Raw genomic sequence first — 72089 nt, forward strand, 5'->3', positions numbered from 1 at the left:
AAGTGATCAATATCAGATTAATAACTCATTAGTTTTTCATAAAAATTTGGGAGAGAAATGTTAACAGGTTCAGCTTAGTTTCTCCTCCAATGTCATAATTTTAATGAATGAAAAAGACTAAGAATTCGTCAAAAACCACAGATTTATTGATAGTATTTAGAAAGACCGGTTTCGGTTATTACACCATTGTCAATCTCTGTGTTTATCAGAGATTGACAATGGTGTAATAACCGAAACCGGTCTTTCTAAGTATCAATAAATCTGTGGTTTTTGACAATTTCTTAGTCTTTTTCATTCAATATGAATAACTACCACAATATCAACTTCTCAACTACACAAAAGTCATAATTTTAATAAGAGCATAGTGTTTTGCACAATAGATTCCCAATTATCTGGCTTTAGATACAATTGAAACAAAAAAAATCAAGTGGAGTAGATTGAGCATGAAAATCTCTACAATTAATGTTCAGTAACATTTTCACCTAAAATTGAAAATAAGCTTTAAATTCGAGATAATGTGATTATTCAATTGCAAATTATTGTTGATTCTATTAAATCATTGACTATGCAGAGATAGCAGACCTCATGTGTGTCTCCAGCGTTATTGCCCTGTCACCAGCTGGCTCAAATCTTTGAATAGTAGACTTGAGATGCGCGGGAACACTAGCGTCAGGTGATCAATTTTCATAACGGCAAGGAAAGTTGTGTGAGTGCGCCACACCAGATTTTTTAATTTCAATTTGACACTTAATACTTTTTATTACTTAATACTAATTCAATTGACTGATTGATTCAATTATGTGTAATATCTGAAAGTAGCTATCACAAAAAAATATTATTATATATTTGTTTCATGCTTATGTTATTAGTTTTATGTCACTCAAATTTATGTTTAATTCAATTTGAATTTCAATCCAGAAGTAGGACTCAGTAGTATTATCATTATTTGTAAATTATAATTGAAAATATGTAAATTGACCAAAGATTATGTACCCCGGTTATTAAAAGAATTTGTTTCACTTATATTCGTTGAGAGCAAAAACCTTTGTATTGTATTGTATTGCTTCTTATGAGAGTGTTCACGCATTTCCATTCTAACATTGTATGAACACACCCATAAGAACCAATGTTATTTATTTCCTGCCCTGCAGAGCAGAAATACGTCGGAAAGCATAATTAGAATTACTACAGTATAATTAAGTGATGCATGTCAGATTAATAAGTGATCAATATCAGATTAATAATCATTATAGCTTTTCATAAAAATTTGGGAGAGAAATGTTAACAGGTTCAGCTTAGTTTCTCCTCCAAGGTCATAATTTTATTGAATGAAAAAGACTAAGAAATTGTCAAAAACCACAGATTTATTGATAGTACTTAGAAAGACCGGTTTCGGTTATTACACCATTGTCAATCTCTGATAAACAGAGTAACTCTGTTACATATCCTCAGAGTAAATCTGTGGTTTTTGACAATTTCTTAGTCTTTTTCATTCAATATGAATAATTACAACAATATCAACTTCTCAACTACGGTACACAAAAAGTCATAATTTTAATAAGATCATAGTGTTTTGCACAATAAATTAACAAATAATACACATGAAACAAGTACATATATTTATTATCACAAATTAAACATAATTACTTATACAATCACTTGTAATATAATATTCGTATGATTTGAATTAGTAAAAATTTCCTCATATGTAGCCTATAGTATACTAACTTAATCGTGACTCCATTTATATAGTTGCATAATGTAGGCTATAATTATAAAGCCATGATAAGGGTAACATTGTAGACATATAGTTTTAGGTGGGTCCGATTCTCCGAACCACCGTGAGAATATAAACCACAACTTCTTGAATAGTTAACTATAAATCAATTTATTTATTAATAATAAGGGAAATCAGTATAAAAGGTAGCGAAACGGTATTAATTCATTTATATTTACAAACAAAATCAGTTCTTTATTGATTCAATATAATATTTATTTATTTATTTACAATGCAAATGACACTAATGTAATAACATTGAAAGATAAATAATAAGGTAGTCCTTGTGCTATTTTTCTTCCAAATTTATAGGTGACAAAGTCCAAGATAAGGTTAGAATTTCACGTGTACAATTTTTATAAAATTTTGGTCCAAAATAAACATTAAAACTACCTATAAATTTTGATTTTAGATGGCTTAAATTGATAAATTAATTAGAAATATTCCACTCAATTACCACTTTTAACGAATAATATTGAGTTATTTGAGAAAATTTGGAACTATTCAAGAAACACAAACTCGTAATAGTATATTTCGCACCTAGGGCCGAAAATGAGACTTTTCTGGCTCGAAATCGGTTTTCAAGTCCGAGGCCGTAGGCCGAGGACTAGAAAAGATTGAGAGCCGGAAAAACATTTTTGCCCATGTGTGAGAACGTTATTTTTCGCCACACAGAAAATAAACATATATATATATGAAAATAATTTATTGTTTATTATAGCACTTCCGAAAGCAAAAGTGGAAGGTCATAGCTCTAGCAAATCTGAGTAATATAAGGAAATTGTCCAAGTATTTTTATTTTTTATTCTGATTTGTCTAAATAACCTAAAAGATTATGTTCAATTATGTAAGAGGTTGATTTTAGATGGCTTAAATTGATAAATTAATTAGAAATATTCCACTCAATTACCACTTTTAACGAATAATATTGAGTTATTTGAGAAAATTTGGAACTATTCAAGAAACACAAACTCGTAAACACTATAACGCTCAGCTATAATAATATTCATTATAATAATATTCATACTATAATAATATTCATAATGATAGTGTAATGGTGAAACAGATTCCAACTCATAGAATGAATTATAAATAACATTCTATAGGAAATTCTTGACCTACTTATAAAATAGATTATTCTATCTATAGCTCAAAACACACAAAACCCCCAACACAACTACCAAAATATTCTGACTCAAATTTGTGCTGCCGTTATCTGAGTTCTTTGTATCCACCCATACAGCCCAATAGTTATTAAAATGCTTGGGATGCGACGCCTCATCAAAATCATACGGCGGTCTGCGACGTATGTCAGGTTCAAAACTTTCCAACATACTTTTCATCGATTTTCCCAGCTCGGGAAATCTGTCAATCACATTTTCATTCTCACAGGGATCGGTTTCCAAGTCATACAAACATTCAGACTTGTAGCATTCGTTGTCTGGATTGATAGTTCTGTTGGAGTTGGGACAAGAAATTGTCGATTGGGTCCTGAGCTGGAGAAAAGTGTCGGCCATTTTGGTTCCCGCGTCAGGGTTAAGTTTTGAGAGGATTTTGCCGGCTTGGCTCTCTAAAACTGATGTTAGATTGTAGTGTGGTATATTTGGTCCAGTGCCCTCATATCCAAAATAAGCGTTTGCGAAGGAGAGTATGTTAGCTGAGTCTGGAAAAATAGATAATTTTATAGATAAAAACATAGAGAAAGGAAGATATTGAATGAAAAAGACTAAGAAATTGTCAAAAAACCATTGATTTATTGATAATTAGAAAGACTGTCAATCTCTGATAAACTCACAGTTTATCAGAGATTGACAATGGTGTAATAACCGAAACCGGTCTTTCTAATTATCAATAAATCAGTGGTTTTTTGACAATTTCTTAGTCTTTTTCATTCAATATGAATAATTACCACAATATCAACTTCTCAACTACACAAAAAGGAAGATATCCTGTGGTATACGTAGATTATGTTCCAAAGTTTTTGGTTACTCAAGCCGACCACTGTCTATTCTGTGACAGCTTCACGAAAAATAACTTATTCGCCTTGAGTTAACGGTGGAATTTGGATCATAAACGCCCTATACCATGGAATATCTTCTTATGCTTGATAAAATTGAATGAATAATACCAGAGAAAAGATATCATATATATAAGAAGATATAGGTCGTTTATGTTCCAAATTTCAAGCCGACTATTGTCTATTGCTACTGGTTTAGCCGGATGGAAGTGTAAGAGTGTTAGAATGAGACAGTATGAGAGACTACCAGTGTCACATAGCTCCACGAAAAATAACTACTATAAAAGTGCGTACAGACTTATGTGCCACGAACTCGCGCATTTCTCTTTTCTTCAGCTGATGCTTTGGTTATTATATCTGAATTTGTACAGAAACATAAAGATACAGATATAATAAGCTCAGCATCAGCTGATGTAAAACGAAATTCGCGAGTTCGTGGCACATAAGTCTGTACACATCTTAATAGGTAGGACTATCGGCTTGATTTAACAGTTAAATGTGGAACATAATCGCCCTATATCAAGGAATATCTTTTTATGATATCTTTCCTCTATGTAATATTATCATAGAGAAACAATAGCGTATGAAGGTATCCCATGGTATAGAGCGTTTATGTCGCAACTTTTACTGTTATCTCAAGCAAATTACTGTTGATTATTGTCGATTTTCACTGTTTTGTTGGGGTGAGAGTGTATGAACGGCACAATATGAGAGACTACAAGCGTCATAAAGCTTCACGGGAAAGAACTACGTGGACTATCGGCTTGAGATAACAGTAAAAGTTGCGACATAAACGCCCTATACCATGGGATATCTACTTATATGCTATTGTTTCTCTATGATACTATACATTGATATGAATATTGAAGATGAACTGTTGCATTAATTCAAAAGATGTATCACTAAGAAAATGAGAGAGTATGATTGCATTTATTAAGGGCGGAGTTAGGACTCCAGGTCCTCTCTACCACACAACCCTGTGATCATAGAGGAAAGAATAAAAAAAGTAGACTAATATATGATCTCTGATGTGATTGAAACAATATCCGTTGATAAACGATAGTTTTTTGGTTGAGTTAGCTACTAATAGTTCTGTGAACAGTAGACCTCACGCAGTATTCTCATCCACAAGTACCTGATTGAAACTAGCTACTAGTAGTTCTGTGAACAGTAAACTCACGCAGTATTCTCATCCACAAGTACCTGATTGAAACTATAGACCTTAATATGGAAATACAGCAATAGACTGGCTTCTCCACACATCTGTGTAATCACTTGTCAGCTGATTTATGATGAATAATTCTATATAGTCTGATTTTTACTCTAATATTGGCGTATGAAGGAGGCTCTTTTTTCCTTTTATATTACCCTTGAAATGCAAAATTTCCAAAAACCTTGTATATACGTCGACGCGCAATTAAAAAAGGAACATACCTGTCAAATTTCATGAAAATCTATTACCGCGTTTCACCGTAAATGCGCTACATATAAACATTTAAACATTGAGAGAAATGCCAAACCGTCCACTTGAATCTTAGACCTCACTTCGCTTAGTCAAAGAAATATAAATTATCTTATTGATGAAAATGGAGAATAATATCATAGGGCCTACAATTGATGTAAATTAAAAATGAACATACTTGAATAATCGAAATTATAGCAGGAAAAAGATTGTATATATGTCATCTAAAATATTATTCTTTGGTATGCTATAGTTTGTTGGTTGAGTTCTCTAGAGAATAAATCATTTATTGATATTGTAAATATACTCCAAAACCATTGTCAATCAAATTCTGCAATAATAACCAGGACCTGCTCACTGTAGTAATAATGTAGGTAACTTACGTTTCATAATCTTCCATTTTCCATACATCAGAGCTGACTCTCCCAATTTATCATCAATATTTAGAAGCAGCGTTCGATTGGGTTTCATCAATTCTTGACTTTGTTCCAAACCAGATATTGATTCCCAATGATTGATTCCATCAATACCGGTAAGGTTGTTTGCATCTCCACCTAAGAAAACAAATAAAAACTATTCAAGATTCAACTAATAAACGAATGAAAATTATTCATGAATAAGGCCCACACTACGGAAATAACATCACCAATTACTACTCAATTGTCTCAGGCCCGGTTACACAGAAGCCTGTAACATTTTAATCATCATTAAATATGCCATTAAAACCAATCAGACATAGCTGTTTTTAGAAGAAGACGTCTCTGATTGGTTATCGTGGCATTTAATTAAGGTTTAAATTTAACAGGCTTGCTTTTGTGCAAATGGGCCTCGCAATTTAATTCAATTTCATTTGAAAAGCATGATACCTGATATCATAAACTTTAGATAACATGATCGATATACATAATACCATAAGTTTCAGCCTATATTTCTATTCAATCTCATTTGAAATACAAGATACGGCATGATACGGCATGAATTTGAGCTTATTCTATATGCTCTGAAATTCAATGAAGAGCCTTATTGACATAATAATATTCCTCATTTATTTCTAATATTCATAATATTAATAACAATAATTATTACATAATATTCCTCATTTATTTGATATAATACTATTCCTCAATTTTTTCAAAAGAGCTATCTGTAGAAATAGTTTTATTATAATATAGAATAACTCTAGTAGCCCATCTCTTTTCAATTTTTCTCCTTCTTCTTCTTCCGCATTCAAATCATCATTCAACAATGCTCAACAATAACTGTGTAGAAGTAGAAACTCAGTCGGCAGTAATTTTGAAATTTTCAAATGTACCGCCAAGCGCCGTTACCATGGCAACCGGTAAACGACACGCCGCAGCCATGGAGCGACAGCCGGGCTGCACGTTGGCACGTCGCTTGTCATAACTTGTCAAAATTTGACAGTCACCTCTGCCTCTGTTTCGACAAGTCGCGTCGCAAATTTCAAGTGGAACGGACCTCTATGTCGTCGCGCTCGTCAATTTTGCAGTTCTAACGAATATTTCCGGTATCTAGTGGCTCGTTAATGGATCAGGAAGTTAATGTGAGTACCCTATTGAATTTTTTATGTAAAGAGTAGTAAGTTTTTAATCGTTACCCAAATTTATAACAATGAACTCCGAAAATCTAACCTATTTTACTCACAAAAAATAGGGTTACACTCTACAGCTACCATCCATATAGCTACAGATAGACATTGCGAGTTGGGTAACCATCTCAGAAATCATAGTTTCAAGGATATCAGATGTGTGGTTGTTGATATTCGAGTGGTAACCTGAGCTTCAACGATAACCTGAAAATGATTGGCTCATGGGGCTGACTCAATTATCTGTGTTGTCAAACTTTTAGACGGATTCCCACAGTGTGGGAGATGTTACCATGTATGAGCACAACCAAAATTACATTGGCAAAATCAAATCATTTATTTGCCATACAATAAATACATATTCAAAACATAATAAAAGAAAAAGTGTTTAGCCTAACTGTTTACCCCAGAATATAAAAGCTGCCCAAACCCTAAACTCTTTCAAGACTAATCTAAAATGTTGGCTATTAGAGAAATGTTTTTATGAGTGGCGAAGTATCTTCGACCATTGAATACGTTGCATTAGTTATAAATGTTTTATGGTCTTAGATATAAGTTATTTGTGTTATGATGTACAAAATTATTGTGTTTTGTGTATCAATATCTTGTTTTCTCTTTTATCGTATGACTATTGTCGATATGGTGCTTGTCACTATCCATGACAATATAATAAACCAATGTTCTCCAGACATCTGTATGATGAATGCAATGAATAATCAACTTGTCAGCTGATTGAATATGAATATATTATTTTGTTTGATCCTATCTTCAGAGTAGATGATATACAGAGTGTTCTGAAAAAGGTGCTCATAAGTCAGGTCGTGATACCACTCATCAAAAGAAGAAAAAAGTTCTAATTAATGATAATTAATAAGATATGTGACGAAATACGCGAAACTTGGTCCCGAAAAACAAGTTCCTTCAAGGTTTGAAGCAGATTTACTATGTGAATAAACACGGACAAATTTTTTACAGAACTTGTAGGAAATTCAATTTTGAAGAGAAAGATGTAGGATAAGTCTATAATAGACAAACGCAACCTTAAAAAAATAATCCTTAATCGCAGTCATACAAAACGCATGAAAAATCGAGAGCCTAACAGATTACCGTATGTCTATTTTTCATGCGTTTTGTATGTTATTGAGGATTATTTTTTTAGGGTTGCGTTTGTCTATTATAGACTTATTCTACATCTTTCTCTTCGAAATTGAATTTTCTACAAGTTCTGTAAAAAATTTGTCCGTGTTTATTGTACATTTAACATAGTAAATCTGCTTCAAACCTTAAAGGAACTTGTTTTTCGGGACCAAGTTTCGCGTATTTCGTCACATATCTTGAAAATTACTGTAGCTACAGGTCTGGAAACGATTTTATTCAATTTCTCAGTTCATTTTACATAAAGTTCGCTTAATTGTACATCTTAATTAACAGCAAACAAATACCCGTAGGGCTTCGTTTCGGCAGGGAAACTGAAATTCAGACGAAATCTTTCACTCTGTATAACTTGGTAACCAAGCATTTTCGGACTAAAGTTAACTGGAACTTTTTCCTTCTTTTGATGAGAGGAATGACGCCCTGACTTATGGGCACCTTTTTTCAGAACACTCGTCTGTATAGATCAGATTAGATTTCTTTATTTATGTATGTTACAATATTTACTGGCGTATACACTAATTTACATTAAATGACGATAATGCTAGTTATTCGACGAATTTCACAAAGTATAAATAATTAATCAATGAGAATAAATATAGAATGCAATTAGAATAACGGTGTAATTTCTCGGGTAGCTTAGATATTAATGAACTGTTTTTACCAAAGGGTAGACGTGGTTAAAGAAAGCTAATTTTTACTCTATGAAAATTTGTTGTATTTAAATATTTTCTCTACCAAATTTTTACATAAATTTTGACTCTACTCTGGCTGCCTAGCCTAATACAAAAAAAAAACATTGAAAGAGATTTGGAATGGTACAAATAAACAAGAAAAAACCTATCGTTATGCAAATAAAGTTCGATCGCCCCTTGTAATTTGAGTAGGATTAATATTCGGGACTCACCCATAATGAAGACGCTGAAGAAATCCATTAAACGATGATTTTGGTAATCCACCTCCCGAAACGAATTGATGTGTGAGCGCGCTGTGTTCGCTTCAACGGTTAAAACAAGAGTGCACGGAAAGAATGCAATTTTTGTCTCAGGTCCGACTCTTCCTAGGCCTGCACGTGGAAAACTAGACTACGGCAGGGGGGAAGAAGAGCCGGAAACTGTGGATGGAAACTATCTTTCCCAGGCTGGGATGCAAGCTAGGCAGTTCCCAACCCTGAGAAAGATCCTCACCTCGTCCATCGGTTGAAAAAATGCAAGCTCTCCATAGCCTATGCTAGGCAGCCAGCAAATAAAATATTACGTTCTAATTTCCACTAATTTCAATAACACTACTTTCAATTGCTTCCATTACAACGGTAATATAATAATAATGATGTAACTTCATAAATCGGCGGTGTTTCACCAAATAATTGTAGACTCTTTTAGAAGGATATAAAATATCAAAATGATAAAATATCCTTCTCATTAACACACGCCTGGGTGTATATAGTGATATCGTAGTATGGAGGAATTTCTTTTCTTTTCATATTATCCTTAAAATGCATAATTTCAATAAACCTTGTATATACATCGACGCGCAGTTGAAAAAGCAATATTCCTGCCAAATCTCATTGAATTCTATAAACACGTGTGGCCGTAAATGCGTTACATATATATACAGACAAAAGAAAATCCGACTTGAAACATAGACCTCACTGCTTTTGGTCAAAAATTAAAATCGCTCAAACTCTCTGGAATGCTAGCACTTGACGAAAGGAACAATAATAGGCTATATTGATGTTTCAATGAATGTGAATAAATAGGAATTTATTCAATAACTGTGTATTTTTATAGTATTACTAGCCGTCAGGCTCGCTTCGCTCGCCATATCCGTCTAGCCAGGGGGCTCCGCCCCCTGGACCCCCGGCTGGATCGTCCAAGAATGAGATCAGCAGGCTCGCTTCGCTCGCCTGCATTTTTATCATATGTTAGGACAATCCAGTCGGGGGTCCAGACTAAACGGATATGGCGAGCGAAGCGAACCTGACTGCTAGTAATATAATATTCCCAGGATTGAAGTAGCAGTGCCCAATCAATTTTTCCGCGATAAATTCATTTAAATCTTCAACTTGGTGCCAACCTAACAAAGACAACTCAACTTAATGCCAACCTGACAAAATTATTAATTTAGTTGCCAGTTAACAACTGTTTCGAAGAGGTACTCTATCTAGATTATAGTTCTATAGTAACATATGATATGGAAATTTCAATTATAATTGAGAGATTGGGAGAAGAAGAATATACATGCTAAAAGACGAACTTTAAACCCTTAAAAACAACCCTTAGAGTTAAAATATTGCCAAAAGATTTCTTAGTGCGCCTCTAAAGGCCAACTGAACATACCTACCAAATTTGAACGTTTTTGGTCCGGTAGATTTTTAGTTATGCGAGTGAGTGAGTGAGTGAGTGAGTGAGTGAGTCAGTCAGTGAGTGAGTGCCATTTCGCTTTTATATATATATATATATATATATAGATTGGTGGAAAATTCAATAATTTACCTGCAGCCGCATATAAAGTAGGGAGCCAATCTACCAGATGAAAATTTTCGTTATAAATTTTAGAAGATCTTGCGATTCGAGTACTCCAAATAGCTCCAACGGTTCGGATACCTCCTTCGTGTAGTGATGCCTTTTCCTGAAAAAGTAACGAAGTACATAATTTCCTGAACGAAATAATTCAAGTGATTTTCAGCCGAAAACTAGAAAAACCGATGAGAATCAGAATTTAATCTAGAAATTCGAGGTTTTGTGTGTTTTTTGGAGGGATGACCTCTTAATTTTGTTCACTTGTATGAACATTGGACACTAAGGGCCGGTTTCCGAGCTCGGGATTTAGCTAAGTCGTAGACTTTAAACAGCTGGAGTCAGAAAATTGGCTTTCCAAAACGGGGCGTAGTCGCAGCTTTTATAACAGTAGTCGTAGTTTTTATTTTCTCATTTCTATAATTGGAAACGTTTTTCCTTGACGAAATTAGACATTCTCAAATACTTCAAAATAGCTGAAACTTTACACTATTCTCTCTCTATTGTATTTTGTGTTCAATTTTCTAGTTTTTCGAAATTTAATTCAAACGTGACTATGACTATGACTGCGACTACGCCCCGTTTTGAAAAACCAATTTTCTGACTCCAGCTGTTTAAAGTCTAGGACTTAGCTAAATCCCGAGCTCGGAAACCGGCCCTAAGGCTCAACTCACACTTACGCGACTCAGGTCGAGAAGAGACTCGACTCTAGTTGAGAGCATGTGTTTTCACTCAGACCAGTCGATTCTAGTCTACTCGACTGTCACCATTTGAAAACACTCATGCTCTCGACTAGAGTCGAGTCTCTTCTCGACCTGAGTCGCGTACGTGTGATTTGAGCCTGACACCTTGTAAAAAGCCTGACCTTGGAATTGACGATTTTCTGTTTTTCGCAGATTTTGAAAAGAAAATTCTAGTCATTTTTTACAGGCAGTGGCGTAGCCAGGAAAACATTTCGGGGGGGGATCATAGCATTGGAATAGAAAGCACTTGAACTTTGAGGGTGACACCGGTGGGTGAGGGGGTATGGGCCCGGGGTCCGGGGTTCCCCCCCCCGGAAAATTTTGAAAATATACCTCCAATTTGGTGCGATTTTGAGCAGTTTCCACTTGAAAACAAACATTCCATTCAAGTTTTTTTGGTGATGAGTAGACTTACTATTTATTATTAGACTTTTTTACTACTTATTATTTCGATTTAATTTCATAGGCCTATTGGTTTTTGATTGAATAACAAATACATCAAAATGAAATATAATTTTATTTGTCATTCAATTGTTTGAAAAAAATAGTGATTCTATAGAAGGCCTACTCATTATTATTATGTTAACAAGCTAGAATGCTTAAATTTTGGCTCCAATAAAGCACTATTTCAACCAACTTTATAGGCTTGATTTTAACTTTATTGACAATTTTTTTCAAATTCACTAGATTTTCACTTGAGTATTCAAACTCACATTGTTTTTTTGGGGGGATAGAACTTTTTTTTGCAAATATTAGAAGGATGTGTCCCTCCTGTCCACGGTAGAAACTACGCCCGTTCATCATAACTGAAATTTTCGAGGGTATTTACTCTCTAGAAGAAACTGCTGGAGCTTCTGAATGAACGATAATCAACTAGAGCAATATAAGCTGTATTGAATTTCTTTATAATAGTAGATGGTAAAAATTGATCTAACTTTGAAATGCTATCTGTAGTTTCTCTATCCCCTGTTATCTAGTCCCTACGCACTAGACCTCTCGTCACTGTCTATAAGAAAATAGCTCATTATTATCATTGCTATTGCAGTGCTATTCTCTCATATATATAATTATATATATATATATATTATATATATATATATAAAAGCGAAATGGCACTCACTCACTGACTGACTGACTGACTCACTCACTCGCAGAACTAAAAATCTACCGAACCAAAAACGTTCAAATATGGTAGGTATGTTCAGTTGGCCCTTTAGAGGCGCACTAAGAAATCTTTTGGCAATATTTTAACTCTAACGGTGATTTTTAATGGTTTAAAGTTCGTCTTTTAGCATGTATATTCTTCTTATTCTCTCAATTATAATTGGAAAATGTCCATACCATATGTTAATATAGAACTATAATCTAGAGAGAGTTCCTCTTCGAATCGAAACAGTTGTTAACTGGTAACTAAATTAAACATTTTGTCAGGTTGGCATTAAGTTGAGTTGACTTTGATAGGTAGGTTGGCACCAAGTTGAAGATTGAAATGCATTTATCGAGGAAAAATTGATTGGGCACTGCTACTTCAATCAGAGCTATTCCTGGGAATATTATATTACTAGCCGTCAGGCTCGCTTCGCCCGCCATATCTGTTGTTCCAGACGTTTAGTCTGGACCCCCGACTGGATCGTCCTAACAAATGATCGTCCTACAAATGAAAAATGCAGGCGAGCGAAGCGAGCCTGCTGATATCATTCTTGGACAATCCAGGGGGCGGAGCCTCCTGGCTAGACAGAAATGGCGAGCGAAGCGAGCCTGACGGCTAGTCCCTTATATATTTCTCGACTTAATATTAGTACAATATAACGAAAATATGGTATTAGATGCTAATTTTTGCGGATGATTCAGCCACAAAAAAATTCAGGTTCAATTTCGGGGAGGGGATACATCCCCATATCCCCCTTGATACGCCAATGTTTACAGGTGTTTTTTTTTTTTTGAAAATCAGATATTTGTCTTTAGTTCCGCCCTCGTTGTGTTGTTCCGCCTGATCGATGATCACACATGGGGTCAATGACCAGTTAATCTATGATTTGCTCCAGTTTTTACCCTTGAAAATCAGTATAACTGACCTTGAAATTTACGATTTTGGGGTGAATGACCTCTTAATTTTGTACACTTGATTGGACTTCGGGTCCAAGTCCCAAATACTCAGTTATTCAACAAGTGGCCAATTCGAAGCTTTCCCCACTCCATCGTTTCTGATACAAGTCACCCATCCATTCACATGCAACAGGTGGTTATTTTGAAAATAACTTTTTGTCTCCGGCTCTGGAACTTTTTCAACTTTTGTTCGATTTTAGTTAGTATTATGGGTTGATTCAATAGAAACTAGAAACTAGTGGTTAGCAATAGCAATTAGCCATTAGTTCTAGATATTACAACAATTTAATTGGATTTTTTTTTTATTATATGCTAATTCTAGGTAGATTCAACTAGGAGTTTCCAGAAAACTCATAGAACCGGTTTCGGAGCTCGGGATTTAGCTAAGTCCTAGACTTTAAACAGCTGGAGTCAAAAAATGGATTTCCAAAACGGGGCGTAGTCGCAGCTTTTATAACAGTAGTCGTAGTTTTTATTTTCTCATTTCTATAATTGGAAACGTTTTCCTTGACGAAATTAGACACTTCTAAATAATTCATAATAGCTGAAACTTTACACTATTTTCTCTTTATTTTATTTTGTGTTCAATTTTCTAATTTTTCGAAAATTAATTCAAACGTGACTATGACAATGACTGCGACTACGCCCCGTAGGGTCCCAGGGACCCGGGCAATTTTTGTTTTAGTTATAATTTTGCTTCCGTTTGCTTTACTGTCTATTGTGACCCATGTAAGTTCATGTCAGTAGACACTTAAACTTGATGTAGAGTGTTAGTGCTCTGTGACTTGTTTTCGTGAAATGACGTTTCTGGGTCCCAGGGACCCAAGGGTCACGACTAACGTAACTTTTTTCGTTCTATTCAAATGCGCATTTGTATGCAATAGTGATTGGATTCAAGCAGTAAATATGTTTATTTTGAATAGAGACTTCGAAGAATGTACAAATTTACTTCTAGATCTCTATTTCAATGACATTAGTGAAGCTAAAAATGAATTCATAGTTCAAGATAAGAATACTGACCCTGAGTGGGATGATAGTGAAACCAATGAACTTCAGGTGATCCCAGGAATACTAAACCTCCCCTAAAAGTGAACTTTATGAGACCTTATATATTTTTAATATTTCTAGTATTGTTTCATGTAGGTTTTAGGATTTATAATAGTATTCATCACTATAATTTCATAAGTCTTGCAAAGGTTGTGCAACATGAAATTGAGGGTAGGATAAAAACTACCCTAGGAGTGAACTAAGACCTTCCAATTCTTTTCCTATCTTTCTAGTGGTGTTGCATGTAAGATCCATCATAGTATTCATCACTATAATTTTTTGTTCACTTTATATAAAATAATAACTAAACGTTACTTCTCACTACCTTAGAAGTGCAAGGTTTCACAAATTAATTTTTATAATCATAGTAAAGATCAATTTCTGCTTTACCTAAGTGCTCAATGCGTTCATCAATAACCCTTGAACATATTTAAATCATATAATAACATTTTATCTTAAAAATATATTGAAATATTCAATATGAAAGAAGCGGGTCCCTGGGACTCAGGGTCACGACTAACGTCAGAAAAAATCGGTCAAGTCATTTTTGAGAAAATAGTGATAGAAATTTAACAAAATTCATTCTTATCAGGAATATTACGGAGCTCCTGCAATTTTCCCAGAAATGAGACTCATGTCAGTTGATAAGGCTTATAAATAGCTATCCATGGTATAAATTTGAAGAAAATCGTTAGAGCCATTTTCGAGAAAACCGTGAAAAACATGGTTTTTTAGCCATTATCCGCCATTTTTTCCGCCATTTTGAATTGAATTTTATTGAATTCCTTATTGTTGGATCCTCATGGTATAAGACCTTAAGTTTAAAATGGTTTATTAGGAATGGAGTTATCGTGTTCACAGACACACACACACACACACACACACACACACCACACACACACACACACACACACCACACACACACACACACAGACCAACACACAAAAATCATGTTTTTGGACTCAGGGGACCTTGAAACGTATAGAAAACATGAAATTAGGGTACCTTAAATTTTTTTGGAAATCATTACTTTCACTTTTTGTGTAGTTGAGAAGTTAATATTGTGGTAATTATTCATATTGAATGAAAGAAGACTAAGAAATTGTCAAAACAGTTTATCAGAGATTGACAATGGTGTAATAACCGAAACCGGTCTTTCTAATTATCAATAAATCAGTGGTTTTTTGACAATTTCTTAGTCTTTTTTCATTCAATCATTACTTTCCTTACCTATGTTAATAGGACAAGGAAAGTAAAAAATAGGGTCACGACTAGAAGAAGTTCTATTCGAGAGACATGTGATAGCTTCAAATTAGTTCTGTTAATTGGATTAATTGAATAATTATTAATTAATGGATTCATCAGTGATACTTACCCCTCTAAGAGGCCAGTTTGAACCACTATTGGCAGTTGACCATACCGTTTCAACAGTTGGAGCCCCGTTGTCCGACAAGAACACAATAATCGAGTCCTCCAGCATCTTGGCTTTGTCCAGGGCAACTATGATATCTCCAACTGAATTGTCCAGTTCTTTTACCATACCTGAAAAAAAAAATATTTTAAATTTAAGTGAATAACTCACTCTGTATTGTAGCGAAAAGTCTCATATTATAGCATGACACTTGTTAGGTCAACCTCTATGCATATCCCGAATATCAAACAAATATGGGAGATTTGCATTTTTCATGAAATCCATGAATTGAAAAATGGTCAAAAATATTAAAATCACTCAAACTCTCAGGAGTGTTGGGAGAGGGGTAGAAGGAGCATGAGGAAGATGAGGAGAAGAGAAAAAACTTCTGACCATTTTTTACTTCAGAAGAAAAAGAAGAAGAAGAAGAAGAAGAAGAAGAAGAAGAAGAAGAAGAAGAAGAAGAAGAAGAAGAAGAAGAAGAAGAAGAAGAAGAGAAGAAGAAGAAGAAGAAGAAGAAGAAGAAGAAGGACGAGAAGAAGAAACATCAGAAAAAGAAGAAGAAGGAGGAGGAGGAGGAGGAGAAGGAGAAGGGGAAGGAGAAGGAGAAGAAGAGGGAGAGGGAGAGGGAGAAGAAGGAGAAGGTGAAGGAGAAGAAGAAGAAGAAGGAGAAGAAGGAGAAGAAGAAGGAGAAGAAGGAGAAGGAGAAGGGGGAGAAGAAGATTAGGATGATAAAGAAGAAAAATCGCATTAAAAGTAGGTGTGACCTGCATACAATCTGCGACTATTATCCTGGATGTAAGCGAACTCGTGATTGGTCCGTTCTAGATTAGCCACCTGTAGCCTTGCTCCCCTGTTTCCTGAATGGGGAGCCAGATGGGATACCTCCAGAAACAGCGGCTCTGATTGGTTGTGGCGAGCGATGACGTCAGTGGCCTCTGACGTCAGCACATGCGTCGCGTAATTGCCCACTAATTCATGCCAGGCTGGTGAATCCCCCTGCGTGCGTCCAGACCTCCTATGCCCTGCAAAATTAAAGTTTAATTAATTATTAATAATTAAATATTAATAAAAATAATAGATAACAATTAATTTAATATGATAAGTAATAAAAATAAATAATAATTCATCATTAATTAAATATCGGGGCACCGGGCTTTGCTCGTTATTTATTTATTGATAAACAGAACTCAATCCTTTAAAATGATTGGGGAAGGACTAACAGGCACAGCCCAAAACTATTTCTTCCCCGAATTTTTATTTATACAGTACTAGTAGTTCTGTGAACAGTAGACCTCACGCAGTATTCTCATCCACAAGTACCTGATTGAAACTATAGACCTTATGGAAATACAGCAATAGACTGGCTTCTCCTCACATCTGTGTAATCACTTGTCAGCTGATTTATGATGAATAATTCTATAGTCTGATTTTCACTCTAATATTGGCGTATGAAGGAGGCTCCTTTTTCCTTTTATATTATCCTTGAAATGCAAAATTTCCAAAAACCTTGTATATACGTCGACGCGCAATTAAAAAAGGAACATACCTGTCAAATTTCATGAAAATCTATAACCGCGTTTCGCCGTAAATGCGCAACATAAACATTTAAACATTCGAACATTTAAACATTAAGAGAAATGCCGAACCGTCGACTTGAATCTTAGAACTCACTTCGTTTGGTCAATAAATATTCCAAAAAGTAGGTTTTGTTCCATACACTTGAATTCAGATGAAATTTTCAGTCCAAATATATTTCAAAACATTAAAAGTTCTAATTTAGATTGTTTACATACCAAATTGAATAACAAAATAACACTCACTAATCACTTAGAACTGTAAAATAATTATTAACTTTGAATATTATGATATATACCATCTCATGTCAACAAATCAGATTACTGTATTTTAATCGAGTCAATTGAAATTTCTAGATTTCTCGCAATAAGATACGGTAAGTCAATTGATTACACAGCTGATCTCCCACACAAGCACATGCATCTTCTGTTATCGACAGACGACGAAATCATCATCTGTTTTTCCGAGGATGAATTATCCTTTTCATGTCCTTCAGCGAGTTTTCCCAGGGATGAGACCTAGTGCAATCGAATTTTGATATCATAAACCTACTAAATTCCAAATTTCGTGAAAATCGTTAAAGCCGTTTTCGAGATCCATTGAACATAAATAACCAGATATAAAAATTGAAAAATATAAACAGATATAGAGAAATTGCTCGCTCAATATAATAGGATTATGATTGTAAGTGTTAGCACTGAAAATTTGCCAAATAAACATACCCTAACCTACTTTTAGGACTGTGACATCACCCAAACTTGGAAGAAAAAGTAACACAAGGAATGCCTTTGTATTTTGTCTATAGTGAAGTCCACGTTATAATGTAAGTAATTGTTTAACTTTGGAGTTGCTCTCCTTGTCTATCATTCGACAAAGCAGATAACGCTGTCCTGTTCTACGTCCGCAAAGTTGCCAGATCGTTTTTCAACAATGTAGAAACATAATTAATTAACAAAATATTCAAACTCAATCATGAAAATGTAATATCTAATCATTGAAACATATATCTTCTTTATGAATAAAAAATAATTGATCATTTCAAGCGAAATGAACAGTTAATATTACAGCAGATGTACTGGTATCAGCTATCTTTTTTTGAAGGCAGTGGCAAGGCAGAGAATCAGAAACACTGTTCCCCTATCTTTCTCCACTGTCATTATAATGTGAACCTCATACTTATAAGTCTCTCATACTGTGCCGTTCTCACCAGGCCAAGACAGTAATAATCGACAGTAACCGGCTTGAGTTGACAAAAAATTGGATCGGAATTTGGAACTTAAACGACCCATATACCAAGGTATATCTTGTTTATCTTCTTCTCTATCGTCAGAAATTGGCTTGAATTAACAAAAAATTGGATTGGAACTTGGAACATAAACGACCTATACCATGGTATATCTTCTTATGCTATCTTTTCTCTATGATATCAACATAAATGATACGGTATCAACACAAAATGATACTGTATCACCACACAAGATACTGTATCGCCATACATGATACTGTACCAACTTAATATGATACAGTGTCATATAAACTTTATACACAGCACCATAATTTGATACCAAACATACAAACTTTGAATGCATTCTACATATGATACAGTATCATATCAACTTGATACACAGCACCATAATTTGATAACAAACTTACAAACTTTGAATGCATTCTACATATATGATACAGTATAATCTCACTTGATACACAGCAGCACCATAATTAGATACCAAACTTACAAACTTTGAATGCATTCTACATAATATATGATACAGTATCATATCAACTTGATACACAGCACCATAATTTGATACCAAACTTACAAACTTTGAATGCATTCTACATATATGATACAGTATCATATCAACTTGATACACAGCACCATAATTTGATACCAAACTTACAAACTTTGAATGAATTCTACATATTTGATACAGTATCATATCAACTTGATACACAGCACCGTAATTTGATACCAAACTTACAAACTTTGAATGCACTCTACATTATATGATACAACATCAAATCAACTTGATACACAGCACCATAATTTGATACCAAACTTACAAACTTTGAATGCATTCTACATATATGATACAGTATAATCTCAACTTGATACACAGCAGCACCATAATTAGATACCAAACTTACAAACTTGAATGCATTCTACATAATATATGATACAGTATCATATCAACTTGATACACAGCACCATAATTTGATACCAAACTTACAAACTTTGAATGCATTCTACATAATATATGATACAGTATCATATCAACTTGATACACAGCACCATAATTTGATACCAAACTTACAAACTTTGAATGCATTCTACATATATGATACAGTATCATATCAACTTGATACACAGCACCATAATTTGATACCAAACTTACAAACTTTGAATGCATTCTACATATATGATACAGTATCATATCAACTTGATACACAGCACCATAATTTGATACCAGACTTACAAACTTTGAATGAATTCTACAAACAATGGTATATCTTCTCATGCTATATTTTCTCCATGATATAATTCATAAGAATATATTGAATATCTCTTACCGTAGACTCATCAACATGCATTCCATCGTAGTACCCGATATATCCATTGTAGTATCCGAAGAAAGAATCGAATCCACGGTGATTTGGCAATAGGTCTTCCCTATAACAACCCACGTGCCACTTCCCAACTAGGCTTGTTTTGTAGCCTAATCGCTTCAGGTACTGCCAATCAGAGAAATTTTTCCAATTAAGATAGAGGTTTATTTAGTTCTGCATTCATTCATAAAATCATTATTTATCCTAAATTGAACTTTATGATTCTCAGTGCCTGTTGCACAAAAGCCGGTTAAATTTTAACCGTGATCAATTACACGAAAACCAATCAGAGCGTCCGTCTTTTCAAAAACGCCCTCTCTTATTGGTTCTCGTGGAATTAGTCACGGTTAAAATTCAACCGGCTTTTGTGCAACCGGGCCTCTCTGTTTCTTTTTTTAACTTTCCGGCAGTCGCGCTGTTGTAAAAATTACAACAGTGTCAGTTTTTTTGCTGCAAAAAACTATTGAATGGGGTGGTGTCAGTGAATGAATCACCTATGCATTCCAAAACTTTCTCCCCATCACTCCACTGAGTTGCAGTATCAACCGAGCAATGGTTCAGTCTTTAGGTGCCATTTAGTCGCCACAGTGCATAATTTGCACTGTGCATTAAGATAGGGAAAGACTGTATACGGGGACTGTAAACGAACCAATAACACAGAATTGATGGCTTTGCTTGATGTACCTTTTGGAATGGTAATCATCCAAATGTTCATAAGCGTAAAATAATCCAAGAAGATGGGAGAGTAATTATACAATTAATTAATATGTTTTGACAATAAACAGAGTACATAACACTTGGGAAATTGGATGTTGTACAAAATACAACACGCGACTGCTCGTGTGATTGAGTAGGGCGCGACTACAGGATCGTTAAATAGTAGGTACGGTACGGGAAGTATTGATAGTAATTAAAGTATTGATAGTAATTAAAGTATTGAAAGTAGAATATTATTTTGTTCACTTGTTCATATTGGTGTAAATTATGTTCATGACTATGATCGGGCAGAAACAAATGAATTTATTGATTATGTGTGATAATGAGTTATGGATATATAGATGAGTCTATAAGGACAGGTTTTCGAGCTCGGGATTTAGCTAAGTTCTAGACCTAGACTTTTAACAGCTGGAGTCAGAAAATTGGCTTTCCGAAACGGGGCATAGTCGCAGTCCACGTTCAATTGAATTTCGAAAAATTAGAAAAATTGAAAACAAGAGAAAATAGTGTAGAGTTTCAGCAATTTTCCTGTAGGTCTATAGTTTTGGACTACAACGGGAATTCTTCCAGGTGGCTTTCTATCCAAATGACTGCACCAGTTGCGTCTATTTTGAATAATTCTTTCATGTAGAGGAGCAACCAATAAACCCTGTCTTATGTCATTATTTCTGTTTCTATCAACTCTAGTGCAGCCAAATACACTCCTTAGAAACCTCATTTCTGCAGCTTGAATTCGACTGTTCATTCTACGTGTGTGAATCCAATTCTCACTTCCATATAGGAGAGTCGGAACTGCAATGGTATTATAGAACTTTATTCTGGTTTCTTGTCTTGATTTATTCTGAACATATTTTCTGAAACTTTGAAATTTTATTGTATACATCAATATCTGTATCATAAATGTTACATCATTACCAAGATAGTTGAAATTTTTCACTTGTTCTATAATTTTCCGTTCAATTCTATTTTGGTTCTTATTGGATATTTTCCTTTGAATGCCATTGATTTGGTTTTCATAACTGATATTCTCAAATTGTAATTTTCAGCAACTCTGTCTACATGAAAACTGATTTTTGTAAGGAATCTTCATTTCTCTGAATTATTACTAAGTCGTCTGCATACATAATTGAATTTACAAAACTATGGGTTGAGAGCTGTAAACCTGAGTCCACTAGAGTTTTCCATGTGCGTAACATGTCGTCAACATAATATTAAATAAAGTCGGCGATATACAACAACCTTGTCTAACCCCTTGTTTATGCCAATGGCATCAGTCAAACCCCCCTTTACTTGCAGACGAATTGCTGAACTCATCATCATCATCTTCATTCAGAAACCTAATCCCTGAAGTGAGATGATGATGATGAGTTTCAGCAATTTTGAATTATTTAGGATGTTTCATTCCGTCAAGGAAAAACGTTTTCAATTATATAAATAAGAAAATAAAGATTATCGTAAAACTACGACTACGCCCCGTTTCGGAAAGCCAATTTTCTGACTCCAGCTGTTTAAAGTCTAGAACTCAGCTAAATCCCGAGCTCGGAAACCGGCCCTAAGTGTACTAATGCGTGAGTTCTACAACTGAATGAATTAATAATAAATGTTCACAATGCAACTCATGCATTGAAAATTCAAGACGAAATCTGAAAATAGAGTAAGAAATGACTGTCGATTTCAATTTTTAGTCAAAGATAGAAAGAGAGTGTTGTGTTTGGAAGTACAGGTATTTATAAACGACATGTTTTTCATTCTCAATTTTCAAGAAATTACCCGAAATCCTATTAAATTCATCTCATTATCTTCACTACAGGGATTAGGTTTATTAATTAACCTGTTCCGGTCCCCATCTCTTTCTTGGCCTCCCTACATCTCTTTTTCCAGTAGGTCTATAGTTTTAGAATTCAAGGGGCATTCTTCTAGGTGGCATTCTATCCAAATGACTGCACCAGTTGCGTCTATTTTGTGTTATTCTTTCATGCAGAGGAGCAACTGATAAAATATCAGTACTTCTGATTCTATCAACTCTAGTGCAGCCAAATACACTCATTGGAAACCTCATTTCTGCAGCTTGAATTCGACTGTCCATTCTACGTGTGTGAATCTAATTCTCACTTCCATGTAGGAGAGTCGGAAACTGCAAAAGTATCCTATTAAAATTGAAATGTAAAATGTAGCTCTAGTATAACTGTGTAGTTGTCGCTGAAGCCATTCTATTGCTGTTGGCCAATAGAGACTGAGCTCTACTGCCATTGGTCGAGACAAGACACGCCCAAGTATTCCAAATGAGAACCGTTCTGCGTGTCCTACCACATACTAAGTAGTTTCTCTTCATCTGTTGTTGTTTAACGGTCCTTATGACCAATAGATGGGCGTGTCTAGTATCAGCCAATGGCAGTAGAGCTGAGCCTTCATCGACCAATCGTAGGGCTTCATCCACACACGATGTTCAAAAGCTCTCAGTTTTCTAGAGATGACTGACAAAAATTTTGTGAATTTGCTGAGAGATCAATAATAGTGTAACAACCAGAACTATAGTGAGGTCCACGTTATAATGGCAGTGGAGAAAGATTGGAAAACAACGTTGCTGATCATCTGTCTTGTCAATGCCTTCTATAGATGGTAGTTGATACAGGTTTACTGATGTAATATTAACTGTTCATTCTCGTTTATAATAATCAATTATATTTTATTAAGCAAGAAATTATATGTTTTAATAATCTCATGATGAATTTTCTTAATTGAAATTAAATACTCTGTTAATTTAAAAAAAATATTTTGATCTGGCAACAGAGCAAAGCGAGAAACAGATAGCACTATCCGCTTTTTTGAATGATAGACAAGGATAGCAATACCATTGCTAATTAGACACTGCCATTATAACGTGGACCTGACTCTATCACCTGAAATTTTTTTTGTTTTTTATTTATTTATAATTTCTACAAAGTAGCACTGATTGGGAGAGAAAAACTAAGGATAATCCTTGTACTATTTCTTTCCCAAATTAGATAACAAGTCCGAAAAAGGGTTATGGTTTCACTTTTCTAAAATTTAGTCCATTTTCACTAAAAAACAACGAAAACTAAGAATTTTACATTTTGACAGTTGAAAACAGAATAAAAAACAAAAATATCACACTCAAATCACCATTAATTAATTGGAACATTTTTGCGTAATTTGACAAAATTTAGAACCAGAAAAAACACAACTCACTATTGTTTCAATAAACCAGCGGTTTTGCTAATATCAAGTCGTTTCCATTTAATATGCATAATCTTTGACAAGACCACCTTCACAAAACACGAAAAATGGATAAAGTAATTTCGTATGGATTCATTTTTTTTTTTTAATTTTATATTCATTAAAATTATTCTTATATTCTGTAAATTTATTGACCAACCTGAGGTAGTAACGTCTCATTGAGAGGAATACCAAGTTTGGACCCCGCAGGTATAGGAGTCCCTTGCATTCCTGTGAATAAATTTCAATTTAAATAATAATTAAATTAAACAATTCCGAAAAAAACTATCAAATTCAGATAAAACAACACCAATAACAGTGAATTATTTTTTTCCTACAGTTACGTTGAAAAGTGGCCATTGCTGCACTGATTACAGAACGCAAAGAATCACTTTTCCGCTCTAGTGCGGGAAAAATTTTTCTGCACTCCAGATTTGCAACATGGCAACGCAAAATACTTAGTAGGTTATATGGAGCAATAGTGCAGCAAAATCAAAATGAAGTTGGTAACAGTGACTGCTGTGGCTGCTATAGTGAGCAGAGGTGCAACCAAGCACAACGCGCTAATTATTATTCATTATATATTATAACCAACGACAACGAGGACTTTAGGATTTCAGGATTAAGGTTTTTATCAATAATAAAATTACACAGAAAAACATTTGACGCATTTCAGGCAATTTTACCAATAATTACCCACTTTTCATATTCAATGGTAACTGTAGGAAAAACTTAATGTGATATACGTGCGCAAAGTTCCTCTGCTGCACTCAAGAAACCATTCCGCCCTCGCCTACGGCTCGGGCGTAAACGTTTCTTTCGGTGCAGCAAACTGTCACTTTGCGCACTAGTTGCACAAATAACTATACTGCTGACAGTAAATGATTTGTCATACTTACTTAATTGCAGCTGTTTTCCATGCATTAAATCGAGCTGGTAAACAGCTGTTTGCAGAACAAGAAAACATGTGATTTTCATTACAGCATCCATACTGTACTGTAAAGAGATCATATGCTCTCTTTACAGTCGCGTATGTTAGGACTCTACTGAGTCCTAATAATATCTGAGTAATTAATATACTAACTCAAATAATTAAAGAACTCATTTAAGGAGTATCAAGTTATAAGAACTCATCTGGAACCTTATAATTTTGACCTTTATTATTTTATTTGAGCTCGAAGGGTCTGTCTGTCATGAACTAGGCACTACGGGCTAGGTCATGTTTATAGAATGCAGTAGCTCGTGCAGCAGCAGGTAATAGTTTCTGTTTCTCAGCAATATTATTCTTTCTCAGATAAGTATGACAAAAATATTGTACATAACTTGTACGGTAACGATAATTTACCGCATAAGTATGATTGTTTCTGCCCGAACGTAGTTGAGGGCAGAATTATCATACGAATGCGGTAAATACGTTACCGTACAAGTTATGTACAATATTATGTACTCAACTACGTTTCGGGCAGAAACAATCATACTTATGCGGTAAATTATCGTTACCGGACTTGTTACATAAAGTACTATATTGTCACTGATGTTGAAATAAGTTATTTTACAGTTTGAAGTTATGTAGCCTAGCTACCAATACATTAATAACAGTGATTCAATAAGGATCTAATAATGCACTGGTTAATCTATACTATAATAAAGGAAAGAACTATCTTATACACTTACGGTATAGGAAAATTATGTTTCCTACAGTTACGTTGAAAAGTGGCCATTGCTGCACTGATTACAGAACGCAAAGAATCACTTTTCCGCTCTAGTGCGGGAAAAATTTTTCTGCACTCCAGATTTGCAACATGGCAACGCAAAATACTTAGTAGGTTATATGGAGCAACAGTGCAGCAAAATCAAAATGAAGTTGGTAACAGTGACTGCTGTGGCTGCTATAGTGAGCAGAGGTGCAACAAGCACAACGCGCTAATTATTATTCATGATATATTATAACCAAGGACAACGAGGACTTTAGGATTTTAGGATTAAGGTTTTTATCAATAATAAAATTACACAGAAAACATTTGATGGATTTCAGGCAATTTTACCAATAATTACCCACTTTTCATATTCAATGGTAACTGTAGGAAAAACTTAATGTGAAATACGTGCGCAAAGTTCCTCTGCTGCACTCAAGAAACCATTCCGCCCTCGCCTACGGCTCGGGCGTAAACGTTTCTTTCGGTGCAGCAAACTGTCACTTTGCGCACTAGTTGCACAAATAACTATTGACGCATCATCACGTCTGAACTACTCAACAGATTAACTTGACATTTTGCAGAAATTGACTACTCTTGAAGTGTAATTTTTCATAAATATTCTTAATTAACCGAGGATGGTTAAAGGCTATTTTCAAGACTTCATTACGTCAAGTTTTTAGTTTGTCAAGTTTTAAAACAGACCCTTGCGGAGCTCGGGTTACCTGCTAGTTATTAATAACAATAGGGCCCGGTTGCATGAATTGCCTGTTAGATTTTAATCATGATTGGATGCCGCGAGAACCAATCAGAGAAGGGTTTTTCTGATTTGTTCTATTGGTCCTAATTTAATCATGATTATAATTCAACAGGCTTTTGTACAACCGGGCCTGAATAGATTATTCATTTACTACTAGAAACGTGGAAACTGAAAACCTGTGGGCAACGATAATTAAAATCTACAGGAAATTAAATTGATGACTAAATACGAATAGATAGCAATAACTAATAAATTTAATCTGAGAGAGTTGAACTATAGTGAGGTCCACGTTATAATAGCAGTAAGGAAAGATAAGAGAAAACCGTTGCCGATCCTTTGTCTTGTCAATGCCTTCCATAGACGGTAGCTGATACAGGTTTATTGATGTAATATTAACTGTTCATTCTCGTTTAGAATAATCAATTTTATTTTATTAAGCAAGAAGTTATAGGAGAAATTAAAAAGATAGGAGAACAGCGTTGCCGATACTCTGCCTTACCACTGCCATCTATAGAGGATAGCTGATACCGGTATATCCAACATAATATCAACTATTCATTCTTGTTAAGAATAATCAATTATATTTTATTCGTAAAGAAATTAAATTTTTAATGATTCATTAAACTTTCATAATTGAGATCAAATATTTTGTTGAATAATTATATTTCTAGTCTACATTGTTAACAAACGATCTGGCTAAGTTGCGGGAGTAGAAAGGGATAGCACTACCTGCTTTGTCGAATGATAGACAATGATAGCACTGTCGTCAATCAAATACAGTAGAACTCCAATTATCCGAACTCCGACTATCCAAATCGCCGATTATCTGAATCACTTTCAGAAAAAAATTTGTCCAAAAGTCCAAGTGCGCTATAATTTCTCCCCCTGTGATGCCAGTGTTTGCGCGTTCGCTCACTATTGTGCTTCCCTTGTATATAAGTACATTATATTTATATTTAAAACATGTGAAAATATCATGTTTCTTCCATTTAATTCAATAAAAAAATAGTGCAATATCAAAAAGTAGCTTTTTTCTCTCCAATGGCAATTTAAAAAAATCTGGTGTGGTACACTCACACAACTTTCCTTGCTCATATTTGAAAATACGATCAGACTTTTGTATATGTGTATATATAATTGTTTTCAGAGTACTTTTTCCTTTGTGTAGAATGTGAAATTCGATGATTTTTTTTAGTCGACATTTTTTAAAGTCGTCAAAACAGCTGTTCTACATATGAAATATCTCGACTATGTGTTCTTTTTATGAACTGCGCTACCTACCTATTTCATGCACGAGAAGGAGGTTACAAAGTCCATTTCTCAAGGATGGGGTGGACCCCCCATTAGTTTCTCAGTAAGGAGACTCATGCCAGTTGATAGAGCTGATAAATAACTATACAGACTATTCATTCTTGTTAAGAATAATCAATTATATTTTATTCGTAAAGAAATTAAATTTTTAATGATTCATTAAACTTTCATAATTGAGATCAAATATTTTGTTGAATAATTATATTTCTAGTCTACATTGTTAACAAACGATCTGGCTAAGTTGCGGGAGTAGAAAGGGATAGCACTACCTGCTTTGTCGAATGATAGACAATGATAGCACTGTCGTCAATCAAATACAGTAGAACTCCAATTATCCGAACTCCGACTATCCAAATCGCCGATTATCTGAATCACTTTCAGAAAAAAAATTGTCCAAAAAAAGTCCAAGTGCGCTCTAATTTCTCCCCCTGTGATGCCAGTGTTTGCGCGTTCGCTCACTATTGTGCTTCCCTTATATATAAGTACATTTTATTTATATTTAAAACATGTGGAAGTATCATGTTTCTTCCATTTAATTCAATAAAAAAATAGTGCAATATCAAAAAGTAGCTTTTTTCTCTCCAATGGCAATTTAAAAAAATCTGGTGTGGTACACTCACACAACTTTCCTTGCTCATATTTGAAAATACGATCAGACTTTTGTATATGTGTATATATAATTGTTTTCAGAGTACTTTTTCCTTTGTGTAGAATGTGAAATTCGATGATTTTTTTTTAGTCGACATTTTTTAAAGTCGTCAAAACAGCTGTTCTACATATGAAATATCTCGACTATGTGTTCTTTTTATGAACTGCGCTACCTACCCTATTTCATGCACGAGAAGGAGGTTACAAAGTCCATTTCTCAAGGATGGGGTGGACCCCCCATTAGTTTCTCAGTAAGGAGACTCATGCCAGTTGATAGAGCTGATAAATAACTATACAGAGTATGAATTTGAAAAAAATCGGTCAAGTTATTTTGAGAAAATCGTGAAAAACTTGGTTTTTTTAGTAATTATCCGCCATTTTTCTGAAGAATATTACGGAGCTCCTGAAATTTTCTCATAAATTAGACTCATGTCAGTTGATAGGTCTTATAAATAGCTATCCATGGTATAAATTTGAAGAAAATCGTTAGAGCCGTTTTCGAGAAAAACGTGAAAAACATGGTTTTTTGGTAATTGTCCGCCATTTTTTCCGCCATCTTGAATTGAATTTTATTGAATTTCTTATTGTCGGATCCTCATGGTATAAGGACCTTAAGTTTAAAATTTCAAGTCAATCGGTTAATTAGGAATGGAGTTATCGTGTTCACAGACATACACACACACACATACACACACACAGACCAACACCCAAAAATCATGTTTTTGGACTCAGGGGACCTTGAAACGTATAGAAAACATGAAATTAGGGTACCTTAATTTTTTTTGGAAAGCAATACTTTCCTTACCTATGGTAATAGGGCAAGGAAAGTAAAAAATTTGATTATCCGAGTATTTGATTATCCTCCGATTGGGTCCTGGTCCCCATTAATTCGGATAATTCGGAGTTCTACTGTACTGCCATTATATCGTGGACCTCACTTCAATATAGATTGATGTAATACAGATGGATGAATGAATAAATGAATATTCACCATATCGAATGGGGTATCGCCCAGTCAGTAAGGCGGCCCTAGAAGGGGTGCATGTTGGCATACTGTAGTGCCTTTGTAGAATGACTCCATTATAGGCCAATGCGTCTATGTTAGGAGTAGAGATTTCGTCACTGCCATGAAATCCCACATCGTTCCAACCCTGTAACAAATTTTAATATTATTTTGTTGAATTTATTATAATATGAGACGTTTCGCTACAATACAGGGTGAGCTATTAATTGAAACATAAAACCTTTCCCCCACACACTGATCAAAGAAATCACTCATCTTCAAATGTTTATAACTCAAGAAAAGGAGTGATTTTCGCCAATACGATGACATATTATTTTTACTTTTCTTGCCCTATTACCATAGGTAAGGAAAGTATTGCTTTCCAAAAAAAATTAAGGTACCCCAATTTCTAAATTTCTATACGTTTCAAGGTCCCCTGAGTCCAAAAAAGTGGTTTTTGGGTATTGGTCTGTGTGTGTGTGTGTGTGTGTGTGTGTGTGTGTGTGTGTGTGTGTGTGTGTGTGTGTGTGTACACGATATCTCTTCTCCCAATTAACGGAATGACTTGAAATTTGGAACTTAAGGTCCTTCCCCTATAAGGATCCGACACGAACAATTTCGAACAAATCCAATTCAAGATGGCGGCTAAAATAGCGAAAATGTTGTTAAAAACAGGGTTTTTCGCGATTTTCTCGAAAACGGCTCCAACGATTTTGATCAAATTTATACCTAGAATAGTCATTGATAAGCTCTATCAACTGCCACAAGTCCCATATCTGTAAAAATTTCAGGAGCTCCGCCCCATCAATGCAAAGTGTGATTTCGTATTCCCAATACAAAATAATTTTAGATAATTGGGAATACAAAATCACACTTTGCATTGATGGGGCGGAGCTCCTGAAATTTTTACAGATATGGGACTTGTGGCAGTTGATAGAGCTTATCAATGACTATTCTAGGTATAAATTTGATCAAAATCGTTAAAGCCGTTTTCGAGATACAATTTGAACAAAAAATTCCAAGTGGAAAAGATTGAGCATAAAAATATCTACAATTAATGTTCAGTGACGTTTCCACCTAAAATTGAAAATAAGCTCGAAATTCGAGAAAATGCGTTTATTCAATGATGCAAACTGTTGGCAACTGTTGATTCTATTAAATCATTTACTATGAAGAGATAGCAGACTTCGTGTGTCTCCAGCGTTATTGTCCTGTCACCAGCAGGCAGATCCTTGAATAGTAGACTTGAGATGCGCGTGAACACTAGCGTCAGGTGATCAATTTTCATAACGGCAAGGAAAGTTGTGTGAGTGCGCCACACCAGATTTTTTCTCTCGTCAAGTACTATTATTCCCGAGAGTTTGAGTGATTTTCATTCTTGCAAAAACAATGATGTTTTTTTATTCATATGGATTTCATGAAAAATGCAAATCTCCCAGATTTGGTTTTTGTTCAGGCTATGGATAGAGGTTGACCTAACAAGTGTTGTGCTATAATATGAGACGTTTCGCTACAATACAGAGTGAGTTATTCACTGAAACATGAAATCTTTCCTTCAATCACAGATCTGAGAAATCAATCTCTCATCTTCGAACGTTTATAACCCAAGAATAGGAGTGAATTTCGCCAATGAGATGACTTATTATTGTTCTTCTCGTAAAGTACTATCATTCCTTTTTGAGCGATTTTTACTTCTGACTATTTTTTACTTCAGAAGAAGAAGAAGAAGAAGAAGAAGAAGAAGAAGAGAAGAAGAAGAAGAGAAGAGAAGAAGAAAAAGAAGAAGAAGGAAAGAAGATGATGAAGAGAAAATAAGAAAATTCATAAGACCAGTATCATTTCCTTACAGCAGAAATGACCGCTTCCATAATAATATTATTTGAAGCATCATCAAATCTTGTTAGCGAAAATTATTCGAACTGTCCAGTCGCTGTGCGAGTTTCCAGAACAAGAGAGAATTCATTTCGTTCTTGTCAGCATAGATTAAACGGGGAAGTATCGGTGTTATTCACAAGGAGTGCTGACCGACTCAAGTTAGTTTCAAGCAGCTCTGACCTTCAGACAACAGTCAGACTCACTTTCAACTGTCACAACTGTTCCAACGGGGAAGCATACGTGTTTTACACGAGGAGTGCTGACTATTCAAATTGAGTTTCACAGTCAGTTAGATTCACTTGAGTCTGTCAGCATCAATTAAACGGGAAAGCATTGGTGTTATCCATAAGTAATGCTGCCAGAACAAACTGAACTCGACTACAGCTGAAAAGTTGAAAAGTCGGCGAATTGAGTTATAAAATTGCCGACCAGTTATTTGACAGGTTATTAAGTTTAGCGAATTTCTCTTGTGACGTTTGTTGAACAGGATTTGTTGAATATTTTTAACAAGCGCAGAGCGTGTGTTCTATAATTGATAATTACTCATGAGATTTCTATAATTGAAATTGTTAACTCATGGGCGTGATAACAATAATTATTTTCATATGATTTTCGCGGGTTCGAATCCCATCCAATAGGCATGGACGTTTGATCATCTCATCAAATCAACCTCGCACTTCCCAGTACCCACGCACAGGCAAGAAGCTCATGTGGACATCATCAATCTATCTATAATACAGAGTGTTTGAAAAAGAACTCCCTATTTTTACTTTCCTTGCCCTATTACCATAGGAAAGGAATGTATTTCTCTCCGAAAAAAAATTAAGGTACCCCAATTTCTATATTTCTATACGTTTCAAGGTCCCCTGAGTCTGAGTCCAAAAAAAGTGGTTTTTGGGTATTGGTCTGTATGTGTGTGTGTATGTGCATCTGTGTACACGATATTTCATCTCCCAATTAACGGAATAACTTGAAATTTGGAACTTAAGGTCCTTACAATATAAGGATCCGAAACGAACAAATTCGATCGAATGCAATTCAAGATGGCGGCTAAAATGTTGTCAAAAACAAGGTTTTTTCGCGATTTTCTCGAAAACGGCTTCAACGATTTTGATCAAATTTATACCTAGAAAATTCGTTAAGCTCTATCAACTGCCACAAGTCTCATATCTGTAAAAATTTCAGGAGCTCTATGCAAAGTTTGATTTTAGATTCCCAATTATCAGGTCTCAGATATATTTTAAACGGAAAATTTTGAGTGAAAAGATTGAGCATGAAAATCTCTTCAATTAATTTTTTGTAACATTTCCAACTAATATTGAAAATAAGCTTGAAATTTGAGAAAATGTGATTATCCAATTGCAAACTGTTGATTCTATTAAATAATTCACTATGAAGAGATAGCAGACCTCGTGTGTCTCCAGCGTTATTGTCCTGTCACCAGCTGGCTCAGATCTTTGAATAGTAGACTTGAGATGCGCGTGAACACTAGCGTCAGGTAATCAATTTACATAACGGTAAGGACAGTTGTGTGAGTGCGCCACACCAGATTTTTTTTATTAATATGTCATAGAATCAGTAAAAATTGATTTACACTAATCTAGTTTGTGGTGGTTGATTCAGCAACTGTCTAAGTTTTGTCCCCCTGCAGTTAGCAGACCTGCTCGAACTTGAGACGGCGCCAGGGAACAGTTCCCTCAGTTGAGATCGGGATTTCCGGGAAGGTGGATAGGGAGAGCTGGCCCAATTTCTTGTCACCACGAAGCCCGGACTTAACCCCTCTGGACTTTGTCTTTTGGGGACACATGAAAAATGTTGTGTACAGTGAAAAAATCCGAGACCTATACCGTTTACAGGAATGAATCGTCACGGCGGTTGGGACAGTTACACCTGATATGTTGGTGAATACATGGTGAAAGCTTGAAAATCGTCTCGACGTGTGCAGAGCAACAAATGGATCCCAGGTTGAAGTGTACTGATGTTGAACAAAACTTGAAGGTTCTCTCTTTCATTGTATGTACTTGTTGATGTAGTTTTTCATTAATTTGCACATTAAATTCATACCTGAAACAAGGGAGTTCTTTTTCAAACACTCTGTACATCCTGTACCTGAATGACGCATCATCACGTCTGAACTATTCAATTGATTAGTTTGAAATTTTGCATGTAGATTCTTTATTTACCGAGGATGGTTATAGGCCTATTTTCAATTCTCCAAGATTTTATTACATCAAGTTTTCAGTTTATCAAGTTTTTATTACACCCTTGCGGAGCATGGGTTACCCTCTAGTAATAAGGAAAGAACTTTTATAAGAATTGTACACGTGAAATTCTAACCTTATCTTGGACTTTGTCATCTATAAATTTGGAAGAAAAATAGCACAAGGACTACCTTATTATTTTATCTACCAATGTTATTACATTAGTGTTATTTGCATTGTAAATAAATAAATAAAATAATAAATAAAAATAAGAATAAACTGGCTTCTACACGTACGGGATAGGAAATTCATGAATGACGCATTTTCACGTCTGAACTACTCAACTGATTAACTTGAAATTTCGCATATAGATTCTTTATTCACCGAGGATAGTTATAGGCCTATTTTCAATCCTTCAAGATTCCATTACGTCAAGTTTTCAGTTTATCAAGTTTTTATTACACCCTTGCGGAGCATGGGTTACCCTCTAGTAATAAAGGAGAGAACGGTCTTATACACATATGGGATAGGAAATTCATGAATGACGCATCATCACGTCTGAACTATTCAATTGATTAGTTTGAAATTTTGCATGTAGATTCTTTATTTACTGAGAATAGTTATAGGCCTATTTTCAATCCTTCAAGATTCCATTACGTCAAGTTTTCAGTCTGTCAAGTTTTTAATTAGACCCTTGCAAAACACTGCTTTTCAACCAGTCCGCAATAAAAAAAACTTATCACAGTAGAAGTCTAGCTCCCACTAATCTAGCTTATCATGGCCATATTTGGAATAAATGGGCGTGTCTTGTCTCGGCCAATGACAGCAGAGCTCAACCTTCATTGGTCAACAGCTAATGACCAATCTTAGAGCTTCTCCCTCATATTCTGCTGCCTAACGTTTGAGATTTCAGATTACTAGAGATCGATTATGGTGTAACAACCGAAGCTAGTATCTCAAATTATTCGAATTGGTGAGTAGTTTTGACATTAGTCACAGAGTCACAGCATCATTTTCATCACACACAATTTTATCCACTTCACTTGTGAATGTTGAGGAATAGTAGCTGAAAATTATTTCTAAATATTCCAAAATCTAGAATGTTTGTAAGACATTATAAGTGTCTTTCATCCAAATAAAATGATAGTATCTTATTGCAGAATACTTATTCAATTCTAGAAGCATAAACTGATTCCGTTTCATAAACCATTTGTAAACACGTTCACATCAAATCAGAATCAGCTGACTTCAAGGTTATTTTACAGCCCTAGGGCCGTAAAACTTTTACCGGCCTGGTCAGAAAACAATCATTTTCGGCCTCCATATGACGCACGAAAACCAGCTCATTACATCCAAGTGGGGCGAAAAATAATAAACACGATCATTATAGAGAATTGTGTTCTGTTTATCAATAAATGAAAATAACGAGCGAAGCGCGGTCAGTGCCCCAATATTATTTTATTCTTCAAGAATAATGATTGAATAATGAATTTTCATAATATTGAGATCGAATATTTTTCCAATTAATTATATGTCTACATTGTTGTAAAGCGATCTGGCAACTTACGTTGTGGAGGTAGAAAAGGATATCTTCATGTGCTTTGTCGAATGATAGACAGGGATAGCAACACCAATGTTTACCAAATACTGTCATTATAACGTGGACTTCACTATATTGTGTCTAGAAATTGGGTATCAAAAGCTTTTAAAACGTCATTACCGTATGAAGTAAAGCTTCAAGAGAATCAATGCACCGATGCATTCAACTTCCTAGTCTATACACGCAATATATCATTGCATTGAATGCATAATATTGCATGTAGGTGCATCATATAGCTGCACTCGTCAATTAGGGCAACTTCCATCATCCAAACTATTCTAACTGGCTAGAGTGCGGTTCACGTTATTATGGCAGTATTTGATTAACATTATCGTTGTTGCTATCCTTGTCTATCATTCGATAAAGCAGATAGCGCTATCCTTTTCTACCTCCGCAACGTAGCCAGATCGTATTTCAACAATATATAAACATAATTGGTTAACAAAATATTTAAATCAAGTATGAAAAGTTATTGTTATTGAAAACAAGTTATTGATTCATTGCAAAATATATCTTCTTGGCGAATAAAATATGACCGATTATTATAAACAAGAATGAACAGTTACACCCTTTGCACCAAAGTCTGTTAGCTTTTAATCCCGATTAAATGTCCCGAGAGTCAATTACAGAAGCTTTCTTCTAAAAAAAAACATTTTTTAATTATTGGCTTTGTGGAATTCAATCATGATTAAAATTTAACAGTCTTTTGTGCAACTTGTCCTCAATATTCATCAGATATGCGAGTATCAGCTATCCTTACGCATTGGCAAGGCAAAGAATCGGCTTCGCTGTTCTCCTATCTTTCTCTGCTGCCATTATTTGAATTTGAATTTATTACTCATTGCATGTACCACAATAAAAATTTTGGCAATCTTCACATATTACAAAAACAAAAAGTCATTCATGTCATAAAAACACTTATCAGCCAGCCAGTCCTTCAATTTATTCTTGAGCTGCACTTTATTGTCATTAGGACTTTTGGACTTTATTCCATATTTTGAATGTTTTTACTTTCCTTGCCCTATTACCATAGGTAAGGAAAGTATTGCTTTCCGAAAAAAATTAAGGTACCCCAATTTCTAAATTTCTATACGTTTCAAGGTCCCCTGAGTCCAAAAAAGTGGTTTTTGGGTATTGGTCTGTATGTGTGTGTATGAGTGTATGTGCGTCTGTGTACACGATATCTCATCTCCCAATTAACGGAATGACTTGAAATTTGGAACTTAGGGTCCTTACGATATAAGTATCCGACACGAACAATTTCGATCTGATGCAATTCAAAATGGCGGCTAAAATGGCGAAAATGTTGTCAAAAACAGGTTTTTTTTTGCAATTTTCTCGAAAACCGCTCCAACGATTTTGATCAAATTCATACCTAAAATAGTCATCGATAAGCTCTATCAACTGCCACACGTCCCATAAGTTATCTGTACAAATTTCAGGAGCTTCGCCCCATCAATGTCGATAGATTTCCAATTATCAGGCTTCAGATACAATTGAAACGAAAAAAATCAAGTGGAGTAGATTGAGCATGAAAATCTCTACAATTAATGTTCAGTATTATTTTCACCTAAAATTGAAAATAAGCTTTAAATTCGAGAAAATGTGATTATTCAATTGCAAATTATTGTTGATTCTATTAAATCATTCACTATGAAGAGATAGCAGACCTCATGTGTGTCTCCAGCGTTATTGCCCTGTAACCAGCTGGCTCAAATCTTTGAATAGTAGACTTGAGATGCGCGGGAACACTAGCGTCAGGTGATCAATTTTCATAACGGCAAGGAAAGTTGTGTGAGTGCGCCACACCAGATTTTTTGATGTTTAATAAATACCTCTGACAAGGGTTACATGACAGAGAAAAAATAAAAAATAACATTTTTTTGGCTCATATGGATTGGATTTTTCTCATAGAACGATGTCCTATGTTGATGTATTATAACGTGGGCTCACTATAGTAATAAGGTATTATTCTTTTTCTAAAACTGAGTATTTATGTCACTAGTATAGTAACCTCTATTACATCATATAAGTTGTCTTGTTCTTGTTAAAAGCCGCTCATACCTTGTAGGCTATGTATTTATGTCATCTCACATATAGCCTATGTATCTTAGCTCACCTACATATGTGATCTTTTAGTTTATGTAACAGGTATTAACTTTAATCCTCCTCTTGACATATTTATTTAATACTCATTAACCAGTTCGCGATGTTATCAATGGACTACAATAATAGTAACAGTAGTTCTTGTAAATTAACCTCTCTAATATAAACATAAGTAGGTAGTTCTTTTTGATGACTGTTTTCAGTCGAAACTTATAAGACCAAGCTAAAGGTGCGTACAGATTTACACGCCGCGAAATGAGCAATTCACTTTTAATCAGCTGATGCCAAGCTTTTTATATCTGTATCTTACCGTTGCTGTAAAAATACAGATATAATCAGCTGATTAAAAGTTAATTGCTCATGATCGCGGCGCGTAAATCTGTACTCACCTTTAGATAGAAGAGTGTTGTAGTGAGGTCCACGTTATAATGGCAGTGGAGAAAGATAACAAAACAACGTTGCCGATCCTCTGTCTTGTCAATGCCTTCTATAGACGGTAGCTAATAAAGGTTTATTGATGTAATATTAACTGTTTATTCTTATTTAAAATAATCAATTATGTTTTTTCAATAATTTCATAATTAAGATGAAATATACTGTTAATTGATAATTAATTCTACATTGTTGAAACACTATCTGGCAACAGCGAGCAAAGCGAAAAAGAGATAGCGCTATCAGCTTTGTTGAATGATAGACAAGGATAGCAATACCATTGCTAATCAAACACTGCCATTATAACGTGGACCTCACTATAGTAGTTCTTGTGAATTACTATGATAGTAGTTTTAAGATTCATTGAAAACTGTCTATTAGTATTTTTTGATGGGAAGCATTGAGGTTTTACTGACAGTCTAAGCTCAATCTTTACTCTAGTTTACTTCAGTGAGATTCACTCCTTAACTGACAGTATTGTTTCAATGGTGTAGCATTGATGTTTTTAATAGACTAGTAGTTCTGTGAACAGTAGACCTCACGCTGTATTCTCATCCACAAATACCTGATTGAAACTATAGACCTTATGGAAATACAGCAATAGACTGGCTTCTCCACACATCTGTGTAATCACTTGTCACAGATGATTTATGATGAATAATTATTCTATAGTCTCATTTTACTTTCCTTGCCCTATTTCCATAGGTAAGGAAAGTATTGCTTTCCGAAAAAAATTAAGGTACCCCAATTTAAAGAGGAGATCTTGAATATTATATCACAACTACAAAATAATAAATCACCTGGATATGACAATATAACAACATCCCTAATTAAATCTATTTCACACCTCATTATTGATGTTTTGATATTCATATACAACCTAAGCTTAAGGACAGGAGAATTTCCTGCAGAGTTTAAGAAAGCAGTAGTTATTCCTCTGTATAAAAAAAATAGCAAAATGCAGGCTACAAATTATAGACCGATTTCGCTGTTATCAATTTTCTCTAAAATACTTGAGAAAATTGTCAAGAACCGAGTTACTAGTTTTCTGGAGCAGCACAACTTTTTCAGTAAAAACCAATATGGTTTTCAGAGCAATCTTAATACGGGTTCAGCAATCATGAAACTAATGTCAGGGGTTTATGATAATATCAATGAAGGTATTCCATGTGGTGCCTTGTTCGTTGACGTCATGAAAGCCTATGATATGGTTGATCATGAGATTCTATTAGATAAAATGTACCTGGCAGGAATAAGAGGCATTGCATACGAGTGGTTCAAATCATACCTCACCGGGAGACTTCAGCAAACTAGAGTTAATAACGGTGTTGTTAGTGCATTCAGAGAACTGAAAATTGGTATACCACAGGGATCAGTATTATCCGGTTTACTTTTTCTAATATATGTAAATAGCTTATGTAATGGGGGTTTCAAGGGTAGCTTGGTTGCTTTTGCTGACGACACTGCACTTCTTTATAAAACAAAATCATTTGCAGAACTGCAAGAAAACATGCAGAACGACATAAATGCGCTTGGATGGTGGTTTACTCGCAATATGATGGTGATGAGCCCAAAAACAAAATATATCATATTTAGACTACGGAAAGATGTGCAATTCCCTTCCCCACTCAAATATCATAAAATCGCATGTTCCTTGGCTGCTGATTGCGATTGCCCACCCCTAGAGCAGGTCAAGTGCATCAAGTACCTTGGAGTTTGGGTGGATAGTAGGATCAGTTGGAGAGAACACATAGGTTATATAAAAAAGAAATTATTGAAATATATTCGAATATTTTATCTTCTCAGAACTGTGTGCAATTCGGAATTGATGAGAAAGATCTACTTTGCTCACATAAATTCCAATTTTGAGTATGGCTTGGAAATTTGGGGGGGAGCATATAAGGCTGCTTTACATCCGTTAATCATTTTACAAAAAGCATTTATGAGAATAATGTCTTACAAAACGAGATATGATCACTCTGCACCAATTTTCAAAGAGCTCAGAATACTGCCTATCAGGAACTTATATATTTATAAAACCCTAAAGCTGTTTTTTGATAGGAGTGGTGAAATGCAGCTGATTAATATGCGCAGGGTTGGGAGGAATCAACAAAATGTACAAGTCCCTAAGCCCAACCTTACAATTTTCAAAAAATTCTTCAATTTTTTAGCACCAACGTTTTTTAATAGACTTCCTGTGGACATAAAAAGGTGTAGGCAGAAGACAACTTTCTGCAGATTATTAAAGAGCCATCTGATGCATGGAGATGTTTCCGGTTATTATGAGAATATTGTTTGAACTGCAGGCTTGCACTTTATTTAGCACTTTTTTACAACTGGTAAGCTCGAAATTTTTTTTGTTTTAGTTTGTAATGTTACTGTTTATAGTGTAATATTGTTAGTATTTTAATGATGTTAAACTGATACTGAAGTTCTTTTTCCTTTTTTCTTGTCTTTTTAGTTTTTTATACTCTTTCTTAATTTGCTTTGAAAATTGTAACACTTCGTTTTTATTTTAAGTAGTTTTTTTTCTGCCCAAACAGGTTTTTGTAACCTTTGGGATTATTTTCCATGTATATTTGATTTATGGTAATGCTCTTCAGAGTATGTTTGTGATTTTTTAGTTATATGGTAATTTTTTAGTGACTATGGTAATTTCATGCTCTGTATATATTGTATAAATGGAAAATAAATTGATTTGATTTGATTTGATTTCTAAATTTCTATATGTTTCAAGGTCCCCTGAGTCCAAAAAAGTGATTTTTTATTAGTCAAGACAAGACAAGACATGATCAGAGACGTTTAGTCACAATACTTAGCTATTTACTAGTAGTTCTGTGAACAGTAGACCTCGCGCTCAGTAAGTTACATTGACCTGTTGTTATGTTTTCTCAAAAATTAATAAATAATTTATCAATTTAAAATGTCTAGAAAAAATCCTAAATAAATATAGGTAGAGCTTTCTGTCCTATCGTACCGTGACGTGTCGTCCCGGAATGTGAGTGTGAGCGCTGTAATCAGGTCTGCCTGCAACTGTCTACAACGTTGATGGAAAGATACATTTTCAAGATGTTCGATGTTTTTGAACGGGTAGTATTATAAATAGTCAACTGTCTAGTAACGTTGATGGAAAGATACATTTTCAAGATGTTCGATGTTTTTGAACGGGTAGTATCATAGTCCACTAGACAGCTGATTTATGATGAATAGTTCTATAGTCTGATTTTTACTCTAATATTGGCGTATGAAGGAGGCTCCTTTTTCCTTTTATATTATCCTTGAAATGCAAAATTTCCATGAACCTTGTATATACGTCGACGCGCAATTAAAAAAGGAATATACCTGTCAAATTTTATGAAAATCTATTACCGCGTTTCGCCGTAAATGCGCAACATAAAAACATTTAAACATTAAGAGGAATGCCAAACCGTCGACTTGAATCTTAGACCTCACTTCGCTCGGTCAATTCAGCTGGCAGTTTAAAGTCAATCTGTACTTAGTAAGATTCACATTTAATTGACAGCGTTGGTTGAATGGGAATCATTCAGGTTTTTTTATGGGGTGTGCCGACAGTTTGAAGAGGATCTCACTACAGTTTATCAGTTAGACCATGTTCACTTTAAAAGCCTTTTAAAAGATTTGTAGACTATCGTAATAAACGTATTAGAAGTTGAAGGAGAATTACCGAGGTCTGTAAATGAATTAGAAGATAGATAATAGAATTAGATAGATACATGATCGATTAGAATCTATGGTGAGGTCCACGTAATAATGGCAGTGAAGATAGGATAAAAACGTTGCCGATCCTCTGTCTTGTCAATGCCTTCTATAGACGGTAGCTGATACAGGTTTATTAATGTAAAATTAACTGTTCATTCTCGTTTCAAATAATCAATAAATTATATTTTATTAAGCAAGAAATTATATTTCTCAATAATTCATAATCAAGATAAAATAATTTGTTAATTAATTATCAATTTTACATTGTTAAAAAACGATCTGGTAACAGAGCAAGCGAGAAAAAGATAGCGCTATCCGCTTTGTTGAATGATAGACAAGGATAGCAATACCATTGCTAATCAAACACTGCCATTAAAATGTGGAGCTCACCATAGTTCATAATAGCTCAATGATTGAACGTGCTTCGGTTAAATTTGATTACGATAGACTGATCAATGACGTCATCATCATCTCATTGTCTTCTTTGCTTGAAAAGCTAGAAGAAACTGCTTTGTTGAATGATAGAGAAGGATAGCAACACCAATGTTAATCAAATACTACCAATTTATGTAAGTCAATAAAACCATGTTGTCTTACAATCATCATTAATTATATAATTATTATTTAACGAAAATCCCAAATAAATGCTGCAAATCACCCCGAAGACCTCTGCTACTGCAGACATTGACAACAGGGTTAACAGCTAGATGGAAATTCGATGAGAACGACTATCCAAAAATTAGTTACCAGCCCGGGAATCGAACCCGGTACCTCCCAATTGCCAGTCAGGAATGCTTACCCTTACACCAAACTGACAATCTCCGGATAGCAGCGCTCATTTTATATGAAGCCACAGCGGTCAACCAGTTACAGATGGAATTAGATAGAGAATACATTTTATTTAAATGCTAATTAATATATTATTATTTAACGAAAATCCCAAATAAATGCTGCAAATCACCCCGAAGACCTCTGCTACTGCAGACATTGACAACAGAGTTAACAGCTAGATGGAAATTTGATGAGAACTATTATCCAAAAATTAGTTGCCAGCCCGGGAATCGAACCCGGTACCTCCCAATTGCCAGTCAGGAATGCTTACCCTTACACCAAACTGGCAATCTCCAGATAGCAGCGCTCATTTTATACGAAGCCACAGCGGTCAACCAGTTACAGATGGAATTAGATAGAGAATGCATTTTATTCAAATGCTAATTAATATATAATTATTATTTAACGAAAATCCCAAATAAATGCTGCAAATCACCCCGAAGACCTCTGCTACTGCAGACATTGACAACAGGGTTAACAGCTAGATGGAAATTCGATGAGAACTACTATCCAAAAATTAGTTGCCAGCCCGGGAATCGAACCCAGTACCTCCCAATTGCCAGTCAGGAATGCTTACCCTTCATTGGCATTTGAATAAAATGCATTCTCTATCTAATTCCATCTGTAATCATTTATTATTATCAAACGGATTCAAACCATGTCTTACATCTAATGAGAAGAGTGATATTTTATATTGAGAGAATCTCAAATGACGGAGCCAGCTATAGAGAAAATGAAGGCATCCAGGCTTGCTTACTATTGGTCCATTATCGATCTCTAGGTTTGCTGTGATTGGTCGGCTGTACTTTCTCCTCAAAATGGGAGTGGCTTTCTATTTGCTGAGGGTGATCCCCTCATTCACTTGGGCTGGTGCCATACAGTGAGGTTCACGTTATAATGGCAGTATTTGATTAACATTGGTGATGCTATATCTATGATAATTGTTTTTGAAGGGACGATTCAAGGATCCAAAGGTTCAAAGAACCCCACACGTCAACCGAAGCTTATTGTGTTCCCAAGTAGTATGTTAGTTAGGCAAACCAATACCTGCGTCCTTGGTTGCAATCCTAGTCGCAATCCAGTGTGATATGCTTGGCAGTCTCTTCAGACTGATTAGTCCTCGAGACCTACGTGAGTTCCACTCCTGGCCATTTTGTAGGTCCTTCTGCTGAGAGAGGGGACGCCAAACTGCCTCTAGGGCGCCCGGCGCCCGGCCACCTTCGACTCAGCCTCTTGACCCACATTTTTTGTCCCTGGAGTTTCACCCATGGTCTCTTGGGTTTTTCTTTTTGCCCCTCTGAAACTGCCCTGATGGGTCAGAACCCGTGGGTTTGAAGGCAAGGCAACTTCTGGAGTTGCCTTGAGGTCCATTTTAGTCGCCTCCAACGACAAGCATCGATACTTTGGGTGAATTCTGGTTTTCAACACATTCTTGAGTACGATGATCGACTCAAAACTCCCCCAACCCACAGGGGGCTATCTATGATAAGGTAATCATTCTACAACCCATTTTATAGTTTGACTGAATTTTATGAAAACTCCTTCAATTAATTTTTTGTATTACATTATACTGTATACTATTCAGATAAGTGTATAAGACTATATCTGCTACTTATGAGCTACCTAGATGGTATAAGTTTGTATTGCGTGGGATCACAACCCAAATTATTATTGTATTGTTTCTTATAAATACTCTGACTTTGTCTAATGCAATTTTGTAATTGTTCTTTGAAAAAATTAATCCTATTACATTGAGCGAGCAATTTCTATATATATATATATATATATATATATATATATATATATATATAATATATATATATATATATATATATATATATATTATATATTTATATTTATATGGTAATGTGGTTATATGGGTATATATTTATGTTCGGATCTCGAAATTCACGAAATTTGGAACATAGTAGGATTATGATATAAAAATTCGATTGCACTAGGTCTCATCCCTGGGAAAACTCGCTAAAGGACATGAAAAGGATAATTCATCCTTGGAAAAACAGATGATAATTTCGTCGTCTGTCGATAACAGAAGATGCGTGTGCCTGTGTGGAAGATCAGATGTGTAATCAATTAGCTTACCGTATCTCGATAATATATATAAGAATAAAAAATATATATATGTAAGAAATATATAAATTTTAATTGAATCGATCAAAATAGTCTGATTTGTTAACATGATATGGTATATCATAATATTCAAAGTTAATCATTATTTTACAGTTCTAAGTGATTAGTGAGTGTTATTTTGTTATTCAATTTGGTATGTAAACAATCTAAATTAGAACTTTTATGTTTTCAAATATTTGGACTGAAAATTTGACCTGAATTCAAGTGTATGGAACATAACCTACTTTTTGGAATATTTATAGTGTATAAATAGAAATTCGGGGAAGAAACAGTTTTGGGCGGCGCCTGTTAGTGCTTCCCCAATCATTTTAAAGAATTGAGTTCTGTTTATCAATAAATGAATGACGAGCGAAGCTGGATGTCCCGATATTTATTAGTATTCTGATATGTAGTTCTAATGTAATCGTGTTGATAAATAGTTCATTTTTAGATTCGTTTTTCTATTCTATATCATTGTTTCGTAAATTGCACGTTTCAAGAGTTAAAAATTGAAATGCAATGAAATGCACATTAATACACTTATTTTTTCGTATGAAATGTTCATTGAACAATGGATGAGGAGGTCATAATCATCAAGAACTAGTTCATTTTTAAATACTATAATAAATATGAAGTATGAGTGTCAAATTGATTCATAATGGTTGAATTATTATCATGATATCTTATCATTTTGGTGGCATTCCGACATTATTATAATTATTATGAAGCTCTTAAACACACTGATCTTTGACCCTTAATAGACATAAATGACCTTGGCCTATTAGCCTATTCAACATTTATACAATTTAATAGAGTTGTGATAGGTAGCGTGGTACACGCTATAACCGGTTTTTGAATTCTCGAATAGACGAATCGTTTATTAGTTATTCTAATAAGTTGGTCTAGTATTTTTCTACTACATTATTATTATGAATGACACCTTGGAACTTGTAAATCATGGAATAGTTATAAAACAGAATCACTTCACTTATATGAACTACTTTTGTTCAAATTGATAAAAACAATATATTATCTGAACATTATATTTAATAGGTCTAACAACAAAATATTTAAATATTTCAAAGTTTTTAATAAAGGGTACTACAAGTTTTTATAAAACAAATTTTATATCAGACGCGGAGTTGGACAAAAGTCTTCTCTACTACAATTCAACCAAATTTGAGATTCATTCCAAATGGTCAGCATTGATTGAATGGGGGGGGGAGTATTGCTGTTATTTATAAGTTGTGATGACACAAGTAGATCAAACTTAAGTGAGGTCCACGTTATAATGGCAGTCAGGCACGGCCCTAGGGACTTTGCCGCCCTGGGCGAAATCGACAAACGCCGCCCCCCCCCCACCACCAGGTATCCCGTCTAATTGTTTACTTGAGAATTTGCCCGAAGGTTATAAGCTGTTCAAGTTAAAAATGAAATTCAAACAGATATTTGACAAATATAAATATTGGGAAATAAGTACAGACAACGAATGCTCAAATAAAGGTATAGAGGGAAAATTTTGGAACACAATTTTCAACTCCACAGCTCTTATAAGGATAGTAAGAGGATTAACATATCATAAGGGATGAGGGTGGTTTGAAAGTTGCATTTTCCACTTATTACTTACATGCTTATATCTTGGAAACAATGAGTTCTATTGACATAATCAACTACATAAAAATGAAGCTTGATAAATTTCCTACAAGTTTTGTTTAGTAGAGGTTTTCGATAAATCTGATACTTTTCGAGATATATGCAGCTTTCAAACCACCCTCATCCCTTCAGCACATGATGTAGGGGTTGGGATTTTTGATATGCTCACCTCCAAACTAGTGTCAACAAAGCTGCAAAGTCTAAAATTGTGTTCCAAACATTGCCTCCAAATTTCATTGTCAACTGATCTATTGTTGCTGAACAGAAAATTTTACTCTCAACACTAAAACTGCTGCAACAGTCGTGGGGAAATGCGTAAAATAGTGAAAATATACATAAATTTGAAGATAATCTGATGCTCCATCAGCTCATAATCAGCACGGAGTTTTTCATCAATCGTTCAAAAATTATAAGGCCGAAAAGATGAAGAAATTTGAGGCAGAAGTGTTTTTTCAAAAAATGTCTCACCTTCAAGAGCGGATATCTCAGAAACTATAAGAGATATGGAAGAAATGTAGAGGACAAAACTGTTTGTAATTATGTGAGCTTCAATTTTGTACAGAGTGCAAATGTTCATAAGATGCAAAGTTTCCGAGATATATGCGAAAAATGAAAAAATGGTACTTTCATCCCACCCCTTAAGCACATGGGATAGAGGTGAGGACTTTTGATATGTTAATCCTCTTACTATCCTTATAAGAGCTGTGGAGTTGAAAATTGTATTCCAAAATTTTCCCTCTATAATCTTTCGTTGACTGGACTAGAACAGTAACACAAAATATCTGATTAAAGTATTTTTATGTTCGGAACAGATACAATACACAATAAGAAAACATTATTAAGACGGTAGTTTTAAATCAAGAGACTGCAAGAGAGTATTAGGCCTATTTAACTTGCTAAGTAATTAAAACTACAATATTGCTACAACACGAGTTTGTTGAACACACCTGTTTAATTAAGTAGAACTCGTCTGACCTTCGCATAGAAAAATTATTCCTTCTCCAGTTCTTCAAGATCTAGGGACTGAGCTATTTTAAGTTCGCTAGATTACTCAGACGTTCCTGGGACATTGTTGATCTTAGATATAATTTATTAGGTTGAGTTTGGAAAAGCTTCTTATAAAATTTTACTATTCACATTGAATATTATAAATTTATTATTTATTTGTATTTAAAAATTTTCCTTTCCTTAAAATTTGCCGCCCCCAAAAATCTGCCGCCCTGAGCGGCCGCCCGGTCCGCCCACCCCTGGGGCCGGGCTGGATGGCAGTGTTTGATTAGCAATAGTATTGCTATCCTTGTCTATCACTTACGATCGTCTACAAATCTTTTAAAAGCCTTTTAAAGTGAACATGATCGAACTGATAAACTGTAGTGAGGTCCACTTCAATCTGTCAGCACACCCCATAAGAAACCTGAATGGTTCCCATTCAACCAACGCTGTCAGTTGAAAGTGAATCTTACGAAGTGCAGAGTGACTTTAAACTGTCAGCTTAATCTATTAAAAACATCAATGCTAAACCATTGAAACAATACTGTCAGTTAAGAAGTGAACCTCACTGAAGTAAACTAGAGTGAAGATTGAGCTTAGACTGTCAGTATTATACCTATAAAAAGCCTCAATGCTTCCCATCAAATAATTCTGAACGTTTTCAATGAATCTTAAAAATACTACCTATCATAGTAATTTAGATGAAAGCTCTCAATGAATCTTAAAAATACTATCATAGTAATTTACAAGAACTTCTATAGTGAGGTGCACGTTATAATGCCCGTATTTGATTAGCAATGGTATTGCTATCCTTGTCTATCATTCAACAAAGCGGATAGGGCTATCTCTCTCTCGCTTTGCTCTGTTGCCAGATCGGCTTTTAACAATGTAGAATTAATAATTAATTAACAAAATATTTCATCTTAATTATGAAAATTCATAATGAAATAATTGAAAAATATAATTCCTTGCTTAATAAAAAATGATTGATTATTTCAAACGAGAATGAACAGTTAATATTATTGTACATTAATAAACCTGTATCAGCTACCGTCAAGAAGGCATTGACAAGACGGTGAGGATCGGCAACGTTGTTCGCCTATCTTTCTCTACTGCCATTATAACGTGGACCTTACTATATCTGTTGCAGCTTTTGTAATGAATTACTGTTATTATATATATATATATATATATATATATATATATATATACGTATTTGGTATATATTGGTTTATATACTCTTTACTATTACTATATACTATTTTTTTATTGCTTTATATCATAATGTGGTATATATTTTGGTAATGATGAATCATGTATTGAAATAGACTTTTGGTATATATAGATAGGCCTACTATATAGTATATTATAATGTCTTGCTCTCTATGAGAGAGTCTATTGTTTCCATCTGCAGAAAAATAATCACCAAGTTTAAAGTAAACATTAAAGAAATATACTCACCAAATTTAGAGTAAACATTGAACTTTAAAAATTTATTGCCTATGCATCATTCCCCTTACGAATTTTATAAGATTCTACTGTATACATTTTTCAAAGTTTATGAAATGTCATATCAATTCTCATCGTTTTGAACTGTTGAAAGCTATAAATCCCAACTTTGGAACTTTGTTTGGTTTGAGATTGAAATCATATTTATCTGAAATGAATATCTTTATCCAATTTAAATTTTAAACTAGAAACGATGAAGCTGGAGATAATTAAATCCTTATTTAATTGAAATTTGAAACTAGCCGGTTGCACAAAAGCCGGTTGAATTTTGATCGTGCTCAATTCCACGAGAGACAATCAGAGATGCCGTCTTTTGCAAAAAGCCTTCTCTGATTGGTTCTCGTGGAATTAATCAAACTAGTAACTGTAAATGCCGGTTGCACAAAAGCCGGTTAAATTTTTACCGTGGTTAATTCCACGCGAACCAATCAGAGAAGCCGTCTTTTCAAAAATCCTTCTCTGATTCGTCCTCGTGAAATTAATCACAGTTAAAATTCAACATGTTTTTTTACAACCTGGTCTGTATATGAAGAGAATTAAATCTTTATTCAATTGAAATTTGAAACTAGAAACTATGCAGCTGGAGAGAATTAGAATTTATTAGTTCAATCTTGAGCTTAGAATATTGTGAAAGTATGGATCAAAAATAAATGGAGGTAGGCTACGAAATTTGTTATTCTCATGATTTCTTAGAATTAGTTCATCATTTATAGGCCAAAAATAAATTGATGTAGACTACGGAATTTGTTATTCTCATGATTTCTTATAATTAGTTCATCATTTACATGTTTATTATTATCTTATACTTTCCTATCTTAAGACTCACTTCTATATCTCCAACATAAATACCTCCCATTTAAACAATGCAAATAGTCTGGAATGATTCTCCCTATAATACTAACCTACATAATATTTGGACAATTTAAGACAAAATTAGGAAATTGGAGAAGTTTTGGGCAATAGCCTGATTTTTCTCTTCCGTTCCGACTACTGTAATGTTTACTCTATCAAATAAATATTAGTAGTTCTGTGAACAGTAGACCTCACGCAGTATTCTCATCCACAAGTACCTGATTGAAACTATAGACCTCATGAAAATACAGCAATAGACTGGCTTCTCCACACATCTGTGTAATCACTTGTCAGCTGATTTATGATGAATAATTCTATAGTCTGATTTTTACTCTAATATTGGCGTATGAAGGAGGCTCCTTTTTCCTTTTATATTATCCTTGAAATGCAAAATTTCCAAAAACCTTGTATATACGTCGACGCGCAATTCCAAAAGTAACATACCTGTCAAATTTCATGAAAATCTATTACCACGTTTCGCCGTAAATGCGCAACATATATAAACATTCAAACATTAAGAGAAATGCCAAACCGTCGACTTGAATCTTAGACCTCACTTCGCTCGGTCAAAAATAAATAAATGATATAGCATCAACACTCCGGTAGCTTAGATTCGCATTATTTATACTTCATATTTTTTCTTCACTGGCAATAGGAAAGATTGTTAAGTGACTGAAAATAAGAAAAAGTTTTGACTAACAAAGTTGTGGATTTTGAAACTTTTTGACAACTTTGCTCCAGTTAAAATTCGATTCGATCATAGCATTACAAATGTTTCAAGTTTATGAATATTGCCAGACATTTGAAATTACGTTCACCTTGAAAATGACAAGATTTATAGCTGAATTAGAGTCTGTAGTAGATTAGGTAAATAAGGAGTCATTAGCCTCTATTATTAGATGGAGTGTTATGTATTATTACTCTTGTTATATAGTGTGGTCCACGTTATAATGGCAGTGTTTGTTAGAAATGGTATTGCTATCCATTGTCTATCATTCAACAAAGCGGATATAGCGCTATCTCTTTCTCGCTTTGCTCTGTTGCCAGATCGTCTTTTAACAATGTATATACCAAAATATATACCACATACGTGTATATATATTATAGTATAGTAATTCATTACAAAAGCTACTATAGTGAGGTCCACGTTATAATGGCAGTGTTTGATTAGCATTGGTGTTGATATCCTTGTCTATCATTCAACAAAGCGGATAGCGCTATCTCTTTCTCGCTTTGCTCTGTTGCCAGATCGTCTTTCAACACTGTATATACCAAAATATATACCACATACGTGTATATATATTATATATACAGTAATCCATTACAAAAGCTACTATAGTGAGGTCCACGTTATAATGGCAGTGTTTGATTAGCATTGGTGTTGATATCCTTGTCTATCATTCAACAAAGCGGATAGCGCTATCTCTTTCTCGCTTTGCTCTGTTGCCAGATCGTCTTTCAACAATGTAGAATTAATAATCAAATAACAAAATATTCCATCTTGGTTATGAAAATTCATTATGAAATTACTGAAAAATATACTAGTAGTTCTGTGAACAGTAGACCTCACGCAGTATTCTCATCCACAAGTACCTGATTGAAACTATAGACCTTATGAAAATTCTGCAATAGACTGGCTTCTCCACACATCTGTGTAATCACTTGTCAGCTGATTTATGATGAATAATTCTATAGTCGGATTTTTACTCCAATATTGGCGTATGAAGGAGGCTCCTTTTTCCTTTTATATTATCCTTGAAATGCAAAATTTCCAAAAACCTTGTATATACGTCGACGCGCAATTAAAAAAGAAACATAATTGTCAAATTTCATGAAAATCTATTAACGCGTTTCGCCGTAAATGCGCAACATATAGACATATAAACATTTAGACATTCAAACATTTAAACATTAAGAGAAATGCCAAACCGTCGTCTTGAATCTTAGACCTCACTTCGCTCGGTCAATAATTTCTTACTTGATAAAATATAGTTGATTTTTTCTAAACGAAAATGAACAGTAAATATTACATCAATAACCTGTATCTGCTACCGTCTATAGAAGACATTGACAAGACAGAGGTTCGGCAACGTTTTTCTCCTATCTTTCTTCACTGCCATTATAACGTGAACCTCACAATATAGCACTCTTCTATCTTAGCTTGGTATTATAAGTTCCGACTGAAAACAGTCATCAAAAAGGACTACCTACTTATGTCTATATTAGAGAGGTTGTAGATTATTATTATTAAACGAAAATCCAAATTAAATGCTGTAAACCTCCCCGAAGACTTATGCTACTTCAAATATTGACAACAGGGTAAACAGCTATAGTGAGGTCCACGTTATATAATGGCAGTGGAGAAAGAAGGAGAAAAACGTTGCCGAACCTCTGTCTTGTCAATGGCGTTAGACTATACACGGTAGCTGATACAGGTTTATTGATGTAATATTAACTGTTTATTCTCTTTTGAAATGATCAATTACATTTCATCAAGCAATAAATTATATTTTTTAATAATATCATAATTAATTTACATAATTAAAATGAAATATTTTGTTAATTAATTATTAATTCTACTATTAAAAGACGATCTGGCAAAAGAGCAAAGCGAGAAAGAGATAGCGCTATCCGATTTGTTGAATGATAGACAAGGATACAACAACATTGCTAATCAAATACTGCCATTATAACGTGGACCTCACTATAGATGGAAATTCGATCTATAGGTTAAAATAAATAAATAAATAAATTCATGTTTATTTCCCAAAAAACTAAAACTACAACATCAATTACACAAAATATAGGTTGTATAGACCTTTATGTGATAATTGGATTTTTCTTTTTTGAATATACCATCTGAATTTGTATTTTATTGGGGAGATGAGCATAGAAACATCAACTCTGTACTACAATTTCATCAAAATTGCATTTTGCTTGAAAAATTTGAATTTTTACATTTCAATTGAAATTGTAATTGTAAATTTTAGATGTAATTGTGTTTTAGCTGTGTAGACTTTTGTATTGTTAATAATTATTTTGTATTATTTTGCATACTTGTGACGATGACCAATGTTTATTGTAAACCAAATGGTAATAAAAATATTATTATTATTTGTAGCTTATTATAGCAAATACGCATCAATCAGACTGTGCAAGTGAAGAGGGCCTAAAAAATAAATATAAGAAGCTTATATTAAAATTCCTTATCCTCCAAGAAAGATTAACAATATAAATTATATTTGCATGTAAAAGAATAAAAATACATTAATTTTCATTGGAGGCTCCTCTAATGGCCACATGCCTGGAATTGGAGAATATTGATGTAGAAATATAGAGCATAATCTTTAATAGGCCTATAATAAAGGAAAGAACTGGCTTATACACGTACGGGATAGGAAATACACGAATGACACATCATCACGTCTCAACTATTCAATTTATTAACTTGAAATTTTTCATATATGAATTCTTAATCTACCGAGGATGGTTATAGGCCTATTTTAAATTCTTCAAGACTTCAGTAGGTGAAGTTTTCAGATTGTATCAAGTTTGTGGGTTTTAAGCACGCCCATACCTTTATTATTTATAGTTACGTATTTAAATTTACAATAAAAGCATGTTTATTGGTTATTTATACTCTTGCCGGCAAAACAAAATGAATTGAGCAAAAGAAAAATAAATCAAAATTCACACATGCTATGCGATAATAGGAATTCTGTGAAATGAAGTTATAGTCCGGTATCACTATGCCTCGACAAAATACAACAAACTACAAAAACTTAACTTAATTCTAGAACAAAATTTACATAAAATACAATAAATAAAAAAAAATCCATCAATAAAAACTCTATGGAATGGAGTTGGGCTATATTCCGGTCTTCGGTATCACTTGACAAATGCAACATATACTACAAAAGTGTAACTTAATTACAAAACAAATTTTACATAATTTACAATGAATCATAAAAAAAACATAAAAAATTCTATGAAATGAAGATAATTATATTCCGGTCTTTAATATCACTTCAACCTGACAAAATACAACTAACTACTATAGCGTAGCAATTATAAAACAAAAATCACATAAAATACAACAAATCCTATGAAATCCGATAAGAATTATTCTGTGAAATGAAGATATATTCCAGTCTTTGGTATCACTTTAAATCGATAAAATACAACCCATTACTATGCGGAACTTGATTATAGAACAAAATTTACATTAAATACTTCTATAAGAAATAGAAAATCCAATGAAAATTCTATGAAACTGAGATATATTCCGGTTTTTAGTATCACTTCAACTCTTGACAAATACAACAATCTACAAGGTCGGAACTTAATTCTGAAACAAAATTCACCTAAAATACAACAACATAATCACAAAACAAAATCCACCTAAAAATCTAATAAAAACACTCACCAAATCATCAGCTAGTATCAAAACAATATGCGGCTGTTTTGAAGACGTCTGATAGAAGAAATCGTTGGTAACGCAGAAAATTGACTGGAAAGAGAGAGCGAGAGTGAGAGTGAAAAGCGAGAGAGAACGAGTTTGCAGTCTAGATACCATCATGATGAAGCTGAGACGCCAACTGTTGTTGATTTTGAATGCTCGCAAAAACGACTTCACACTGATTATATCGCGCGTGTCTCTAAGATGGGGGAAACTGCTTCCACTATATAGCAGAGTATATCTATGTATTCGTAGATATATATGTGACTTGATTCATATGTAATGAATTCATATGAGGAACTACCTAAAAAACTATAAATGCTACTTGTGTAGGTCAGTATTTTAAATTATTCCTTCTACCTAGAAGGTAGTTTTGATTTTATCAATAATCTATCTATCTAAAATCATGGCAACTTATCCAAATATAGCACTATATTCTATACTCTATTATTCTCTATTTTAAAATAACTGAGTGTTATAAATTCTTATTATTTTGGTATTTGGAACATCCAAATTCAAAAGAATGGTGTAGGCCTATATATAAATATTTTTGGACAGAAAATTTTGTGGAAATCTGGAAGACATAAGCTTAACCTCATTTGGACTTTTAATGTTACCTAAATTTGGGAGAGAAATAGTACAAGGTATTCTTAGTTTTTCTCTCCCAATCTGTGCTTCATTGTAAAAAAACAATAAATAATAAAAATAAATAAATACCACTTGGTTGAAAATATGTATAAAGTGTTCATATGAGGAGCTACCTAGAAAACTATATGCTACTTGTCTAGGTCAGTAGCCTATTTTAAATATTATGCCTTCTACCAAGAAGGTAGTTTAGATTTTATCAATAATTTATCCATCTACAATCATGGCAATTGATCCAAATATAGCATTATATTTCATGCTACTTGGTTCATATGTAATGTGTTCATATCAGGAGCTAACTAGAAATTTATATTCTACTTGTGTAGGTCAGTATTTTATAGAATTCTTCAATGTTGTTTTCCATCACGAACTGCTTATTATTAAATCACTCTTTGCTATTAGAAAAAACGACTAGCAGTCAGATATTTTACAATAAATGAATTAATCACTCACAGATCTTTCGGCATGTCCGGCTTGGTTAACAACCAGGAAGATGGCGGACCTGCCGAAAGATGTCGTCACAGTGAGTGATTAATTCATTTATTGGAAAATATCTGACTGCTAGTCGTTTTTTCTAATAGCAAAAAGTGATTTTATAGAATTCCTTCTATCCAGTTTTGGTAGTTTTGATTTTGTCCACCTACAATCATGACACTTGATTCTTAAATATATGCCATCAAATTAAATGCCATTCCTATATATGCCACTTGGTTCATCTGTCTATAATATGTATAAGTAATTATACATATTTCTATAATCTATATATATAAAAGCGAAATGGTACTCACTGACTGACTGACTGACTCACTCACTCACTCGCAGAACTAAAAATCTACCGGACAAAAAACGTTCAAATTTGGTAGGTATGTTCAGTTGGCCCTTTAGAGCCGCACTAGGAAATCTTTTGGCAATATTTTAACTCTAAGGGTGGTTTTTAAGGGTTTAAAGTTCGTCTTTTAGCATGTATGTTCTTCTTATTCTCTTAATTTATAATTGAAAAATGTGCATACTATTATGTTAATATAGAACTATGATCTAGAGAGAGTACCTCTTCGAAACAGTTGTTAACTGGTAACTAAATTAATAATTTTGTCAGGTTGGCATTAAGTTGAGTTGACTTTGTTAGGTTGGCACCAAGTTGAAGATTGAAATGCATTTATTGCGGAAAAATTGATTGGGCACTGCTACTTTAATCAGAGCTATTCCTGGGAATATTATATTACTAGCCGTCAGGCTCGCTTCGCTCGCCATATCCGTTTAGCCAGACGTTTAGTCTGGACCCCCGACTGGATCGTCCTAACATATGATAAAAATGCTCAAATGAAAAATGCAGGCGAGCGAAGCGAGCCTACTGATCTCATTCTTGGACGATCCAGTCGGGGTCCATCCGCCCCCTGGCTAGACGGATATGGCGAGCGAAGCGAGCCTGACGGCTAGTATGTATAATAAAGGAAAGAATTGGCTTATACACGTACAGGATAGGAAATTCACGAATGACCCATATTTACGTCTAAACTACTTGACTGATCAACTTGAAATTTTGCATATAGTTTTTAAATTTACTGAGAATGTTTAAAGGACTTTATAGAACACTATATGATATTGGAATATTTTAATATGGTGAATTGAAATAAAGTACAAAATTCAACAATAACATTTTATTCATAAATTATACCAGTTTTTTTATAATACTTCTTTAAAACAGTCAATAAACCAACAATAATATACTACAATATTTCTAAAAAAATAATCAAAGATCTATCAAAATAGTCAATGAGCCAACAATATACAACAATATTTTCAACAAAAAACAGCATATCCTATAGATTGTAATATCGCACTACTTATATATACAAAATACTGTCAACTGTCGACAAAGTAAGTGAAACAATATTTTCAGACTACAATTAAAATACAAATTGGAATATAAAATACTTGTGCGTGTTGCACAAAAGCCGGTTGAATGTCAACCGTGATTAATTATTCCACGAGAACCAATCAGAGAAGCCGTCTTTTCAAAAACCATCTCTGATTGGTTCTCGCGAAATTAATCACGGTTGAAATTTAACCAGCTTTTGTGCAACGGGGCCTTATCAGAGTCAATAACAAGAGGAATAGTGAGTCTTAACCTGGGTTTACACCAAAGTTATTAACAAAATGTTAATAACTTAATCCATAAAGATTCTATTAGTTTGAACGGAACTTGATAAACACTTGATGTGTATGATAACTTATGTTCAATCTAATAGAATCTATATGAATTAAGTTATTAACATTTTGTTAATAACTTTGGTGTAAACGCAGCTTAACAAATATTCTACAAAAATATGTCTATCCTCTATTAAATGTTTAGAAAATTAGAGGATTTGATCACAAATATAAAAATAAATAATTACGATGCTAGAATATACAGTACAATATTCAATTCCACATTTTATCTTTCTCAAACTTAACAACATTATAACAAAATAAGCTACGATGATATGTCATAATTAATTAGAATTTTGATTTATTAAAATATATTCTGAATTATTATTCTATTCTAAAAAATGTAATACCATACTATACAATTACCAAACAATCACAATAAATGAACTTTAATAATAATAAACTTTGTTCATTGTTTGAAAAAAATAGTAAAATTCATTCAAAAAATACTGTAAAGACTTAAATGAAATTAAAAATATGGATCTGTATGAGTCAATAAGTAGTATTGTCCAATGATATAATTTTGATTATTACAATGGTCATCAATGATTGCTGAATCTTTCAATTCAATGAATGGTTAAAAAAGGAAATAGAATCACTTCTAATTTAATTTAACTATAATTTATTCAACCTTCTATAAGTCTACTATGTTCCTTTCATAGTCTAGTATAATGGATCAATTTTCTAATTGATTATTTGGGAAATCAGATTGCAAATTAGCCAGAATAAATTCCAATAAAATTAATTAAAATCTACTGAATAATACAATTATTGTGGTACAATTTTATACAACCTTTTAAAGCCTAATCGTTACTAGCTTTTACAACACTTGCTTGACATTGTCACCAGGAATGTCGATAGGAAAATCAGTCCAAAAGGTAACAGGTAACAGCAGTAGGATACAAACTGAAAAATAAACAAAATTTATTCAAATCTTTTTGAATTTATGAAAAAAATTAAAACTAATAATGAATAATTGAATGTTAAATTGTGTCAGATATCAATATTGAATAGTGAAACTTGAGTAAGATGGATATAGATCTAAGGTCCACGTTATAATGACAGTGGAGAAAGATAAAAGGACAGCTATGCCGATTCTCTCTCTACCTTACCACTGCCTTCTATACTCCTGTATAGTAAACGATTTTGTTCACTTACTGACTGGAGGACTTTGAACGACTAAAGATTATAGTGAGGTCCACGTTATAATGGCAGTTGAAAAAGATAGTAGAACAGCGTTGCCGATTCTCTGCCTTTCCACTGCCTTCTATAGAGGAGGATATCTGATACTGGTATATCTGATGTAATATTCTTGTTCAAGGAAATCAATGCTATTTTATTCGTTAAGAGAATGCATTTTTCCATTGATCAGATAATAAACATATTGCCATTTAGAAGTCAAAATCCTAACCTTTCCTTTCACATTTGAAACATTATTAGAAAGCACCTTTCAAAAGGTAATGTTCATCTAATTTATACACTAGACAATTTGAGAACTGGCAGATCTGAGGAGCTCCCGTCTAATTTTGAAGGACAGTTTAGGGCATGAGCCTCTTGTGCTTCTCCTAGGGTTAGTGATTGTGCATTATTTATTTATTTATTCATTGGATAAAATTAAAATATTAGAGTGAGGAAACATTATTAGAAAGCACCTTTTAAAAGGTAATGTTCATCTGAATTTATAAACTAGACAACTAGAGAACTGGCAGATCAGAGTAACTCCAGTTAGAAGAGGAAAGAGTTTAGAAGAGGAACAGAGTTTAGAAGAGGAACAGTTTAGGGCATGAGCCTCTTGTGCCTTTCCTAGGGATAGTAATTGTGCATTATTTATTAATTTTAAAATAATTACAAATAAAGACAAATAATGAAAAGTTATTTAATCAGCTGTTTTAGCACACTTGAAATTTGGACAATATGAATGTCAACAATGCTTGTCGTCGTCAACTGCGGAAATTTACGCATAAAGGAAAACGTACCTTAAAGAGTAAACATAAAAGTAGGTCTACTTTTTAAAATATTGGAATGAAAGAAATAATATTTAGTATACGGTAGGTCTACTACACAGTATATAGGTACTTGTGATTGAAAAAAATGAAGGCGAATACTGTGATAAGAACCGTATGCAATTGACAACTGTACTTGAATAATCAACTGATAAGGGTTTTACATTTTTCCTTACAAACTCTAACAGTGTAGTATTATGTAACTATGCCAGCGCACAAACCTATATTTCGCTGGCTTTGTCAGATTGAAAACGAGTTATCTTTAGTTTAAGAATCTATGTGTTGAGATTGGAATCTTTGATTTGATTAAATTTTCTTCCTGGAGACTCTTCAAAGAGTATAGGAAATCGTCAAGGACTATTTGTCAAAAAGTAAAAGAATACATATATACATATTATATCTCTTTTCTGTATAGGGCTACTTGTAATATAAATATAAAGAAATAAGAATCTCGTAAGATTCTAAAGCTGCGTACACATATACGCTCTTCCAACCCGCACCGAGCACGCTCCTCCCTCGTACCGCCCTCGTTCCTCCATCGAACCACAGTCGCGCCGCCCACGCACCCATCATGAACGTTACGGAAGATGTTAGATCTTCTCGCGTTCCCCGGTCGAACCACTGTTGCTCGCCAGTCGATCACCAATCGCTCTGCTGGAGTGACGTTCGGTTGCGGAGCAGAACGAAAGTATGTACGCACCTTAAGAATCCTAAGTAAGATTTACTTCATATCACTTGAAAATGGCATAAATGTCCGAAACATGTAGTGATAAAATATTTCAAAAAAAGGGTACTGAGATTCTTATTTCTTTATATTTATAAACATATTATATTATATACATCACATTCCACAATGTACATTACCATAGCCACCTCTAATACAAGGCCCCGGCCTACGATATTGCAACGTTGCAGTGTAGGTCTAGAATCTAATACATGATAGGTGAAAAAGATTAAAAAAAATACCAGCTGATCTTTTTCACCAATCATGTATTAGATTCTAGGCCTACACTGCGACGTTGCAATATCGTAGGCTGGGGCCTTGTATTAGAGGTGGCTATGATATTACAATAATTATGCACAATCTTATTATGTATTTCATGCTTATCTATTATTTTTATGATTCATACATTGTATTCATTGTCTTTTTCTTTAGGGCTAGTCTTGAATATGAATAAAAATATATATCTAAGAACCCTTTTAAAATTATTTAATTTATTTACTTGATAATGACATCATATAAAGTTATTATTGATAATGGCATTATATAGCTGAAACATGCTGTGAGTAAACAATTTTAAAAAGGGTACTCAGATTTCTATTTCTATTTCAATTGAATTCATTGTATTGTTTTCAATTGATGGAATAAATTTGATAAATTTTATTTGAATTTGATCACTCAATAATTCAACAACTCATGTCATATTGAAAGTCATTATAGTCATTACAACTCATGACGACAACAGTTGAGCATGATTGAAACATGATTCTTGAAATCAGCTACAGTTCTACAGTTTTAATCAATTTATGAATGGATTAAAAAACATGAATAGATAATAAAAGTGGTACAGTCCTATATATTTATTCACAATATCACATCGGAAACAACAGATAATGACCCAAATATGTTTCCTTAACACAACAATAAGTACAGTATACAATTCAATCAAAACAAAAAAAGATACTAAAACTAACGTTTGAAAAGAAAAGAAAATAATACTTAGAAAACTACTTCTAAAACAGTCCTTAATAGAGTTGATGGTGAAAGTGATGGTGAAAATGAATATAAATGGAGTGATGAAGAAGATGAGGTGCTATCAATAAAGATGATGAGAGAGCATGCAGTCTCATATGAATGATAGGATGAGGGTGATAATGATAACTGCTAACTATATTACTATACTATAACTATAACTATATTTAACTATAACTATATTAACTGATAACTATAAGGTACTTACTTGACAAAAGTAATAGTAACTTGGTAGATTATGTTAAACGTGATCAGAGTAGCATAGGCTATCCATAGAATCCTGGTTTGTGACATAAGGAATAGCATAACAGCCATTGCAAATATGCTGATACCACAAATTAGATTTCCATATTTCTCCCAATTTAGTCTGATTTTGCTGGCGCTCAGAGTGCCTACGGCTCCTGGAAATAAAATGATACAAAAATAAATTATCTGACAAATTTGATGTAGAATCTGTATGGTCTTTGGCTGTTACACCTTTCGCGAGACATTCTTTATAGCAGTTCGAGATGGATCGTTAAATTCAAGACTTCAAAATAAATTGGGTGGAAATTTAAAAATACAATACAATACAATGCAATACAAATACATTTTATTTCTATTAATATACAAATAAAAAATCTAATCATTAAAATGTGCATAGTATTCAGAATACAATAAATGAAGTTGACTTCAAATATAGATAAATTGCATTTTTTGGAAATTAGTCTACTCAACTACTATGGGAAACCCATGTTCTAGAGCAGGTGTAGTAGTAGTTGACCGACGGTTGGCATTTCTCTCAATGTTTAAATGTTTAAATGTTTATGTTGCGCATTTACGGCGAAACGTGGTAATAGATTTTCATGAAATTTGACAGGTGTGTTCCTTTTTTAATTGCGCGTCGACGTATATACAAGGTTTTTGGAAATTTTGCATTTCAAGGATAATAAAAAATGGAAAATGAGCCTCCTTCATACGTCAATATTGGAGTAAAAATCAGACTATAGGATTATTCATCATAAATCAGCTGACAAGTGACTACACAGATGTGTGGAGAAGCCAGTCTATTGCTGTATTTCCATGAGGTCTATAGTTTCAATCAGGTACTTGTGGATGAGAATACTGCGTGAGGTCTACTGTTCACAGAACTACTAGTAGAATTAAATTTAGAATGGGGGTGCAAATACATTGGGTAAGTGAGCTCACATATTGTTCGAAATTATGTTTTCTATATTATGTCTTCCAGTTGTTGTTATCCAGTTTTTAACGGCGCATTTAAATTTTCTTGAGTTTTCTATTATATTGATGTGTACAGGAAGTAAATTTTGGAGTTTTGGTGCTAGGTGGTAGAAGTGTCGTTGGTATGTTGCATTCCTAGCCACGTTCGTGATAAGAAGGCTTCTATTTCTTGTGTTATGACAGTGGTTTCTGTTTTGAAAGCTTCCTGGGTTCTTGTGTAGTCTGCAAATAATTTCTAGGGAGTAGAGTTGTCTTGCGTCCATCACACCAAACTCATTGTAGAGCTGGTCTGACGGATAACGAGGTGGCTTCTGCTTGATTAATTTAATTATTAGTTCTTCCACTTTTATAAGGGAGTCGAGGTGAACGTATAGTGAGGTCCACGTTATAATGGCAGTGAAGAAAGATAGGAGAAAAACGTTGCCAAGTCTCTCCATTTTGCCACTGAGTGTACACAGCTATTACTCAATTCATCCCATTAAATTTAATAATAATTATCATTTCCTTGATAAAATAATCAATTTAATGTCAAATTAATAAAGAAAATATTTTTTTTTCATAATTTGATTAAAAAATTTGCTTCCATAACTGAGATCAGATTTTTATTTTTATACAAATCTGAAATGGCAGCTAATTTAAAATTGCTGTGATACAAAAATCTGAATTTCAAAACAACAGAAATTGAGTTATTTAATAGGTATTCTACTCCAATTTCTTTTAAAAATAATAGTAAAATAGAAATCCTATCCAAAAAGAGTAATTTTAATGTAAATAATTCTGAAATGATGTTTCAATATTATTTATACCAGTACGAATAGGTCTAACCTATACATGTAGCCCAACTGAAGCATGGATGGAGTCTAGGATGGTTAGTTATCAACTTTTAAAATGTCATTTCAGGTATTTTAATCTGTGTTTCTCATACGGTAATGTATAAAAATTATTCTATTGTTTCAAAAATATATTTAAAATCAATTATACGACTTGTTTACTCAAGTATTTTGATAGAATGAAGAAAAAAATGGCGGAGAGAATTGTTTGTCAGTTTTGTACAGTCATGTCAAAAGTAAAAATAAAATATTCTGGCAAACTGACAACATTGCAAAGCAAGAGAGAGATAGCGCTATCTGGTTTGTTGTATGATAGAAAAGGACAGCAACAGTATTGTCAATCGACACTGCCATTATAAGGTGGACCTCACAATAGTTTATTCCTCCCCATCCTACAATTCCATGACGTCAAAACAATGAACTAATGAATGTATTCATTATATAATAAGATTAAGAAATGTTTAACTTGCCTAATAATGTGTATGTAGTCTCTACAGCTCCGTTCCATAGATCTTGGTCTTCACTATTAGATTTGGCAATATGATGCCATAGCAGTTGAACAAACGAGAGTACCTACAACAATAACAATCAGTTAAATTACACACATTGTGTGTATAAACGCACTTTTTAAAAACTAATTATTGCACAATATTCACCATGACAATAAACAATGAACCGATCAAAATTACTTTTTATCTTCAATGTAAGGCTGGCCACTAACGACAGAGCTGAACAGCTGAACATGTGGTCAAAAGTTAAAGAATATTGAAATCTGACTCCTGGTTGCAAAACGTCTTTTAAAAGTTTAACTATGATCATATATGACGGTTGAATGCAACGAGAACCAATGAGAGAAGCTGATGACGTCTTCAATAAGGAATAAATCATGGTTAAATTTAACGGTAGTACGTGCGACCGCGCCCAGGTCCTATAAATTACCAACGATGTGAAGCATACTGCCCAGCTAAAATACTTCATTTGATAATTTTTTATTGAGATTGAAACACACAAGAACCAAATAATTTTCATTAGGGAGGATTACTTAATATGTTTTTATTAACGTGCCCAACCTATAAAAGTTGTATAAACTACAATTATTCTTTTCTGATAATCAATTTATTAGGAAATTGAAAAAGTTTTAGGCAATAGCCTGTTTTTTCTTTTCCGATCATTGTTTTTTTTGTGCTAACCTGATAAATAAATAAATTAATTAATTAATTTACCTGATAGTAACACGAAGTAGCAACAACAGACCAAATCAACGGAAAAATAATTTTCTGTGAGCTTAACGTGTACTTGATATCGTTGCCCATAGTTTTGATGACGTCAGAGAATCTATTGGCGTCTGTGGTGACGTCATCTCTGCCAATTATTGACGAGGAACTGTGGCCAATTATTGTCGGATTGTCTTCCACTTCTGCTTCTTCTTTCTCCTTGCGATGGAAGTAGAAACTGTGCTCCACTTTGGGGAGCGAGAGAGACCAGAGCACGGCCAGAGATAGACCTGGAGAGAAAGAACTAGATTTACAGCATTTGATTTGGATTCTCGTTTAATAATAATTATAAAAAAATAAAAAATTAATTTCTATCTAAATTTGGCAAAGGAACAGTTTTGGGCTTTAAGCCTGTTGTTCCTTCCCCAATCATCCATAGTTGAGAATTACATTGTATCTATCAATGTACAAATAAATAATTTCAAATAAAAACTAATGAAATTATTGTGGATAGTTCAATATTGTAGACAGATAGTATCACGATTTTTGTCTCTGTTAATGAATAAGTAATGATAGATTCATGTGACAAGGTGTAAAATTTATCCTTTTTATTATTTTATACCTATTATTGTTTTACATCCATTAATCTACAAAAACCCTTATTCTATAAATGTGTACAGAGTTTTACATAGAGAAAAGATAGCATAAGAAGATATTCCATGGTATATGGGTAGTTTATGTTTCAAATTTCACAGTTAACTGAAGCCGATAGTCCTAGTAGTTGTTTTTGGTGAAGCTAATTGACGCTGGTAGTCTCTCATACTGTGCCGTCCTTACACCCCAACAAAATAGTAATAATACACAGGCTTCATTTAACAAAAAATCGGCTTGAAATTTGAAACATAAACGACCTATGGCATGGTATCTATGGATATAAACACAATTTGATACATTATCATCTCAACTTGATACCCAACGCCATAATTTGATACAAAACTTCGAAACTTTGAATGAATTCTACCAGTCATGGAATATCTTTTTATCTCTATGGTATCACCATAAATGATACAGTATCACCTTGAACTGATACTGTATCACCACACATGATACACGTGTCAAAACAATTTGATACAGTATCATCTCATATTGATACTTAACAACATAATTTGATACAAAACTTCCAAACTTTGAATGAATTCTACCAGCCATGGGATATCTTTTTATCTCTATGGTATCACCATACAAATAATAAGGTATCACCAACATGATACACGTATCAACACAATTTGATACAGTATCATCTCAACTTGATACCCAACACCATAATTTCATACAGAACTTTCAAACTTTGAATGAATTCTATCAGCCATGAAATATCTTTTTATCACTATGGTATCACCATGAATGATACAGTATCACCTTGAAATGATACTGTATCGACACACATGATACACGTATCAACACGATTTAATACAGTATCATCTCAACTTGATACCCAACACCATAATTTCATACAAAACTCCCAAAATTTGAACGAATTCTACCAGCCATGGGATATCTTTTTATCTCTAAGGTATCACCATAAATGATACTGTATCACCTTGAAATGATACTGTATCACCACACATGATACACGTGTCAACACAATTTGATACAGTATCATCTTAACTTGATATCAACACCATAATTTGATACAAAACTCCCAAACTTTGAATTAATTCTACAAGCCATGGGATATCTTTTCATTTTATGTTTTATACAGTAAAATTACCTCCAATAGTCAGAAAATTCATCTGGTAGTAAGTCAACAGGTTGAAAGTCACACATACTTGACTAGTCACTCCGGATATGGTTCGTCCAATCAGGTAGGCGCTTCTAGTGTGACTAGTCACTTCTTGAAAATGCTCCTTGTCTACTTTTGCGTATATATACGAGTAGTAGGCTATATCTCCAGCTAAGAATAGACCGTAGAATATTTGGGTTGACTGTGAAAAAAAAACAAAATATAGAATAAAATTTATTGAATCAAAAAGCACGACATTATCAAGCATAGATCATAGTATATAATAAACAGTATATGACATATAATAATAAAATTTGTTCATTTATTTACAATGCAAATGACACTAACACGTAATTGACCGAGCGAAGTGAGGTTTAAGATTCAAGTTGACGGTTTGTTTAAATGTTTATATGTTGCGCATTTACGGCGGAACGCGGTAATAGATTTTCATGAAATTTGACAGGTATGTTCCTTTTTGAATTGCGCGTCGATGTATATACAAGGTTTTTGGAAATTTTGCATTTCAAGGATAATATAAAAGGAAAAAGGAGCCTCCTTCATACGCCAATATTAGAATAAAAATCAGACTACAGAAATATTCATCATAAATCAGCTTTTTAGTGGACTATAATACTACCCGTTCAAAAACATCGAACATCTTGAAAATGTATCTTTCCATCAACGTTGTAGACAGTTGCAGCCAGACCTAATAACAGCGCTCACACTCACATTCCGGGACGACACGTCACGGTACAATATAGGACAGAAAGCTCTATGTTTATTTAGGTTTTTTTCTAGACATTTTAAATTGATAAATTTTATTATTTTTTGAGAAAACATAACAACAGTTCAATGTAACTTACTGAGCGCGAGGTTACTGTTCACAGAACTACTAGTAACATTTGAAGATAAAATGATGAGGTAGTCCTTGTGCTATTTTTTTTCAAATTTATAGGTGACAAAAGTCCAACATAAGGTTAGAATTTCACGTGTACAATTTTTATAAAATTTCAGTCCAAAGAAAACATGAAAACTATAAATTTTGAATTTAGATGGCTTGAATTGAATTAGTATATTGATTAGAAATATTCTACTCAATTACCACTTTTAACGAATAATATTGAGTTAAGAAAATTGGGAACCATTGAAGAAACACAAACTTGTAAACACTATTCAATAAATTAAAATTTATTAATAACTAACAGGAAACCCGTGCTCCGCAGGGATCTATTTTAAACTTGACAAACTGAAAACTTGACGTAATGAAGTCTTGAAGAATTGAAAATAGGCCTATAACCATCCTCGGTTAATTAAAAATCTATAAGCAAAATTTCAAGTTAATCAGTTGAGTAGTTCAGACGTTATGATGCGTCAAACATCATTTTCCTATCCCGTACATGTATAAGCCAGTTCCTTCCTTTGTTGTATAGATGAAGAATAATAAATTTGTAAGGAATAAAGACAAAGTTGATTTAAAACTAAGTACCGTAGCCTATAGTTACTCAGATGTCCGGTTTCTAGAACACCTATTGAATTGATTGGACCATTGAACCTATTTATGTTTAATGTTCCACTATAAGCATTATTACGGGGAGTCCGGTCTCACATCAAGGTGTCAAACTACCAAAGCATTATTTCAGGGAGTCCGGTCTCACATCAAGGTGTCAAACTACCAAAGCATTATTTCAGGGAGTCCGGTCTCACATCAAGGTGTCAAACTACCAAAGCATTATTTCAGGGAGTCCGGTCTCACATCAAGGTGTCAAACTACCAAACGATAAACCGAAAAACTTCAATAAATAACAACCAAACTCATTTATTAAATCTATAGGTTTAATATTCGATTAGATTTAATTGTGCCCTAGAAATCAGGGCCTTCTACTATTGATGCTACTTCCAAGTTGGAATGAATTGTATTCCATATCCTTATTAAATCAAGTCAGAGGTTACATTAGAGTGTAATATTGCTATTCAAGTTAGAAATACTCACTTTTAACTATGAGCATTACTATATAGAGTGGGAAGCATTGATTTATCTATACTATAATAAAGAAAATAACTGGCTTATACACGTACCGGATAGGGGAATTATGTTCGACGCATCGTTACGTCGCTGAACTACTGGACTGATTTACTTGAAATTTTGCATATAGATTCTTAACTAACCGAGGATGACTGTAGGCCTATTTTCATTTCTTCAAGATTTCATTACCGTACGTCAAGTTTTAAAATAGACCTTTGCGGAGCACGGGTTACCTGCTAGTCATCTATAAAGAATGTTGAAAGTTTAATATAAATCTCTCTCTAGAGGAATTCCATTGAATCTATTCAACTATTAGGAATCCTATTTTTTTATATATATATTTGTAGCCCGTAATAAGACATTTAATAATGAGAGGATTTCTTATTTAGGCTACTCGAATGTTAAAAATAGAAACAGTTTTAAGAGTAGAATCATCATTTGAATGCGAATTATGATATTTTAAAAATATTTATAATTTAATGACCATATAATGATCATTTATAATTATTGACCATTTATATATAGCCCATAATAGGACATTAGGCTATTCAATAACGAAATATAAAAGTAGCTATTTTTCAATTGAATGTATAAAAAAGAAACAAAATTATTTCAACTTGAGAATGACCTAAATTATGGTCGAAACTATTCGTTGTTATATTTTAAAGTTTTGAATAACGACAAGTTTTCATATTGTTTTTATTAAAAAAGAAACAGTTTCAAGACTATATTCATCATTTAAATGTAAATTATGATAGGTACTTATATTTTATTCTAAAAAATACAATAAATCACTACCGTTGTAAGTAATATCATACCTGCATCCATATTAACGATTTCCCAAAAGTGAGTATCAAGTACACAATTAATCCACTTATGGCACAAGTAACAATAACCGGTTGATATCTGAAGTAATCGGTTACTAGGAAGACGATTATCAGTTCCAGCATATTACTGTAGACTCCAATAGGGTAGATTTCATAGGTTACCTGGAAGTAACAGATAACGTACAAATTAACAATAATTACTTATCATTGATGAAACAATTATATACATTTTTAATCACTGTCTGTTTCTATTATAATCTCACCTGTTGATCTACAGTAATCAAATTCAATTCAAAAACTACTCTTTATAAGAAGTAATATAAGAAAAATAAACGATTTTCAATAGAATAATAGACGATCATAAAGAATACTCACTTTTTCAGAGCTACTGAAACACTATAAAAAAATATTTAAAAAAATTTGATTGTGATTGATTTGAGTTCTTCGAAGATCTCTAATAATTGCATTCAAAAACTACTCTTATAAAGTAACATGAAGTAAAACTACTCTTAAAAAGTAGCATAGGAATAATTAACGATTTCCAATAAAATAATAGACGATCATAAAGAATAGTCTACAAACGATTTTAGGGCTAATGAAATAATTGAAACACAACAATAAATATTTAAAAAAAAAATTGTGATTGATTAGATTTCTTCGAAAATCTCTAATAATTGCGTCCACACTTGTGCCTCAGTAGCTGGCACAAAGCCACATAGATGAATGAAATGCAATAATCAGAATTGATTATAATTATCTACTATTACGTCTATAATTAAGCACAATCAAGTGTAATTAAGTTCATAATATGCATGTTGTTTATGTTCTTTTCGTTACACGGATTTACGGAGTAATATTGCATCATCAATATGCTGAGGATTATTTCTATGCTTAATTATGTGTTCACTTTTTAAACAGTCAGCATTCGTTGAATGGAAAGCATTGATATATGTTATATATAAGGAATGCTGTGATTAACTTCAGAATTCCTTATGAATAACATCTCCACTTCCCATAAAAAAAGCTGATATAGTTTGAAATGGATCTTTTTCCAGCTATTACAGTATTCCTTATATGTAGATGATTCTAGCGACCACATAAATAATACAAATATATAATACAAATAATATACACAAAACAATGTGTAGATGATACCAGCGACCACATAATACAAATCATTTGATGATATATGAATATGATTTGTATTATGTAGTCGCTGAATGATTCGAATACATGAATCTGAAATGTTTACTTTTTAATCACTTTTATTGACAACAATGAAACACTATTGTCTAAAAATATCAACATTTTTATTAAAAAGTGTCATACATGTTTCAACGCCTGTGATAAAATCTTCAGTGTCAATCAGTCGACTATTTGAATGAATAAACAATTTTGTTTACTTATTGACTGGAGTACTTTCAAACGGCAAGTCAAACAGTTGACCGTTGAAAACAGTGAGGATAGAAAGTGAGAATTACAATGATAGAATTATATTCTATACTCTGGTTGAAAATGAACGCTTGCCGTCTGAACCTACTCCAGTCAATAAGTAAACAAAATTGTTTATTCATTCAAATAATTGACGCTGTAAAAAACATAAAAACCAAGCTTTTAAAAATCATTTAAGTTGATTCAGTTTAGATGGATGAATAAATTGCAAAATGTATCAGTTGATACAGTTTCAATAGATGAATAAATTGCAAAAAGTATCAGTTGATTCAGTTTCAATAGATGAATAAATTGCAAAATGTATCAGTTGATTCAGTTTAAATAGATGAATAAATTGCAAAATGTATCAGTTGATTCAGTTTAAATAGATGAATAAATTGCAAAAAGTATCAGTTGATTCAGTTTCAATAGATGAATAAATTGCAAAATGTATCAGTTGATACAGTTTCAATAGATGAATAAATTGCAAAATGTATCAGTTGATTCAGTTTCAATAGATGAATAAATTGCAAAATGTATCAGTTGATTCAGTTTCAATAGATGAATAAATTGCATAATGTATCAGTTGATTCAGTTTCAATAAGATGAATAAATTGCAAAATGTATCAGTTGATTCAGTTTCAATAGATGAATAAATTGCAAAATGTATCAGTTGATTCAGTTTAAATAGATGAATAAATTGCAATGTACTTACAGTTTCTTTTGTGAAATTCAGAGGTGGATTAGTCAGGAATTCTGTGATAAAAGGCTCGGTGGGTCTGAATTCCTTCAGAACTCCAAAAATTGACAGCAACAATGAAACTCTCAACCATTTTTCCATTTTATTGTCTCAAATTAGCAACAGTTCCTAAGTTTCCATTCTCCGTCATAAACTAAAATATTGTCAACGAGTTAAAAGTGGGGAAGATCCAAGCTGGAATGAAAACAAAATATTTAATAATATTGATTGTAGTGAGTCATTGAAACTAATAATAGATCTATTGTTAGTTCTGTCAGTATTGTTTGAATGGGAAACATTAATGTTATCCTATAAGGAGTGCTGACAGTTTGAAGTGAAAATCACTGTAGGAAAGTAGTAAAATATGCATGATAAATATAATATCTTGTAAAAAGTAATCAAGTTGAATAAACATAATCATGAAAAAACAGAAGAAAAGATATAGAAGCAATTAGAATACGTGATAATAGTCTAGTAATTGTTATAAACTTACATAATTTAGTAGAGTTTTTGATAAGAAAAAATTTCTTCCATTCATCGTTGTTAGATCATAAATTATTGTTCGTACTGATAATACTTATCCTAATACTATAGGCTAAGTGAGTGATTATATATTTAAAGTTTAAGGCCCAGTTGCACAAAAGCATGTTAAATTTCAACCGTGATTAAATGCCATGAGAACCAATCAGAGAAACCTTCGTTTCAAAAAAGTATTGTCTGATTGGTTCTCATGGCATATAATCATAATTAACAAACATACTTCATACTTCTCTCCTTAGTCATGACCAGATAACTGGATGACTGTGTCAGAAAGTGGACCTGACTTGGTCCTTGTCGTAGAGTTGACATATAAACTATGTCCATAATAAACACTTATTTACGTTTGTATACACTCAGTCAAACATATAAAAATATAAAACATTTAAGAATAGTAAAATTTAAACTTTTTCAAGATGGCTTTGCCTGTAGGCATTACATTAATTATCACTCGACGTTAGCTGATGTTTTTAGTAGCCTCAAAGTATTCCTCCAATGTCCTCTTTGACATTTAACAGGCTTTTGTGCAACCGGGCCTAAGTCTTGAAAATCAATGTTATTTTTCAATGTATTCGAAAGCCTACGAAGAAATAGATAGTTCTAGCACAGAATACAGCTAGTTGTTATGTACTAGCTTTATAAGTTAAATACTTATAGTAGTTTTCTCTGGTTTTAGCTAAGGTGAGATTTAGAGAAAACTTTCTTATTGAAAAGATTGCTTGGTCACCCATTCAAACAGTGACCCAAGAGCACGTTACTCAACCTATTGAAAGCTTTAGCATTATACGCTGAGGTCTACGCTATAATCGCAGTGGAGAAAGATGAAAGAAGAGTGTTGGTGATTTTCTGCCTTCTAAAAAATATAGCAGATATCGGTATATCTGATGAAGCCCAGTATAAACTATCCATTCTTGTTTGAAATATAATCAATCATATTTCATTCCTCAAGAAAATATATTTTACAATGATGAAATGATACAATTTTGTAATTGAGATAGAATATTCTGTTAAATAATTCTACATTGTTAAAAACCGATCTGGCAACGCTGCAGAGCTAGAAAAGGATAGTGTTATCTGTTTTGTCGAATGACAGACAAGGATAGCAACACCAATGTTAATCAATAA

General features: G+C 33.6%; 2 protein-coding genes across 3 annotated transcripts in view; both read right to left on the reverse strand.

Moving 5' to 3' along the window:
• Positions 1 to 2707: 2707 nt before the first annotated feature.
• LOC111056249 (arylsulfatase G) lies at positions 2708 to 53907 on the reverse strand. Its single transcript, XM_039440329.1, has 11 exons — positions 53718 to 53907; positions 29381 to 29540; positions 24137 to 24207; positions 19987 to 20148; positions 19398 to 19413; positions 16605 to 16862; positions 15802 to 15968; positions 10507 to 10642; positions 8919 to 9077; positions 5640 to 5810; positions 2708 to 3440 (listed from the first exon to the last, which is right to left on the reverse strand). Exons 1-11 carry the CDS (start codon positions 53868 to 53870, stop codon positions 2917 to 2919), a joined length of 1977 nt encoding a protein of 658 aa, XP_039296263.1. The 5' UTR covers positions 53871 to 53907; the 3' UTR covers positions 2708 to 2916.
• Positions 53908 to 60514: 6607 nt separating this feature from the next.
• The window catches only part of LOC111062156 (thiamine transporter 2), a 12251-nt gene continuing 676 nt past the window's right edge, over positions 60515 to 72089 (reverse strand). For both annotated transcript variants that reach the window (XM_039439578.1, XM_039439579.1), the window contains exons 2-7: positions 70404 to 70622; positions 68249 to 68419; positions 65396 to 65609; positions 63634 to 63914; positions 62881 to 62983; positions 60515 to 60760 (exon numbers count right to left, since the gene is read on the reverse strand). In XM_039439578.1, the coding sequence (XP_039295512.1) occupies positions 60564 to 60760; positions 62881 to 62983; positions 63634 to 63914; positions 65396 to 65609; positions 68249 to 68419; positions 70404 to 70529 (1092 nt within the window). In that variant the 5' untranslated portion in view covers positions 70530 to 70622 and the 3' untranslated portion in view covers positions 60515 to 60563. The remainder of the gene's footprint in view (positions 60761 to 62880; positions 62984 to 63633; positions 63915 to 65395; positions 65610 to 68248; positions 68420 to 70403; positions 70623 to 72089) is intronic.

This window comes from Nilaparvata lugens, chromosome 13 (assembly GCF_014356525.2).
Source record: "Nilaparvata lugens isolate BPH chromosome 13, ASM1435652v1, whole genome shotgun sequence".
NCBI lineage: Eukaryota > Metazoa > Arthropoda > Insecta > Hemiptera > Delphacidae > Nilaparvata > Nilaparvata lugens.

Bases quoted from the DNA above. Each gene is read 5' to 3' on its own strand.
- LOC111056249 (XM_039440329.1), bottom strand. From the start codon at position 53,870: ATGATGGTATCTAGACTGCAAACTCGTTCTCTCTCGCTTTTCACTCTC. The intron at 29,541-53,717 runs GTGAGTGTTTTT...AATTTGTTACAG, and splicing joins TGATACTAGCTGATGATTTG to GGTTGGAACGATGTGGGATT. The intron at 15,969-16,604 runs GTCACACCTACT...TTTTTTTTTCAG, and splicing joins TAGTCGCAGATTGTATGCAG to GTATGGTAAAAGAACTGGAC.